The following is a 72,089-nucleotide window of genomic DNA, read 5'->3' as shown; positions in this document are numbered from 1 at the left end:
TTTCTAGGAGATGATATTAACCTCCCATACTTTCTATTTTCAAGTCTTAAGAAAATGTGTGCAATGGTCCAAAGGAACCCCAGAAATATTGAAGCACATTTATATCATCACGGTCTTGTGAAATTGCTAGTGGAGGAACAATTGAAATCAAAAAGAGACACATGGGAGAGGTTTCTCATAAGAAATCATTTTCAAGAATTAGGAGAAACTTTTGGAGGGTCCCCTCAAGTACCAAAAAGAAGTAGAATAAAAAGAGGAGAGGGGGTTAACCAAGAAACTACTGCCCAAACAGAAACTATTGTTCCTGATACCACTCTTCCTGAAACAACTGCCCAAGAGGAAACTGTTCAAGAACAGTTTGATGAGGAAACTGATATACAACATCCTGAACAGGAAATTGATCCTGGATTTACTGAAGATGATAGCCAAGCAGCCCAAGGAATTATCACTGAAACTCTTTCAGAACTTGCTCAAGAAATTGCTCAGAAAAGAAAAGAAGGGAGGAAGAAACGAAAGCAAGATAAAGGTAAATCTGTAGTCCAAGAAACTCACCTCACTCCTGAGAATACTAGTGAGGAAGACACTCAGCCCTTAGCTCAAAGAATGGCCAAACTTCATAAAACTGCCCTCTCTAAAAAGGTGGAAAAACAGAAGCAAAAAGTACCAAAAGAAAAACAGAGTACCACCTCTGTAAGAAGGAGCAGCAGATTACAAAACAGAAAAGTAGGGGCCACAAAGGGTAAACAGTCATTCTTCATTGACTTAAGCTCACCTCAAAAAGGTGCTACAAGTCCTGACTTAGAGAAAAGTCCTTCACACGCTGAGCATATTGAGACTAGTCCTCCACGTGAGGAAAGTTCGTTTGAACATGAACTTGAGCATGAACATGGATCTGAATTTGATTATGAACCAAGTCCCAAAAAGTCACCTGAGGTTGACCCGGAGCAGCAAAAAGTGTATAATTATCTGGAAACATTGGAGCAAGCAGCCGCTGGCCCAAGCAATGTTCAACCTTTAGAACAACAAATCCACTCCTTAAAACAGGAAATTTTTGAGATTGAGGTTCTAAATCGACATATCATGCAAGAAAATGAAAAGTTGAAAGAGCAAGCCAAATTGGATAAGATGATTCATGATAACACCATGTTACATTTGGGCCTGTGGCAAATAAGTAACAAAAAGTTAAGGAAGAAATGCAAAAGGCTAGACAGAGCCTTGATCAACCTAAAGTTCAGATGCTTAGTAAAGAAGCCAAGGGTCAATGTGTCTACACAGAGAAAGAAGAGGAGATTGGATGTCTTGGCAGAGGCATCACAACAGGTTGATTGATTAGTGTTTTTGCATGAGGACATGCAATGCCCTCGTAGTGGGGGTATGTAGAGTCTCTACTTTACACCTTATCATCCATCATTACCTACTGTTTTCATCACTTTCCTCTCTCTTTTGCCTCATTTTCCACCCAGATCATTACATTAGTTGTCATTAAACATGATCAAGTGAGCTTTGCTAATGGGTGATTGTTTTGTTTAGTTTTTGACATACTTACAGGCATTCCGCAGCCATCTGCTGATTCCGCAGCCATCTGATGATCCCGCAGCCATTTTGTTGATCTCAAGGTTCCACGTGCCATTTTGCAGAACGAGCCACATGGGCATGTTGGAATATATGTGCTCGAGGTTCCTGTGCCATCAGTTCAGCCAGCCACGTCACCTGTACCTCCGGTCAAAGGGGGTCAAGTTTCGGTCAAATAAAGGCAGCTTAACGTTGATGCGTAAGCTGTTAGGTTACGTCGGTGGAAAAGGTGACTTGTCCGTGTTTTGCAAGCCGTGGGGAACATGATCCAACGTTGGATTCATTGCCCATAACGACCAGGACCTCCAGCTCGACCATGAGGCATATGACATGTTGACTGCACTTAATTACGCATGAAATTCTGTTGATTTTCTGTTTTATGCTTTACGCATTAGGCTATCTTGCAGACGCCTATAAATACTTGCGTCTGCGTACGCTTATGTTAACTTTTTAGCTGTTGTAGTTTATGACTTTGTGAGAATTTTAGCACACTTTTAAAACTCTGTTTTATAGTGATGTTCCAGCCCTTTGACTATGTATTTCTGCATATAAAGTAATGGAAACAGTGCTGTTTTGAAGTTCTACATCATCTGAGTTTTCTGTGGGTTGTTTGGATGGAGGGCCCCTGTCCATGACTGCCCGTGTATAAGTATTTCATGTTCATACTTCTGCAATTTCTTTATTTTACTTACAGCATTTCCTTTTCTTGAAGTGATGTACAGCTTACTTTCTTTTCATTGCTGCAGCCTTTATTTTCACTGATCAGCTTTGTCTCTTTGCAGGTTTTGACCCGAGATTAAGTGTATTGTATTTGCTTTAATATCTAATGGTAGTTGCAGTTGTCTTATTCATAACGCTGCCCTTTTTACTCTGTTTTCTAGACTAGTTTTTAGCTTAGTTTTACAAGTTGGATGCTAACTAATTTATGTTCTCTTTATCATGAATGGTTTATCTTTCAGAGAACAGAACACTAATTAATTGCAGCTTGTTTTTAAGTAGTCTTGGCTTGTGGCACTAATACTTTTTCCACTTGTTACACATAATCACACATGTAGGAAGCAGTATGATGGAAAAGGCTTAGTAGTGCTATAATTTGTCACTTAGAGTTTTTATCAATTCTTGGATTTGTCTTCAGCTACTTCCTAATCGTGTTTTACGCAGTACTATGTGGTAGAAGCAGGGAGTTAGGAAGAGATAACCATTATCATCAATCCTTGAAGTGATTTTCTTGTTTCTTTTATTTGCAGCAATATGGATAGAGACTAATGCCATTAGAACGTGGTCATTTGCTTTCAAGTCATTTCAAGCTATTTACTTCTTTCAAGTTCTTTTCCTTTACAAATTCAGCAAGTAATTAGAAATCACCATTCACACACTTTCACTCATCTAGAACTCACTTTTCACACACTTGCACTCATCTGTCTATAATCATCACTCCATCTTAGGAAGATAAGTTAACCATAAACAACACCCCAAACGACAAAAGCTCTAAGAAAGTTGCTTAAGTACATATAGTACACCTTCACTTCATCAGCTTACGAGCCCCGGGTTGACAATTAATGACATCAATTTAGGAACACTAAATTGACTAAACACTTGGTTGATCTTTATCCTTGTTGTTCGACAGCTGCGGATTCCCATAATATTTGTTCCTTGTCGATATCAAAGCATCATTTTGCTGTTTTGAAACCGACAACATTAACACTTGAGACGGGGAAGCATTTCCACTTTCAACTAGATTTATTCCTGGATTTGGAAACAGATCAGTTAACACTGCTGAGGTTTTCGAACTCTTAAAGAATTTTTTAAGCTCAGCTATGATCCTCATCGCATATCATGCATGGATATTTTTGTTTCCTATTTCCAGGAGGGTTTGAAGAAGATTTTTCAGGTGATGATTCATCCTGTTTCTTCTTCTTCCCTTTTCCTTTCTTCTTGTTTCCTGGTTGTTTGGTTTCTTTGCCCTTATATGTCGATACGGCATTTACTTCCGAAGCAAGAAGTTCGTCTTTTGCATTTTGACCTGAAATCTTACGGGCCTTCTTGGATGTAGCCTTTTTCGATTTCGTGTCTGTTGTGCCAATCACGCCATCGCCGGCGTGAGAGTCATTGTTTGATTTAGGAGGAGGAGGAATTGAGAATTCCGGTCTAGGGGCGTCAGGTATTTTGTCGTAGAGCGTGCCGGACTGAGTATAGATCAAATCTAGATATTATGCATGAGCAATAACTTGCTCTTCTGTTACGACTCCCCCCTTTGCCACATCTTCCATGATGGAAGGTAGTAATGACTTCATAAACCATTCAGCTAATAGCTGATCGGGAACGTACGTTTTTACCATCCTACGACGACGCCGCCACTCATGTATATGATCAGATATGTGAGTGGTCGTTGTCTGTTTGAAGTTGGTAAGAAGTTTCGTTCCCATTTCATACCTTATTGGTAATTGAAAATGGGTTAAAAAGGTTGTGGCTAAGGTATTGAAGTTGTCGAACGAAGCTCTAGGAAATTCAATGTACCATTTTGCCGCTGGACCCATTAACGTCGTCTGAAAGAGGCGAAATCTTATCGAATCATCATTTAGGGTGTTTGATGAACACCATAGATGAAATGTCATCATGTGATTCGATGGATCTTCACCCGGATTTCCATTAAATTTAGGAATATCTGATGGAAGTTTATGCGGAATCGCTGGCCACCAAGAGGCGTAAGAAATTGGATCGTTTGTTAACCGGTTTAAATCAGGTAACTCTAAAGTTGCCACGAATGGTAACTGTTGATTCAGATTAGGTGAAGCATACCCAGGGTAAGATGGGATTGCCTGAGCAGTTGGTCTTTGCATGCCAGCATAATGCATTTGATGCTGGTGTGACTGATAAGGTTGGTGGACATGACCATTGTAAAATGGTTGATTTTGACCGTTTTGAATGTACGGCTGTCCACTGTTCGCAAAGATTTGCTACTCAGAACCTTGGTATACTTGTTGGAATTGTGGTTGTTGGTATTGCACCAGCCATGGTTGTGAAACCATGTGCTGTTGTGCTATACTAACCGTTGGACCAAGGTGTGGGGTAATTGTACCCGTCTGGACCTGTGTCGCCCACTAGTTGGCGATTGTGGTTGAGTCACAAGGTCAAGGGGCTGTTGCATTACAACCTAAGAAACCTGAGGTTGGCATACAACAGGCAGCATTTGAACTTGTGACACCGTCACAATAGCTGGTGTAGTCGGGATATTTGACATAGGTACACATTGTTGCATCGAATACACAACTCTTGGTTGTTGAGGTAGTATAGGTACCCAACCACTTGAGGTAATTCCAGTATAACCAGAATATTGTTGTGAACTCCCGTATGGATATCCTCCCAGAGGGGATAATGAAAGGGCATACTGCCCCCCATACGGTGGTAATCCAGAACTCAAGGGAATTGTTTGCCCTTGGGGACCGGACTACCCAAATTGACCTCCAAACAGATCAATTTGTTGAGACTCAACATAAGAGTTTCCGGATATTATTCTGGATGAACAAAGAGGAACGGACCAGACTGTCGAAATAGCCCCTAAGTGGGCTCCTTCTAGCGGTTGAGAGCTAGTCGGGACAGATGGTATGCCGACGAACATTGTCGGAGTGACAACAGGGAGTTCTGTTGTCGCTGTGTCAGATGACACAGTCCTAGATGTTGACGGTTGTTCAGACATTTGTAGTCTATCCAAAATATTACCTAGCGATTCTATAGGAGCTTCCGTTGGTGGTAGACTAACTTCTGATGAAGAAGGATATAGAGTGGTCCCGACTCCAAAGTGCATTGGAGTACTTGTTTGAGGATCTTCTACAATTTCTTTAATTGCAATCAGACCAGGTGGAAGGGGAAGACCGTCAGGTCCGTAAAATATTTTTGGTGTCGAAGAAGGTGTGGAATCGACAGCGACAGATGTTTGAAGAGCAAGACTCTCCGAACCGGTTGTATATGGAACTGGTTCGGTAACACAAGTGTTTACTCTCAGACTAGGATCAGTATCACTGTCCCTCTGTGGCTGTTGAACTCCTTCTGTAGAGGCAGGGATTCCAGAATTGTTTGGAGTAACCGGAGTCTCTGATGTCGTTGGAACACTTGTTCTAACTTTAATAGGAGATTTGGAACCGGTTAAACGAGTTTGCTTTGTCCTTACTAGTTTTGATTCCGGAGACAAAGACGGTTGACTCGTAAGCCTCCGCGAACGACGGGGTTTCAATTGACTCTCTTCCACGATTGCGGATTACTTGATCAACTAAAATAAAAAGGGGAAGTATGTTTCCGAATTAAATGAATTTTAGACGCTTTTGACACAACTTGTTTTTTTAGTTTTTAAGAGTCGCGAAAAAATAAAAGACGACTCTAGTCTCCTTCGATTTTTAATGAGCCCGAAGTGACAAGTGCTCAGATGGACCTTTTCCGTTAAGGAGTCTGAAAAGGAACGAAAGGGACTGCTCTGGAGATCTAGGTAGAGGGAGTACCAAACCAATCGCAAAACTGCAGAATACTTTTTATGGTACGGCAGTCAATCTTCCCGAATGCTGTGTTCGGTGCATTGCGATCAGTAGGGCGGCCGACACGGCTTCCTATGGATAAAAGGTTTTAAGCCTATAGGGGTCTCCCAATATATACTCGACGGTACGTGGGAGCGCAAGTCCGTACTGGTACTTATCGTCTCAAAGTGGAGGAATCACCCAACCATCAGTGAGGACAACAGTTACCAGGCTTTACGACGCCAGAATACGTCTCTAGCCTAGACGTCTAAATGTTGTGCGTTAAGTTCCAAAGCGTTGTTAGATTCATTCAATTTATTTTAAGTTGATCTTTCTTATGAAGTTTGCCTTTTGGGTTCACCACGAGATTTAGATGTAATTCCTAAAATGCAATCTAAAGATGATAAGCAAACTTTTATCTCTTTTCAGCAATGAAAATCCTAGCTACAAGGGGAAAAGAAAGACACAATCTTTTCACAAAGAGCAAAGAGCACACTGTAAATGCACTTTCCTAAATCAAGCCAAACAGACTGTCAATATGCAAATGCACATGTGCATGTATTTGTTTTTCACTTTCTTAATATTGATGCCTAAAAAGAAAGTTGATGTACAAATCTGAATTTGCTTTCAAGTGACAAACACAAACAAGCTTCTTTTCGAAATCAAAAGGTAGAGATGATTAGGACACTTTATGATTTTGAAATAAATACTCGTTTCGACACTAGAAAGTCACAAATTCAAACCAAAGGCAAAAGTAAAAGCATAATCGATTGTCAACAGCTAATAAACTTTCTCCTAAGATCAAAATCGACAGTTGTGACAGATCTAAATCAAAGGACGACAGTATGACTATTCTACTTTTGCAATGGAAAACTGTAAATGACGCCACAAACACACAAAAACATCTACAGTCTTTTTGTACAAAGGAGGCAGAATTACGGCAAAGAAAAAGGGGTTTTTAAACAGACACATACACTGATCACAGGCTGCAAAAATCAGAGACAAAACTGAAAAAATGAAGCAAAGAACCTCAGCTGCACAAGGCTAGGCTGATCAGCGCACCTGTTACATAGAGAAACTGGATTGCAGCGCAGGTAGCCCTCTCGGGAACTGTGTTGAAATGCAGAACCTCTTCACAGAGCCTGTGCTGGGGCAGAAATGAGAATTCTATCTGGGTTCTGGGTCACGGTTTGCAGTTTAATCTATGGTTTTTGGCCGAGTAAAAGCAATCAGTAACGCACAATCAGAAGGTAGATTTAAAGGAGGTGTAAGAGCTATCACAAAGGGCAATCAGATCATTTGAATCAGCTGTTCAAATCATAAGTAGATCCAGTGAATGGATTGAAGTAGCAGATGTCTACTTTGCATTTTTTAATGGCAAATGCAGTTCGATTGCTACTTCTAAGTTTATGAAACAAACAACAAAAGAAACACAAACAAACTAATTAGACACGATCCCCAGTGGAGTCGCCATTTTGTTAACGGGAAAAGTGTCTATTTAGAACGACCCTATCCCACTAAGGTGTGACAGTGACCTTAGAAACAAACAGAGAAAACTACTTTCGTATTCTTCTTTATGAACCATAAACGAAGAGGAATAGGATGAACCAACCTGTGTCTTGCGCTAGTCCTTTGATCCAATCTCTCTCCTCTTTGGAAGCTTCCAGCTACCTGCTCCCTTACTTGCCCAGCTTCACCATGTTCCTGTAAGATCACAGAAGAATAAAACTACACAAAGACATGGATTTATATTCATAAATAGCTTAGGATCATATTTAAGCTAAACATACAATTGTAACAAACATCAATGATACACAAGCATGTAGGAGAAACTCAAATAGTTTTATTGATATAACAAGAAGATCCAAGAGGAGTTACAACCGATGATTCCTGATCCAGCATCAACCTGCCAGCAAAGAAGCCCCTCTTCACCTCCAACAAAGCATAAATCACCCAATACTCTGATATCTATCTCAAAACCAACAGCAATTCTCTGCAATGTACACAATTCCAGCCTCAGGATCTCTGGGATGAGGGATCCATATATAGATGTATGCAAAGAGGATGAGTCAACTTATGATTTGACTAGTGGCTTCTCTCTGTCAGTTCTTGCTTCCACTTGGAGACTGAGAGCCTATTACTCATCCTTGGTCGAACTCAGTGAGGCAAGTGTCATTGGGGAAGATTCTGGAAGCTTCCATTGTCTTTCCACCTCATGGAATGGCACTGCCATTTGTCATTTCCCGCTCAACGTACCCTGGTAGTGCATTTAGGTGCATTGCAACGCACCTAGCTAGTGTATTTGGGTGCTATGTAACGCAGCTAGCCAGTGGAGCAGCTGAAATGATCCTGATTTGACTGATTCTGAGTAGTTTATGGTGGAGAACTTCTGGGAGAAGCTGTAATTTGTTGACCTTGTTCCTTTAGGGGTCGGAACAACACTTTTAGGGACTTAGGATCCCTTGGTTTATGGACATTTCATGCTTAGAGCTGTAAGGCACAAAAATGTCTATAGCAAAGGTTCAGCGCGATTTCTTCTCAAATGGGTTTTTTTTTCGACTTCTGAAACATCACAGAAAAAAGTTATAGCGAAAATGCCACGATGACATGTTTGGAGCAGCGAAACCCTAGAATCCAAAGCTCTGATACCAAATGTTATGAAACCAGCTCAAGAAAAGATAGATCAACGCCTTAGAATTCAGCCTCTTCGAGGGGGAAACCTCCTTTACATTACATAATGAACAATTCTTTGATGATACAAATGACAAAACCTCCTTTCTATATATAGGAGTCTAAGGAGTCACAATATAATCTAGCCGACCTAACAATAATAATATAAAGCCACAAAAATAACAATAGAGGGATTCTATGGGGCACAGAAATAACAACATGGGGGTAATAGGGGCACAACAATATAAATAAGGGGTATAACTACAATAGTAATGGGGTAATCACTAGTATTATAGGGACCCAACACTGAGAGTTTTATTATTAATCTTCAACAAATTCTGTAATTCATGAATACTACAATACTGATTTCCAAACCATGAAAAAGCTTTTCAATAAATATTTCTTCACATCCATAAGTCAATATAACCAATGGAAAGCTCACGGCTTCCCTCTACACACTAACATAGCCTTTCTTGCAATTTGCACAACTATTCCAACAATCTATTATAAATTCCTACAATCTGCCTTTTCTGCAATCACATTAATTTCCTGCAACTCACTCTGCAACTAGAAATATCGATCTTATAAAATGTCAACTTGTACAACCTCTCTTAGAAATCTCATATGACCTCTCTTAGCAAACTCAGCCTCTTTGTCTACAGAATATCGTTGGGAGAATTCCTCCTTCAGATCTTGGAAACTAGAAGAATACTCATGAAAGAAAACTTCAGAAATATTCACTGCTTCAACTACTGTTGAAACCCTCACTAGTGTCAAACCCCATGTTGCCATCGTGCCCTCTTCATTGCAATGAATGATCTCCAATATTTCCCATCAATTCCCTTTATAATCTCTCGTTGAGAAATCAATAACCAAGATCTAGATTTGAAATGATCTAATCGATGGCTAAGATCCCTTACAAACTTTACTAGAAGTTTCTAGAGGAAAATCAACCCTGACTCAATTATTACTAATTAATAAATTTTATTTTCTTAAGTTAAAACTATAATAGGAAAATAATTAAAACATGATTAATTAATTTAATTAAGACATTTACATTCAAAAGAATAACTCGGGCTTGGAGATATTTTATGCTCTTGTGTTCCTAGCCTCATTGACACCACTTGAGTCTAGAGCACATGTCTAAGCTACATCAACTAACACAAACTTATTAGTTTAGTTGTTCCACTTGATTTTATCTTTAACAAACTTTTTAGATCCTATATTACCAACCACAGAATCATTAAATTCTCTAGCATTTCTTTGCAAGTTTAGATGAAGCATGTTCTAAATTAAATATTTGAGATTAAATTTTACATTTTGAGATATGTAATTCTAACCTTCACATGTTTGCATTTCTTTCATCGTCTCGTGTAGTAGCTCTACCAAGTTCATCAACAAATGCTTTTTTCCTTCTCAAACTTTGTGTTGGGGGAGGAAACTGTGAAGAGCTAGATTATGTATATGAGTGCTTACGAGTGACCATACTCTCCAAGAAATCTCTTTCACACCCAAGTGTATGTTCAAATCCATCTTTGACTTGTTGGAAAGATGGATCTGTAGGATGTTCCAACCCTAAAGTGGTTGATGTTAATGTTCTTTTGAACTCATTTGCGATGTCTTCCATGAATTTATCTAAGAAGTGGAGATGTGACCCATCACCAGGTAGTTGTAAAAGTGACTCAAAAATACAACAAATATTTTGTGAGATTTTTTCTTATTTGTGACTTGGATTAACATCAATGGAAGAATACATTAAAGCATTAACATTATCATTTACCTACAAAGAAAAAACAAATAGTCATAACAATAGTAAAAGAGTGATAAGAAACATCAAATTCCCCAAGTTATGAAATGATTACCATGACATCAACATCCAAGTTATCCATAATTTCAAAGCCATCATTTTCATGTATTGGTTAACAAAACATTGTATCGTATTCGATCACAAGGACTACTATTTATTTTTACTGATCTACAAATTCCATAAAAAATACTCAAATCACCAGGTATCAAGTTGTTACATTTATTAATTCTTCTAGCTTTTCTTGTTCCAACCTTATTTTTCCCTCATCATGTTAACCTTAATGACATGCATGCACACATATCCATTTTTTCCCATATCACACATAGCAAAGCTTGAAATTGAATTCCATACCATATATGATTTATCGATATCATGTTGACTTTGCACCCATGCTATTGAAGGATCTAAGTTGTGTAGTGTCACGTTAAAATATGGAATATATTATTCCCCTATCCATGAATGAGCTTCGATTTTCTCCACCTTATAGTTTCTATGGAAACCATTTTCCTTTGCGCATTAATGCCACCAATAAAAAAATGTGAACCATTGAACACAATTGATGCACCAACCAATCCACTTTATGATGTGAAGTTGTTTGCATTGAATTCAAAATAACTTGTTTTATATGTGAATGGTATGACATAATACTCCATTTGTTTCTCGTCCAGGATGTTTTAAGTGATGACATCATTTTCCCCAAATTTCCAATGAACACAAAGAATGTATCTCAACAGTCAACACAATTATACCAAAAATATGAAAATTAAAGCTACATAAATTAAACCTATTATGTCCAACCATTGGTCGAAAGTACTCAAAAAAGGTGGTTTCTTCTTGGAATTCATTTAAAAATTTGTTGGCCTCCTCAAGTGCAGAATCATTTTTTTGAGTGTGCGTCATGTTATCTAGATGCTTAAATATGAGAGGCTTTGTAGTATCATCTTTCACTTTAATTACAAGATTTGTTAACCATGCCCTTCTAACATGCCAAATGCATAAGTAGACTTCACATTGAAATATCGCAATATTGCATATAGATGTTATACAAAGTTAAAAATATGTGTGTATTTGTATAATGAGTCTACAACAATGTATGTAACATTGAATTTGAGAAATGGAGAAAAAACATACTCACAACTCTCTGTACCTAATTGCACTAATCTCAATGGCTATATCATCTACCATGAATACATTCAACTTCCATTCCAACATACCCATGTGAACTTTAAGAAGTAGCATTTCCATCCATTTGGCAATATTAAAAGTCACGGATCTTGACATGAGAACCATGCCACTGGAACACCATTATGTTGGGAATCAAATGCCAATAACGTATAAACTTGGAACTACATAAAAATAAATAAGAAATTAGTTATATGCTTGGATTATATTATAAATAACAAATGATGATAAGAAAATGCATAACAATATAAATCTAACTTAAATCGGATTTATCCCAAATGTAGAATCTATTGCTAATAAACTATCATGACCATATGTTTCCATGTATTAATTATTTATATGCTTATAATATATTGTAAATAGCAAATGATAATAAGAAAATATGTAACAATATAAACCTAACTTAAATCAGATTTATAGCGAGTGTAGAATTTACCTAATATACTATCATGACCATATTTTCTCATGTATTCTAGTTACAATGATTGTTAAATGCCTAAAATGAATGGAGTGTGTCCCTCGTCATCTATATCATTGTCAAACTCTCAGTAGTAAAATACTTTATCAAGATTTGTCACTTTCCATATATGTGAGCATCATTCGTATCAACCATATATTGGGCATGTTTCAATATCGTCTCTATATTGTCAATGCCATCACAAGCAAGAAAATTATTTTGATCAAACTCAAACTCTAGATGTCGTTACTTTTCTATTCACTAATTCACTTTGTTTGTGATGTATACATTCAACTAGCATTCACAACAAAAAATATATTCCTACCCATTGAAGTAGCTCATTAATAACATGGGGTACATGGTATGCCCTTGTGCCCACAAAATCATCAACCTCTTGTCCATGGCAAGGTTTACTTGTAATATCCATATGATTCATCTCCACATAAGTGATGAGGGAACTTTCTAGTGAATTCTTGGATATGTGAACACTAAAATTACATGTGCAACTAGGTCTTAGATGCTTACTACTTGGACTACTCTATATCCCCTTTTTAGGCAATTTTGATATATCATAAGGCAATGCATCAAAATTAACTGGCCCTTATGAACACCAAAATCTGCAAGAAACAAGAAGATATTGGCATGACAACAATTCAATTTAAAACAAACTTAATATAAGAAAAAATTAGTAGCAAACTACTTATATTATATATTCCAATTGGGGTGTCAACTCTACACTTTTGATTTCCAAAATTTTCATTTTCTTCTTTTGATTTTTTCTAAAACTTTTTCAAAAGCTTGTGGATACAATGGATTTTTACTCTCCCCAATAACGAACTCATTATATCTATCTGATTTGATCCAAGCAACATTATTACCTCTAATCATAGTCCAATCCAAATCAAAAGAAGAAAGTATTTTTTTTTATGGATCTTGCACTTCAAAAGATACAAGTTGTTTCCATTTTGAACACCTCTATAAGGTATATAACTTAAGTTAGTTTCTCATAAATTTGCAAAAAAATTATATGTTCTATTAGAAAAATCAAGGACTTTTATACTTGAAAGACACTAGATGGAAAAGAAAAAAGGCTATAAATTACAAAAATTATTACCTTTTAAATTAGGAAAATAAAAGTATTATACTCTATTTGCACTATTCAACTAGATTCAAGCTAAAAGAGAAAAGATATTTCCTCTTTCAAAACATGGATATTCACCTAAATTGTGACTAAAATTCTCATATTAAATATATACAAATCACCTCATTAACTCAAAAATAATTTGTGATCCATATCATTATCAAATAAATTTCGGAAAAAACACATACAAATCACCTCATTAACTAAAAAATAATCTGTGATCCATATCGTTATCAAATAAATTTTGGAATAATCACATCATTGTTTTCGTTGTTTTGGAGTGACATTACAAACCATCTATTGTGGTTCATCCTTAGGACAAGGATGAAAAACCAGATCTGCAATTAGGTATAAATAGCAGAGATGCTCCATGTGCCAGAAGTAACCGTTAGAAATTTCGTTGAGTAAATTAAATAATTTAGTTATAAGAAGAATGTTAGAGATTAGTTAATTCAAAATAATATTAAAGAAGTAAATTAGTTGGGAAAGATACTAAATACTAATATAAAAATAATAAAATAATAATATAAATATTAATATATATATATATATATATATATATATATATATATAAAATGAAAATGAAAATAAAAACAAACACAATAAGGGGTAAAACAGATTAAAAAAACATAGAAGTCAAGAAGAAAAGGCAGGAACCCAACTCCCACTTAATTTCTTACTATCGCCCCTATTGAGATTCCTCGGATGCTTTTCAATTTCAATGACCTCACCTAACTCCCTATGATGAAAGTGATCAATCCAGCGATTTTTTTGAACGATTATCTATGTTTAATATTAATAGGATTTTTTTTTAACGATTATCTATGTTTAATATTAATAATTGTTTTATTATTTTATATTAGTATTTAACATCTTTCCCAATTTCGATTTGCAGGTGATAGGCCATCGGAATTATTATAGAAGCAAATTATTCACACTTAGTCCTTCCTCCTACCTTCTAGCATCATTGACACAATAACTTTATATCACGAGTTTTCTGGGTACTTCCTATTCCAAGTTTGTTTGGTGTAGGTTTGAATCAACTAGGGTAAAAGTTTAAAACTTAAACAATAATTGTATCAAAAATATTTTCATCTGAATTTATGAACTTAAGTTGTGGCTAGTAGTATTCCTCACAATAAATTAAGTGGATGTGAAGACCTGAGTTAGGATTTATATTATTTTAAATAAATTTTTATTTCCATTTATAAAAGAAGTTTAAAATTAAACATGTTTAATATTTCATGAACTCAAAGATTAACCCTAGTCAGATTTCATTTAATAAATTATGATATGTCTCCCTTGTACTCTCTTTCACTGATCAGTGCTCTATTTTTCTCACCATCATCGATTCATTCTTAAGTTTCAACAATACCATGGTAACTGGGTGAATGACGATCTTTCAGATATGCTAGATAGATACTAGAGGAGGACTGGTAACCCTAGGAATCAAGGCGAGCTTTATCAAAATCTTTTAGATATGCTCAGTAGCGGCAAACCTGCAAATCAAAGTGAGCTCTGTCATGGCTTTTTGGATATGCTCAGTAGAGACTGCAAGACAGGAGGAGCAGAAACCCTGCGAATTAAGGCAAGCAGTTTTTGCATTGGTTGCATGGTTGTGTTGGAAAATTTAATTCCTACTTGTCTCAGTTGTGATTCTTGCTATGTAAAGGAGTCTATTCCTATTAGTTAGGAATTGTTTCATAGATTGGTGTGTAGTTGAGATATTCTCTCAACCAAGTGATTGTGAGTCCAAGATAGTTTCCCTATATTGAGACAACACTTCATATATTTATTTGTAACATTATTTGATTAAAGATAATATATATTTCCTTATGGAAATTTAACATGGTATGAAATCCTGTTTGGGCCTCATTTGAGGGAAATAAAAGAGTGTATTTGTTTTTTTTATTATATTTTTTTTAGTATGTCCAATAACCGTCAACGCCAGGTTCCTGCCATGGTGTTGATGCCTACAGTTTGACATTCCTATAGTTTTTTTTAGGTTGGCATTTCTAGAGGTTGGATCACGTGGTTTGTACTACATTGGTGCTTTGATGATGGGGAGTTTGATGCTGGAATGGCAGGAGAGTTCGTGGATCAACTAGCTTGTTTGGAGTTCGGTGCAGTTTGTGAGCCAACTAGTTTGGAGTCACAGCGCTTGGTGAAGTGTGGATGAGAAAGAACAATGTGAGAAACCCATGTGTTCGAAAGAGTGAGCGATCTGTTGGAGTTGGCTCTGCTGGAGTGGTAAGCCTGACGAGCTGGGGAGCTAGGGAGTTGTGTTTTGTTTGCATCCTACCCTAGCTGCAAATATGTGGTGATGCCGGATGCGGTCGAAGGTCAATTGGTGGATTCTGATTCCTGAAGTCGTCGATGAAGTTCGATGCAAAGCCTGAAGTCATTAATGCAGAGCCTGAAGCCTTTGAGGCTGAGATCGCAGAAGGCTGAGTGCTCTTAATGTTGTGAATAGCTGATTGAGGAATGGAACTCATTGAAAATATCTCTGTCCTTCGGTTTTCCAATCTTGTTTTCGAGCCCTTGTGGTCAAGACAATATATAAGGAATGTGCAGCTGATTTTCTCTGAAGATTTTGGATCTGAAGGTTGAGGAGGGTACTTTGACAACTATTGTTGGTGAGGTCAGGTTTTAGGAGGAGAGAACCTACCCAGATTTTTATTTGCAGGAGGAGAGAACCCTCGACACTTTTTTGGCCAGGGATTGAGTCTCAGGAGGTTTGCAGAGATGTCGTGAGGGGCAAAATGGCCTCTCTAATGCCTGGAGTTTTGTTGAAACTCTTGTAGCACATGAACAATGACATGAAAGTTGGAGGCGATTACCAAAAAAAAAAAATGTAGGTCTTTAGCATTGTTGCTATCCTTCTTCGAAGTTTTCCTGCCGCTTTTCTTCCTCAAAATCGAGCTCATCATTGTAAATCACCTTCAAATTGAGATATGAATTGCGAAATTCCCTTCGAATTGAGGCATTTCGAGTTGGTTGTTGTGCGGCCAAGTAAATTATGTTCACTACATTATTTTACTAGTGTTGGTCATCGTTTGGAACGTCCTTGAAGATGGTCTTGAGGAGCAACTTATGAATCTATTAAGGAGTTGTTTCATTGAATAGCAGCATACGAACTTGTTAAGGAGTTGGGCTGGGGAGCAACAATGTGCCACTTTGAAGCCCATGAGACAAGCTGAAACATGAGCACTTAATGCAAGAATGTGCCACATCGAAGCTCATGAGACAAGCTGGAACATGAGTGCTCAGCGCAACAATGTGCCACATCGAAGCCCATGAGACAAGTTGAAACATGAACTACACTGAAGGAATACATAGGAAAACTCATCCTATATGGGTGAAGACGGAGAAACCAAATTTTCAACAATGCCCCCATACTAGTGTATGTGTTCTTAAATTTTGAATTTTGTAAGTGAAACATGTTCGGCCTAATCAACTCAACATGTATATGCAATTGGTTAGAATTGATCAGTCTAGCAATTGCTAATTGAAGTTAGAAAGATTCAAGATGAAAGCACTAAGTAAGATTTTAGAAGAAGTTGGTTGATGTGGTAATAGATGGACAAACAAGGTAAAGGGATTGCATGTTGAAATAAACCAGACTCAATATTATATTGTGTTATGATTCACACATCTTAAGTGTAAGAAAGTCTAGGATATTTTGTGGTGGTCTTTGGAAGTATGTACCTGGTAACTCCAACAGTTGGAGTGTGTAATGTAAACCTAAAGAGGCATGTGTACCCCTGTAAAGTTTGTGGTAATCTTAAAACCACTTTGTAATTGCAGGTTTGTGGTAAGATAGAAACCACTTTGCAGTGTTGGTTTGTGGTAAGCCAAAAACCATGTGTGAGAGTGAAGTGGATAGGGATTCTTGTAGGCATGGTTTAGGGTCAGCCAACAAAACCCTTGGCATGGTTGAGGGTGAGTCGAGAAAACCCTAGGCCTGGTTAAGTTGGGTATGTGGTGAGCCTTGGTGGCTGAATTGAGTGCCTTGGTGGCACTGTTGAGCCTTCATGGCTGAATTGAGTGCCTTGGTGGGAGAGTTTAGCCTTAGTGGCTGAATTGAGACTTGGTGGCAGAGTTGAGACTTGGTGGTTGTGTTGAGCCTTGGTGGCTGAGTTGAGCCTTGGTGGCTGAGAGCCCTTGTTGGCATGGTTGAGGGTAATTTGATAAAACCCAGAGCATGGTTATGGGTAATCTGATAAAACCCATGATGATGATGGAGGGGGATTTGCAGGTACAGGTACATGTATGCAGTTATAATGGTTGACAGAACCATGTATGTGAAGGGCATCCTAGTAGATTGGCGGTTGTAGTGGTTGGCACCCATGCATTCCGGTGGATGGTTGCTCCTTTATATGGACGTCGACATATTCTTTTGTTTTGTTTGACCACAACTAGACTTTGCAGATTGATATTGAGACAAGTAGTCATTAAGGGGGTGTGTTGGAAAATGTAATTCCTACTTGTCTTAGTTGTGATTCTTGCTATGTAAAGGAGTATGTTCCTATTAGTTAGGAGTTGTTTCCTAGATTGGTGTGTGGTTGAGATATTCTCTCAACCAAGTGATTGTGTGTCCAAGATAGTTTCCCTATCTTGAGACAACACTTCATATATTTATTTGTAACATTATTTGATTAAAGATAATATAGATTTCCTTATGGAAATTTAACAGGTTGATGACATTTTTAATAGACAACTTGCTACTCCAATGCGTTTCCACCCAACTTGAATAAGTTTTTGCTAGATAATTGTCCTTTTACACTGTGGGAAAACCTATCATAATTCAGTTGTAAATCAACAGTGAGGACAATCATCCTTGGCTATTATCCGCATTGCAAGTTGACGCATCACCATTATTCAAGGAAAACCATGCTTGAGTAACCCACAGGCTATCACTCCTGCTAGATGCCTCTAAATCTTGGGTAGTTAACTTGTTTCCTTATGTCGGAAAAATACGAGCTTTAGCAAAGCAGAAGCAGTACTAAGGCCATACTCCAAGCCCGCTATTTGCCTCTAAGTCTTAGGTCGTTAACTTGTTTCCTTAAGTTGAGCCTTAAATCATTAACATTTTCTTTACGTCGAAAAAGAACAAACTCTTAGCGAAACAAGAACAATTCTAGAGACATACTCCAAGCCTGCAATTTATTAATAATTACAAATTTAAAAAAATAATGACACGAAAATAAAGCACTTAAATAAAAAACTATCACAATGAAAGATATAATATTTCATTTTCATTGCTCACAAGGAATATTATAATGAAACTTGAAATTAAATTCAATCTTTCCAATTATATATAGATATATCCTAAAAACAGGTTACATTTGATACATCACTCATTATACAAAATTAAAATACCAAATATTTAGTTAAAAGGAAATTTTAATTATTATAATTTTCTTTTAATCGTTATAACCGATTCCAATACAAATGAGAAGTAAAAATTCATAGAATACCAACATCATAAAAATCATAGAATACTAACACCAAATTTAAGAAACTCATTGGAATCTTTCATATGATGTTAATTCACTATCTCTAACGCAGTCACGGGAAAGAGCCAAAAAGCGGGTCTCATTATTGGGTCTCCCCCTTCGATGCTATGAGATAGAATAATACAGAATCATCATCGTTTCTCTTTTGGTGATAGTTATCCGATTTAATGGAGTCATTATCGATGGAAAGGAAGACAGAGGGCTAGGTAAATAAAATGTAATAAACCAAAAGAAATATTGAATAATTAAAATAATTTAATAAGATTATTATTTAAAATAAATAAAATGTAATGATTGTATTGTTTTAATGATTATTTTTACTTAGGGTTGTTTTTAATATTTATTCAATTAAGTATACTTTTAAATTAATTTCATATTATATATAATATGAGTTTTTTTTAAATGTTTTGTAAATAATAATGATAAAAACATTTAAATGTAAAATATATAGAAATTAAAAATATTTTATTATTGTTGTATAGATATATTTGCAAAGATTTATATGAAAAAACTTATATTTTTTCCTGGTTTATATACATTTTATTTTAAAGATTTTATATAGGTATATAATCACTTATTATCATGTAGACTAAGATTTTCATTATTAGTGCTTTTAATTTTAAAGACGTTAATTATCAATCTTCAAAATTATTTGAAAACAAAATCATTATCTATATTGAGGATGTTTTTATTTTTATTTTTTATTTTGGTAATTTCTCTGATCCGCCTCTTGTTGTACTATTCTTCAGTTGTGATCTTGTTTGCATGTTCAACACATTTATGATGATTATATTGTTGTGAGTGTTTTGTTATATGATATTTGTAAGTAGTGCCCCTTCAAACTAACTTTCACGAAGTAAACTTTTTTCCATGTGCATGGAACTGAATAAATTCCTTTTTCCTCTACATGTGATTAAATGGATATTTAGTTTTATCTAACATGTTCTTTAAGGAATTTGGTGTGAAAAGATTCTTTATATTTTCTTTTCTTTATTGTGTTAATTGTGTGGAATGACTGAATAAATTCCCTTTTCCTCTACATGGGATTAAATGGATATTTAGTTTTATCTAACATGTTCTTTAAGGAATTTGGTGTGAAAAGATTCTTTATATTTTCTTATCTTTATTATGTTAATTGTGTGGAATGATTTTTCCTTGAAAGAGAAGGATAATTTTTAAATCCTAATGTGGTAGAGAGACTACTTATAAAAATAAAGAATAAAACAAACAAAGAATTAAAGAATTTAGACTATAATGTTTTTAAAGGAATTAAACAATCAAGACTATAATTCACGGGACTCCCGTTTCCTTAGAATATCCAAATAGGGGATAGTGTCAACCACTAGTTGGAAACTCTGAAGGACTTGATTGGATTGACCCCCTCTTCCTCGGAATATCCAAATGGTGAATAGTGTCAACTATTGACCAATTTGAAATGAGGGAATCCATCTTATTTGTGTGTGTGTGTGTGTGCATGCACGAACTATTGACCAATTTAAACTAAGAGAATCCATTTGATTTTTCTATGCCTCTGTGTGCACGGGCGCACATGTGTGTGAGTGCGTGAGTGTGCGCAAGTCAATTAAAATGGTGTCAAGTTAGGCCAATAAGAAGGATAATATTTGATAGCAATTAGGACACACTTACATCCACAACTTGAAGGTTAAGAAACACTAGCACTCAAGTCAATAAAGGCATTAGAGTCATACAATCATGTATTAAATTTCCTTTGACCTACTAGAATATGGTGATAGAAGAATTTGTAGTTGAAATTGATGTAGAACATTGTTTGATTTTTCAATGATCTTAGTTGATTTAGAATTGCAAAAGAACCTTTGGGGTCATTATTCAACCATCCATGACCTGGATTGAGATGGAACTTTAATCATGCCTATGATATATTAGAGTCATGTCAAATATGCCAGAAGAGAGATACTCCTCTCTCTCAAATGTTATAATTCTCCCATTGCAATCTAGGTTGCTAAAATCAAATGTGATAGAACCATAATAAGAGAAATACTTGGTCATCCACGATGTATAGAGGGCTTGAACATGTGTTATATTCATGGAAATTATTCCAAGTTAATGCTAGACCAAATCCCAACTAGAATTTAGAATCAGATTTCATTAAGAAAATGAGTAGTTGTGATAATGTCTTATGTTCAAATCCTAGCAAACATCCCACTTTTAAAAAAATGTGTCATTCTTCAATTAAATGCAAGGGGTGAAATAATTTATCTTTGGGTTTATTGTTCACCAAACATCCATTCCTCCCCCCGGACACACGTAAAATCATTATCCACCACATCTCTTAAACAGGAAAAACAATAAATATTATATAGGGAAAGTCCCTAATTTGCAAAATATTTATGCCTTATTAGTGCTAGTTATATTTCAATCCTCATAGACTTAAATTTTCGGTTCTTTAATAGGTTCCTAAATGTTTCCATCATGAACTTGTGTAGTGGAATCATGTTCTAAGTAGGATGATCTAAATTTTTTCGAGGTTTATAGTCTAAGTTCGGATGTATAAAGTCATATTTTTATATAAAAGGGAACTTAATAGATATGTAGCTGATAAAGTAAACCCTAATTAAAGTTGACTTCGTTAATGGGACACCTTATAAGAAGACAATAACAAGAGAGTGAAGGTCGAGAAGGAGAGGTCCCAAAATTGGCTTCATTGAATAATGCATGTAATAATTCTTAATGGAATTCTTCTGCAATTCTCGTGCTCTCTCCATCTCTTTATATTTTTGTAATGTATTCATTTCTTACATTTTTATCAATGTTCTTGTGATTAGTTTTATGGCAGATTGGTATGTTTTATCTCCTCCTCTCTCCATTCAAGCCTCCTAGATCTTAATCACCGAGATCTAGATCATAGGAAAATTTATAAAACTAAAATTGTTCACAAGGAATTTTAAAACAATTGAAAGAGACACCTCAAATTCCATGCATTTCATCTTGAGGCTAGGCATCGAAGCATTAGGATCCCTCTCCCTATCTTTTAAAATCTACAAACACTAGTAGTTTTAATTCTACTATAAGGAAAGCTTATCTATTATCTAGCTAGAAAAACTAGATTGTAGTTGTATCTTCCAACTTTTATAAATAAATAAAAATATCAAATTTTCAAATATAAAATATCAATATAACTTAAAAATAATCCTTATGGCTCTAAATATTAAAATATACACATTTCTCCATATATATAATTATAATTTGATTATTTTTTTACCATTTTATTAAAAAAAATTGTTTGTCAAGTTGTATGTGATTTTCCATGTCCTGTGACTTGAGGAGATGCTACCCACAGGGATCTAATCACACCAGCTCTAAACGCACTAGATTTTTTAGGATATCTCCTCCTCCCTTAGCACAAGGCACAACCACCCCTTTAAGTTTGATTTTGTGTAACCTAGAAAACTCATTTTCAACCGATTTTCAACAATTGTATTAATGGAACTTGACCACTTTATTAATATTTATATGTGATTGTGAGCCTCATGTATGAATTTGTGCGGTGCACCTCAATGTTTCCGAGCTTTAATCACTTTTTCTAATATTTTAAACCTGTATTGCACTAGACTCATATATGGACATTAACAACTCCAACAACTTGGACAACGTGAAATAGTGGAACTTGGGGGACGATAATAGCATTAAAGCAATTGCATGGGGATATCTTAGTTGTGCATTCAATCTTCTGTTGCGTCTACAGTTACAAATTTCGATTTTATGTATCTGATTCTGCGGTCCATGTTGAGAGGCAAAGTTTAAGAAACAAACGCTGGTGGGGAAGGAATTTGCATTGCTTATTGGGTGTTGATATCAGTCATGACCTGTCTTTACATCAGTTTGTAGTCGTTTTTAAAACTTTGTTGGGAAACGATTAGTCGTCCCGGGAATGAAAAACGCAGGCCTTTGGCCGTTTTAATCTAAAATAAGCGTGCAGGCAGTCTCAGCTTCACGCATTTTGGAATCCATGATCGTACGCCAGTCCTTCCTTTTGGAAATGGAAATGGAAATGGGGCACCAGCAAGTGCAGTGCAGTGTGAAGAGCATGGCGTTTTGTTTTCCATGAACGACTGACTGACTGAACGCATGCAGCCATCCCTCCACCACACCGGCAAACACTGTGACTGTCATGGTCACTCACTACTCTCCCTCTTCAACACCAAATTCATGATCCTCTCACTTTTTATGCCCAATCGAAGCGATACATTAAGCAACTCTCCCTCCCTAACACCATATTCATATTCATGGTTCTTTGAAATTTGAATGGAATCTATATATTCCTACTTCTCATACTTTCTATTATCTAAATGGAATCCTTATATTCCTACTTCTCATACTTTCTATTATCTAAATGGAATCCATATATTAAGCGTTTGATTTGGGTATTCTAAATGTTTCATTTTTCAGTGATCTCCGTTGGATTTATAATTGATTTGGCCAAACACCATTATCAAAATTCTACACGACCAAACACCATAGTGAAAGGACCTAGATTGATAAAAAATTTGACATTATTAGAAGATTTAGTATGGTTTGGTTTTTGTTTTTATTTTAAACCGAATCACACAAGTCAAAACTTTGGAGACACATTTTAGTTGGGTTAAATAGTATTGCTTGGTTTTTGTTTTTATTTTAAATCGAATCACACAAGTCAAAACTTTGGAGGCACATTTTAGTGGGGATAAAAAATATATATTTAAAGGAAAATTGAATTATGTGTATGGTTTTTATTTAGTATTATTTATTGAAATTTTTATTATTAATGTGTAATTTTGTTGATAGTTTGTATGCTTTTTATTTAGTATTATTTATTGAAATTTCTATTATTAATGTGTAATTTTGTTGATAGTTAATTATAATGGTGTTAAATCTAAGAGATGTTTATTTTGGAATAAGATTTTTAAAATTTTAATTTAATTATCAATAATTATGAACTGGATGGTAGGGATTTAACCTCCATAAAATATTCTAGAATGTTCATAATAATATACACAAATCAATGGTGCAAAATTATCTCCAAAGCAATTATCTTCTTTTTATTTTTTTAGTTAAAATGATTATTTAAAAAAAAATGTCATACTAACAAGTTTCACATGGAGTGAGTTGTGGTTTTTTTGAGTGTTTAGTGTTGATATGCTATGATATTTGCCCATGATATTGTAACAAAGCCTATTTATAGATTAAGAATATCCATGGTAAAGTGGAGGTAAATCTTCATAATTAAGAATATTGCTTCATGTTTTTTTAAATGTATATATGATTAATTTATATATTAATCAACAATAAGATGTCAAAATACTGTTATAATTTAGTTCATTTATATATATATTTTTTACTTTAGTAAAGTAAGATACATAATGAAGTGTGTGTTTTGATGTTTGTTATGGATTGATGTCTATAATGTTTATCCATCATTTTATTTATATGGTTACATTAGTTACTATTTAAAATTAGTGAAATTATGAAATATTCTATCTAAGCTAATCAAAATCAGTATTTTTTACCATTTATTTCATAAAATCATCCCTCTTAAATTTTTTTAAGAACTTAATAAAATTTAAAATTAGATATATGTGTTTAAATTTGTATAAAAAATTTTTAAATTCAAAATTATTTTTTCAAATTTTATTAATAACTTTATATATATAAAACAAATTTCAAAATATAAATATATATATATATATATATATATATTTCAAAATATAAAAATGAAAATTAATTAAAAATAATTATCCTTTTAACTGTAAAAAAAAAAAAACCGAATTAATACCAAACATTTATTTTACTTCAAAATTTTACAATTCTACCTTTTACTTATTTATATGCCCTTTATCTCAAACTCCATTAAAAATTATTTAAGTTCAAAATTATTATAACAAATTTCATGACTTTATCTATTAAATATAAAAATGAAAGTCAATTAAAAATAATTACCATCCCTTTTAACTATAAAAATAAACCAATTAATAGAGCACATTTATTTTAAATTCAAAATTTTACAATTCTACCTTTTACTTATTTATGTGCCCTTTACCTCAAACTCCATTAAAAAAGAGGGACCATTACCGGCTCAAAAACACCACAACGCTATTACAAACAGAGACCAGTTCCCACTCGAAATTATATGCCGTAATTCACCATAACCAAAATTAACAAACGAAATATACAATTTATTTCAGACTTTGGCCCCCTACTCATCATGGATGGGAGCAATTTATTCGTGACTTTCGTTAAAGTGGGTAGGTAAGAACAATTCATTTGTGACGTTAAATGTGGAAGTGGGTAGATAATGGTAGGCTTAAGAGTAGTAATATTTCCAGTGCAACATCTGCATGGTCAAATACATGGTACAGCCCCAGCCTGTTTCGTGGAGAACGTGAAAAGCTTTAGGAAACATGTATATAATGTCCAATATATATATTATATTATACTAGCACAGCTATATGATTGATATTTGTTTATACATTCTATTTGTTATGTATATTTTTTTAAAATTAATTATAATTGTTATGTATATTTTTTAAATACTAATTATTTATTATATATATATTTTTAAGGATTAACTATATAAATAATAACAACCATGTGCTTATATACTTATAATTATTATATTAATATAATAATATAATTATTATTATATTATTATAATAATAATATAAAAGTTATTATATTAATAATAATAATAATTATTATTATTATTATCTCGCTCAAAGAAGAAAATTAATTTAGCAAAGTTTAGAACGAACTCTTATGAGCTCCATAGTGAAACAGATCGTTGGACAGTTCCTAAAACACCATGGACAGAAAGAATCTGCCATCTCTGTGATAATAGGAACATTGAGGATGAAAACACTTCCTTTTAGAGTGTCTCGCATACCACCACATTAGATCTCAGTTTCATAATCTTTGTCACAATACTGACGTTCCTAGCCTTTTACGATGTCAAAATTATAGTGAGCTTGGGAGGCTTCTCTCCAAGCTTTTTAAGCATAGAAATAAAATCGTAAATCAAACTAAATAATTTGTTTTTTTAGATCTGATAGACCAAAGTTTGGTCTCACTGGAGGTTAACCATCATCATCATCATATTATATTAACTCATAATAACATTAGTAATATTAATTAATAATAATTTAGTAAATCTGGCTCATATACTTATAAGGTTTCATTTCTATCTATGACACAAATCATTGCAAATATATAATAAGAAAATAATAATAATTTTTTTTAATAAAATGTAAATAAATAATTACTTATTTTATTAAAAAACATTAAATTTTAATATTATTTTTTATTTTTAGAAAAAATATAAATATTTTTTTTATAAGTTATAATGAAATAAAAATAAAAATAATTTACTACTAAAAATAAATAAATAATAGTTAAAAGTTAATTATTGTTAAACAATAATAATAATATATTTTTAATTAAATATTATTAAATAAAAATAATATGAATATTAATTAAATAATAATAATAATAATAATAATAATTAATTCATATTTACATAATAATAATAATAAATAATGATAATAATTAATAATAATAATTAATTATTTGTCTCAATGTGACGTTGGATCATGGTTAATTGTGTTTGGCAACAATATTTGTCACAAAGTGACATTTGAGCATGGTTGACTATGATTCACTATGTTTGACCCAAAGGAATAACAAACCATTGGGATTAATACAAAAACTCAAGATTGACCATGGTTGACCATGTTTGATTCTAATGTATAAAGAATTTTTTCAGAAGAAATCACATTGAAGATTTAGGTCGACGCGTTTCGAACCAGCAAGTGTGGTTCATCTTTAGGACACGATGAAGAAGCAGGTCGGGAAGAGGGTTAAATAGGAAGATAGGTCAACCTAACAGCTAGAAGAAAATGACTATGTTTGACTATGGGAGGGAGAGGGGACAGATTTGTAATATTTAATAATAACAGTTATATCTGATATATATATATATATATATATATATATATATATATATACAAAGGATTCTTAATAAACACCTATTCATATTAATAAATAATATAAATGTTAAAATGTGAATATATATTAATAATATATAAATTGTTCACTATGAATAAAAATTAATATAAAATTGTATATTAGAATTTTATATTATTATTATTAATAATAATTAAATAATAATAGTAACAATTAAATATATAGAAAACACCTATTCATATTAATAGGTAAAAAAATGTTAAATTGTTTATAAATAATTTATATAAATCATTATTTATAAATATTAATATTATAATTATTAATATTACCATAAAATTATTCATAATGCGAGAACAAATCTAGTGGAGAGTTAACAATTATTATTTATATACCAATAATCAATTAATAAATAATAATAATAATAATAGGCAGAGAAAAATCGTTATGTTTCGGATGCCGCCGAAGATGAACCCTAACACAGTCTTTGCATCCTCGTCTTCGGTCGCCGTCAAGCCGCAGAACAGCACTGTTGATACAGGAGATGCACGCTCCATCCGCGGATCTCTGGCTAATTTCACCACTGTTACGCTTGCCTTCGGAGACGCGCCTCTCATCTATGGATTTCTGACTATTTTCACCTCTGATACGGTTGCCATCCACCATACTCTGAAGACCACGCGCCCCCTAATCTGCTCTGCCCTCGGCCTTGCAGAGGACAGATATTGGACCGGTGAGGCTGCTTCTCGTGCCAGACGACCCCAACAGAAAGCAGGAGTAGCGGCTAAGGAAGAACGAGCAGGGTATTTTTTTGTCTATGATACATCCAGATACACCCTACAGCTCTCGAAGTGGAACCCTACAGCCGACGCCGTCTCAGCGCCCTCGGCCTCCGTTTTGCATTGGCTCTCTGTCGTTGAAGGGGAAAAAACTGCACAGCTTGGACTCGAACTGGGGCTTCGATCTCCACTCGCGGCCGCGCAGGTTATTACAGCTAGCCTTCATGCCAAGCTGCCCAGCGTTCAGAACAGCCGCAGCAAGTACAGCTCGAGGCCCTCTTGCCGTCACGGAAGATCAGCACTGGCCATTAGGGTCTTGGCCGGTCAGAAATCTGTATGCTTTTACCACGAACCAGAGCAGTTGACCGCATCACTCGCATGGTCTCCATATGGATCTAGGGCGAACAACTGCTCTCCGAAAGGCATTCGAAGCCTCAGATCTGACAACGAATGGACAGATCCGGTCCTCCAGCAGGCAGAACAGGCCATGCCATGGCCAGATCCAGAGATCTGCACTCATCTTGGCATGGGATCAAGGCCTGTTTCTGACTCCTTTCAGATTCTAATTTCTCAGCCTTCAGGCAGAACTATCATGCAATGGGTTAGCCCTTCAGATCTGGTGCAGGAACTCAAACTGAAGCTAGAGTGCAGATTGGGGATTCCATCAAGCATTCTGCGACTTCTCTCTCAAGGTAAACAACTTGAAGACCCTCTTCCTCTCTCTGCTTACAGCATTTCCAGGAACAGCTTGGTGGTGGCGACGCTTCGTTTAAGAGGAGGAGCAGTGGGGCAATCTTCCTCTACCCGGCCTTTCTCATACAAAGATGCAGTCCACTATGAGAACCCCAAACCCCCGGAAGCCCCTAAATCCAAGGTCTTCTTGGTTGACAAGATCGAAGAAGTTCCCTTTGTTGAATTCATTCATGAAGATCTGGCTTCCCAGCATCAAGATTTTGCTGAAAGAGCCATCATCTGCAGATTTAATGGATTGTGGCCGCGTTCTCAGGATCTCTACGCATGGATCCATGCAAACTGGACTCATCACTGTAAGATCTTTTTCTGTTCGAAAGGCTATTTCATTGTTCTTTTTTATAACAGTAAGCACTATGAAAAGGCCTTAGAAGAGGGCCCTTGGTTCATGGGAAATGCAGGGCTATTCTTGACTCCTTGGTTCCCAGAGTTCGATCCAGCTACTGCGGTCATTACCAAGACCCCGGTATGGATTCGGCTTCCAAACTTCCCTGCCCACCTTTGGAGTACTCGTGTCTTCAGAGTTATAGGAGACACCTTGGGTCGCTTCCTCAGTGGAGATTTATGGCGGGAAGCTAAAGGTCTCTACTCATATGCAAGACTATGTGCAGAGTTAGACCTGAGCAAAGGTCTTCCAGAACAAATCAACCTTAAGATAAACGACTTTGTCTGGACCCAGACACTGGACTACGAGAATACTGCTTTTCGGTGCCGCCATTGCCACCAATCTGGGCATTTGCAGAACACATGCCCATCTCGCCCGGCAAAAAAGAACAAGGCCAATGCCTCCAAGCCCAAGTCCAAACGTTGGACTCCCTGCTCGCCACCTCCAGTGGCGGTTTCTGGTTCCTCCAGCTCTGAAGACGAAGACAGTGATGAAGAATTGGAACTGGCCCCTCATTCTGTGGCCCCCTCCACCGATGGTCTGGCGCCAACCTCTGATTCAGCCATTGCTCAGAAACGTGTCCATTTGTCCTCCTCCTCGGATTCAGAAAAGGAGGGCTTCCCCAAGGAGGGATCCCCGGTGGAGGATCCCAATCTTCAAGTTGTAATCGCTCATCCACCTCAAAATGGTTGGGTTGCAGTCAAAAAACGAAAAGGGAAAAAGCCTCGTGTTGAATCCTCTACCCTCTCAGGGTAGTTCTCTATGTCTCTTTCAGCTTCTAGTGACTTGCTTTACTCCTTCTCCGGAACCGAGGTTGATAGGTCTATCATTTCCGGCTGCCGGTTTCTTGCATCTTTGGGATGTATCCTCTCGTACAATATTTTTTACTTAATAGATTTAGTCTTAATCCAGAAAAAAAAAAAATAATAGGCAGAGAAAATTAAGAAGAGAGGGCGGGAATCCAACAGTTACTAATTTTACAGCCGTCATCCCTATTAATATTACTGGAGGACTTCTCAATCTCAATGGCTTCCCTAAACTTCCGATGATGAAAATGGGGAATCTTAGCGATACCTCTAGTCTCCTCAATGCATATATGATGCTTGGTCGTCTCTGCATGTTCGACTAAAGCTGAGGATTTTGTCCTCTCGTGTTTAATATCAGCAGCGTGTTCTTTAATCCTCTAGTTTATAGAACGACCAGTTTCACCTGTGTAAGAGATTCCACAGGAACAAGGGATGATATAAACACTTTTCATATCCATGGGGTTTACTTGGTCTTTAACAGACTTGAGGGAACTCCTAATGGTGTTGAGGGGTCTAAAGGTCGAGGAAATATTATGCTTCTTCAGGATTCTCGTGATCTTGTCAGTTGTCCCTTGGATGAAGGGGATGCGGACTCCTGAATTGCGGTCGATGGGTTCTTTCTTGATCTTGGGACCTTTTCTCGCTTTGAGGAAAGCTTTGATACCCTGCTACCTACTATAGCCATTCTGGACAAAGACATTAAAACATACCCTGCTTTGATTCTATAAAACATGCTTGACCGTGATCAACCATGGGTGATCATGGTTGACAATGATTGTCCATGATTTTTATATGGAGATAATTTTTTTCACAATGTGACATCCCACCATGGTTGACCATGATTGATATTATAAACCCAAGTTAATAATAACCCCAAGGGATTGATATTATGAACACAAGGGAAAAATAAACTCAAGGGATGAATTCTAAAATACTAAAACCCCATGATTGACCATGGTTGATAATGGTTCACTATGATTGATATTATAAACCTAAGGGAATAATAAACCCAAAGGATTGATATTATAAACCCAAAGGAATAATAAACTCAAAGGATTAATACTAAAACCCCAAGGGATTATGAACCCAAGCGAATAATATTAAACCCAAGGGACCAATATTATAAACCAAAGGTATAAAAACCCTAGGATAAATATTAAAAACACTAAAATAAACATGGTAGAGCACGATTGATTTTCATATTGAGACAATCCTTGTCACAATGCAACATTGGACGAGGGTTGACCATGGTTGATTATGGTTAACCATTGTTGAATAATATTAAACCCTAGGAATATGAACCATTAGATCAATAAACACAAGGGATTTATATTATAAACCAAGGAAATAATAAACCTAAGGGATAACAATTATAAACCCAAGGTATATAAACCCTAACATTAATATTATAAACCCCAAAATAAACATGGTTGACTATGCTTGATTTCCATATAGAGACAATCCTTGACAGAGTGCAACGTTGGACCATGGTCAACCATTGTTGACCATGATTGATTTTCATATCGAGACAATCATTGTGGGACGCAACGTTAGACCATGGTTTACCATGCTTGATTTCCATATCCAACCTTGTTTGACCATGGTTTACCATGCTTGATTTCCATATCCAACCTTGTTTGACCATGGTTGAACATGGTTGGTTATGATTGACCATGGTTGAACATATTTGGTTATGATTGACCATGGTTGACAATGATTAATATTATAAACCTAATGGATTGATATTATAAACACAAGGGATTAATACTAAAATCCCAAGGGATTATGAACCCAAGGGAATAATATTAAACCCAAGGGACTAATATTATAAACCCAATGTATATAAACCCTAAGATAAATATTATACACTAAAATAAACATGATTGAGCATCGTTGATTTTCATATTGAGACAATCCTTATCACAATTCCATGTTGGACCATGGTTGACCATGGTTGACATCATAATAAACCATGGTTGACCGGGGAATAATAAACCTAACCGATGGATATTATAAACTCAAAGGAACAATAAACCTTAGGGATTAATACTAAAACCCCAAGGGATTATGAACCTAAGGGCATAATATTAAACCAAGGGACTAATATTATAAACCCAAGGTATAAAACCCTAAGATAAATATTAAAAATACTAAAATAAACATGGTTGAACATGATTGATTTTCATATTGAGACAATCAATGTCACAGTACCATGGTTGACCATTATTAATTTCTATATAAAAACAATCGTTATCACAATACAATGGTTAACCATGATTGACCATAATTAATTCTCATATCAAAACCATCTTTTTCAAAACACAACATTAAACCATCTTTATCAAAAACACAACATTATACCATAATAATTAATCGAAACTATATGCACTAATTCACCATAACCAAAATTAACAAACGACATATACAATTTATTTCAGACATTCGCCCCTCCTCATCATGGATGGGAGCAATTTATTCGTGACTTTCGTTAAAGTGGGTAGATAAGAACAATTCATTCGTTACGTTAAATGTGGAAGTGGGTAGATAATGGTAGGCTTAAGCAGTGGGAATATTTCCAGTGTAACATCTGCATGGTCAAATACATGGTACAGCCTCAGCCTGTTTCGTGGAGAACGTGGAAAACTTGAGGAAACATGTATGTAATGTCCAACATATATGATTATTGTATGGCTAGCACAGAGTAGACTTTGTCCATCCTGGGGAACTGGCAACAATGGTATGAGGTGCCAAATATGGCATATGTGCATGGTTACTGTAAAAGACCATGAACACCATTTCCCTGTTGAGAGATAAGACAGTTGGTGTTGTACTCTGCCAACATTGTGTCGTGGCATTCTGGTGACCTTCAAGACGAATCTTCTTCTCTGATCATATGATTTGTGTTTTCGACTCCTATCTGTGCTGTGAGCTGCTCATGAAAGTTTCATGCACATTGGAAATCTCATAATTCAATCACTCTAATCATGCCCTAATTTGATTTAGGCGCAAGCTTAGTGATCATTTATGCTCTCAGTAATTAATTTTCAGTGAACCCGGCATTAATAATTAGCTTTCATTAATTTGTGTCACAAAGCTCAGAAAACATTAATTAAAGTCATCAGGTTCTTTATCATCGCCCTATAAAGATCATGGGGTTGGAGGAAAACCCAGGTATGAGACATTTCAGAGCGTTTCCAAATATTTCTTTTGTGGAATTAATGGCGCAGAATGTCTCAGATGAAGCAGGGATGGGCAGCGAAATTCAGCGACAACTCAACTTTGAGCTGGAGCAAGAATACAATACACAAATCATGGATGATGTTCTATTTCTCCGGCGACATGAAATCTCTACTTCAGCACAACAACAGCATCGCCAACAGCTACAGCAGCAGCAGCAGCAAGCGAATTGGGAGGCAAATATTCATGAAATTTACGAGATGTCACTCTTCCATAGCCAACATGGTGGGCCACAACATCCTGCAATTACATCCTTCACTTCTCCCAGCAATATTTATAATAACATTACTTCTATCGAGCACAGATCAGAACCTAATGGATATAATACGGGAATTGCTACTGCTAATTATCTTGGGCCAGAGCTCTTGAATTTGCTGCAGTTCCCTGCTGTTTGTTCTACAGAGTCTGATTCGGTATCCATTCGAAGCTCAATTTCCAAGACTCCTACCATGTTTCCAACTCCCAACAACGAAGTCAGCGATTCAATAAACTGCGCCCATCATGAGCCTGTGGGTCTCTATGATCTTCAACACCACTCTCAGCTGAAAACTCTGTTTCATATGAATGCGTTTTCCCACCCCAGCTATCAGCTCAGCTCTCCAAATCCACTCTTCTCTCGCTTTCATCTTGAGTTTGACAGCAGCGCAGAAACAGCAGCCCACATGCAGCAGGAATTGGGAGGTGAAGATCAAAGACAATTTGGTAATTCCCTCATGGATTTCAAACGTGAAGTTTCTCTGTTGAAAGCAGGAGATCATGGCAGGGGAGCCAATCATTTTGCAACGGAGAGACAAAGAAGAGAATACTTGAATGATAGGTACCAGATCCTCCGTTCTCTCATACCGAATCCCACTAAGGTAACCTGTTTTTTCACATTTCCAAAACATATTGCATCCCTCAAAATTCTGTTGCAGTGGAAAAGAGTTTTACCTTGTATTGGATTATTATTTAGTTTCTGGTTTTTTTTTAAGACGGTGGGAGTGAAGTTAATTTAGAGGATCGGCACAGGGTTCAATCAAAGGCATACATTAATTAATTTCCAGTTAAATCTACTTTAATAAGTCAAATACCTTATTTTTATACATAAAAGAGCCTTACACCAACCATGTTTGAATTTGGATAATTTTTCACTCTTTCTTTTCTGATCTCAAAGATTGCAAGATATATATTAGATATTTACTTTTGATATTTTTTCTATTATACGGCCTTTCTTCTCCTACTATTTAAAATCTATATTGGGAATATTTGAATTCTGATAATTTGTCATTCTTTCTTTTCTGGCCTTAGACTAAACCCATCTTCCACGATATATATTAAATATTTTTTCCTGATATTTTTTCTTTATATCAAGGAGTCTTTCTTCTCTTTCGGCCATTTAAAATCTATATACTAAATTTTTGAATTTGGATTATTTGTCACTCTTTCTTTTTTGGTCTTAGACACTAAGTTTATATATATATATATATATATATATTTTTTTGTCTTAAACACTAAGCTTATATTGCGATATATATATATTTTTTATATGATACAGATTTTATTCTCTTTCTCCTATTTAAAATTTATATATCGAATATTTGAATTTGGATAATTTGTCTTTTTTTTTCTCTCAAACACTAAGTCCATATTATATTTTGATATTTTTTATATCACACATGCTTGATTCTCTTTCTACCATTTAAAATCTATATATTGAATCTTTGAATTTGAATAATTTGTCACTCTTTCTTTTCTATTCTTAAACACTAAGTTTGTATTGCAATATATATTAGATATTTATTTTTGATTTTTTTATATCATAGTCTTCCTTGTCCCTCTCTGCTAAATCTATATATTGGATATTATAAATTGATTATAGATTTATAAACTAATTATAATATTTTTTGGAAATTTAAAATTAAATATGATTTTAATATTGGAAATTTTTAAGAATAAAAATTATCTTAAATTTAAACCTTGGTTAATTTTATTAGTCTTCAATATATAAATTTGACAGTGTTGGTAATATTTTGTAATATTATTCAAAATTTTAATGATTTTATACAATGTTTATAAAAATTTAGAGATTTCTATGATACAATAATTTTATACTATAAATTATGGGCCAAACATTTTTAGAAAAATGAAAATTAGCTAATATATTTTTGGGAAAAACCATAGAACATTAGCCCACTTGCTAATATTAGCCCCTAAAATTTTCCTTAATTTGAAGTAGATATGTTTGCAGGGTTCATAATAATGTTGATTAATATTTTTGAATACACAATTTACATTAACCACCAATGGCTTGAATTTTTAACTTGTTTTGAATTAATAATTTAATAATTTGACTTCACTTTTCACACTTATCTGTTATCCATATCGATATGAAAAAATATATTATTCTATTCAATTTAATCAATATATTTTTAAATTTATATCTATTTATATTTTTTTCCTGATTTTTTTTTTTTTTTTCAATTTCTATGAACTAACCCCAAAACTCTTTTTCTCTAATCCTCGAATCTCTTTTCTCTAATCCTTTTATTTTCTCTCCTCAAAATCTCTATATTCACATCCATTCTCTACCCTACATATACATCTCTAGGATATCAATATATCTGGCACTCCCTTATTGAAAAATGAATTCTTGCCCAACTAATACACCACATTCAACTTTTGGCCATTGAATCTAGGTGCGCATTGGGTTTATTGGGTCTGTGCTCATTAACATTAATCTACACTATCTTTGAAAATTTTGTGACAATATTACATCTAACAATACATTTCATACCTAACTAGATAATATTTCATCCCATATTATTTTCCCTAACTGTGTGATGATGCACTGAAGGTCGACAGGGCCTCTATTGCAGGAGATGCAATAGTTTATATAAAGGAGTTGCAGCGTACAGTAGATGAACTGAAAACATTGGTGGTGCACAAGAGATCACGCAGTGTAAGAGGAATTAGCAAAAAGCTGAGAGTCGACAACAGCGCAGCAGCAGATATGGAGAGCTCCTGCCAACAATCTTGGGTTCAAATTAAGGATATAAATAAGTTCATGACAAACGAATCTCTGCGAAGTTCATGGCTGCAGAGGACTTCACAGTGCGGAACCGAGGTGGATGTTCGCATCGTGCATGACGAAGTGACCATCAAGGTTGTTAAGAAGAAATGCCCCAACTTTATACTCTGCATGGCTACCATTCTGCAGGACCTTCACCTTCACATTCTTCATGCAAGCGGTGCTAACATTGGTGATCACCATGTCTTCCTATTCAATACAATGGTAAGAATACATTCAATTTAGTAAGAATACACTCAATTTAATTTTATAGGTTTTGTGTTTTATAGGTGGGAAAACATATTATAATTTAATTGTCAAATTTATTTTATTCAAAGAAAACTATTTTATTTGGAATAACCAGCTTGTAGTCAGTAAAGAGCAGGCTTTCACTCTTGTTAAATGCCTTTAGGTCTTGGGGATTAACCTGTTTCCTAAAGTCCAAAAACATATTGTTTTTTTATGCTTCTCAACACTTTAACCTTACAACTTTGATAATAGTTTAAAATGGTGTTTTAATTTTTTATTAAGTGGTTATGCATAGTAATTTAATTCATGTTTACATCATATTAGATATGAAAATAATAAATGAGAGATTAGATATGAAAATAATAAATGAGAGAGTATATATTTCACAGTAATTCATATTGAAATAATTTTTTGAAAAAAACCATGTGGAAAATGTTTAATCCTGTAGGCAATTTCTTCTGAACTGAAGAATGTCGAAATGGATAAAAAGTGTTTTCCTAAAAATTAAATTATTCTTGGCCAGTTCACTTACTGAATTTATATTTCGACATACTTGCAGATTTGCGAAGGTTGGAACGTATATGGAGAATCCATTGCCATGAAACTGATAGAGGCATTAGATAGAAAACCAACTTTGTAGAAAATTTAAATAGCGATGGAGATAAGTGGGTTATATATGACCACTTCAATCTTTTTGAATTTTGATGATGAACACAATCTGAGATTTGCTTTGTTACTCAATTGTTTCTTCGCCAAGTCGATTTATGTTATGTTATGTTGAAACTGTATCAAACAGCAATTCATGCACCATTTGGCTCATTGAAGCACACGCAGATCAAGATCTCTTATGAACGTTACCACAACGATTAGTATAACTTGAATTTGAAATTGAATGCGATTTTGAATATCATAAATGGAGTGATTTGAATTTGAATGCGTTGTTTAATATGGTAATTTGAATCTGAACAAGTATTTGACAGTTTTGAGAAGAGTTTATAAAGATATTCACAAAATTTGAATTAGAAAACTGATGGATTAAATTATTAATTATTATTTTAAATTTATTTTAATATTAAATTTATTAATAATAATTTTTTTAAATATTTTTATATTTAAAAATTTGTTTTCTTAATTTAAAATTAAAATAAATCTAAATTAATTATAATTATTATTATTTTAATATAATTTAATTCAATAAAAATATTTAATATATTGAACTAAAGCCTCTTAGCACAATTAAATTTAAATATTTAAGATATTAAACTAAAGCCTCTTAGTACAATTAAATTTAAATATTTAAGATATTAAACTAAGCCCTCTTAGCACAATTAAATTTAAGTGAATTGAAAAAAAATGTTAACAATTTTTTATTAAATCATATTATTTTGGTTAAAATTCATTTTTAAACGCTTATGAGGGAGCGCTAGCACTTACACTAGTCCGTGTGGCAGTATAAGGCCCGTATAAAGAAATAGATTCATTGTAATTACAAATCAAACTTTCGCAACAAATTCTTATTTTCCAAATATAAAATAATTCAATATTATTTAAAAATAATAATAAATTTAAAAATAAATTAAATAAATATTTCAATCAAAATACAGGCCGATAGTTGGGATAGGTTGGTCATAGTAATGATCAGTATTTCAGTAATTAGTACCGCCGTCCCTCACATGCTCAAGGCAATGAGTGTGGCGACTCTTGGCATGAATGCATACTGAGAAGGTGGGAAAGGTGGCGGGACAGGAGGTGAGGTGAGGAATATAGGAAGGCGAGGGAGGCAAGCGTCCATTATTGGAGTGTTTGCTTGTGGTGGAAGGTGGTGTCGTAGTGGTGCAAGAGGAAGACGAAACCAGAGATGCTAAGCTCGATGATGAATGCCATTCGAACCCGGATATGTTATTTGGCCTCACTCCTCCACTGTAATTATGTTATGGTTGGGGTTTTGCTGGGGTGAGAGGAGGGTAAATAGGAAGAAGGCTTGGGGGTAGAGAACTGCTGGTGGCAATGGGGAAGGCAATTACTGGAAATTGCCTGGTTTTGTATCCATACCCTCTGCCTAACCGGTAGTGCATATGACCGCCAAAGGGATAATTGCATGTTGTTGGGTTTCGATACACCGGGTTCCTTAAACCATGCTTGGGGCGAGGCTGACTGTGGCAAGCGAGAGAGTGAGGGGCATGAGATGGATGAAGGGGGTAGGGGGAAGCAGTTGGTAGGAGGCATGGGAAGCAACCATTATAGCTGCATGCAAAGCAAGTGTTGGGTTAACCGGAATTCCTCTTGGGCCGAAGGCAAGGCCAAAGACTCTGAGTGGAAAGCCAATTGGGTGGAACTGAGGGGCAGCGCTATTAATCCTTGGGCAGAGGGGGAAAGGGACCTGAGTTATCCCTGGCAAACTGCAAGGAGAAAGAGGGGACTGCGCAAATGGCTTAGGCAAGGGAAGGTTGACCCGCATGGGAACGAAAGTAATGGGGAGTGGAAAAGGGGAGCGACAACGGGCTTGGTCTATGGACCTCCCCATGGTCGGGCGCAGTCTAAGGACCACCTCAGCTCTGAGGTTAAGAGAGCAAGAGGAGAGGAGAAGCGAGGGGTGGAACATAGCGATGACAAAACAATTCAAAAAATAGTCCAAACTACAATGTTGTGTTTAAACTGTTGCTATCACTAGGATTCACGTAAGCTGGTCATGGATTGTGCTGTAATGGGACGTGGTTGTGGCAGGAGAGGCTCGACACCTAGGAAAGATAAGGAGCCCAACACGTCAGAGCCAGGCAGGGGCAGGAAGTTGGTAGAACACCTAATCACTAAGGCAGCGGAGGCTTATCGTGAGGGGACGAATGCAAGAATACATAAACTATTAGAAGAGTGGGAGGAGGAAATAAACAAGGCAGTGAGACAGAGGAAGAAATGGACAATTGGAGGACCTTAGTCCTGGATCTGGGCAACACCCGAGGAAGAATTACGCAGTTTAAACAAACTCTTTACCTGTATTGGTTAATGAAGAGTTTATTAGGCAAAGCAATGGAATATATTTATGTGGGAATGGCAGTGACACTCCAAGGTATGTCGAGTTACAAGAAGGATTTGCAGAAAATCCTTTTTCAGCTGCACAAACAAGAGATCAGACTGGATAGAATTGACTGCCACATCCCTTGCATACTGGAACTGAATGACATGCCTGGGGCATCTGCCAAGGATCTGGCACCTGTTGAATCTACCTTAGAGGAGCAGAAGGAATAGACCCTTACTCATGCATATTTTTGTTTTATGTAGATAGCTTTTAATTTATGTGATGCAAATATCAGTTCAGATAGTTCTGTAGTGTATGGACATGAAACAACAACATATCTACCTTGGCTAGAGAGATTAAGACTTTATTGTTTTTGGATGGTTTACAATGCTGATAGGTGGCTAACAGACTTGGTTTTCCTTCGGGGCAAGTTGAGGCCACCTGATCAATCTTTGTGGTGTAAACTTGCCTTTGTTTAATAGAAAATGGAATGGTTATGCCAAGCTTAACAAAAATAAATAAAGAAATCGTAATTATATTTCTTTAATATAAATTTTAATAATAATAAAAAAATAGACTTTTCATAAAATTGGAAAGATGCTAAGAAGATTAGCATGCTCGGTGGGTAATGATGGCACTAACAAATCTAGAAATTGTTTAAAATTTTTAATCTACATGGCGTAGAATAGAAAGTGGTGTGGTATATTGCTAAATCACTTCATGATGTGTATTGCTAAGATCATGAAAGAAAGTGGTGTGGTATATTGCTAAATCACTTCATGATGTGTATTGCTAAGTCACTTCATGATGTGAAAATCACCATAAGAAAAAAATTGACCCAAATATCATGAGTCACAATTTCTCAATCCAAAAGTTAACCTTATAACTATCATCTCAAAATAATAATAATAATAATAATAATAATAATTTGATTTATTTAAAAAACAAATAATTAGAAATTAGAAATTTTAATTTATTTAAAAAACAAATAAGTATAAATTATAAAAATAAATAAATTGAAACATATTTTTTATTTAATAAAAAATAATTTATACATTTATAATTCACTTCTATGATAAAATAACATGATTTACAAATTTAAAATTAAACATATCACAAATTTCCAAAGTTGGCCTATAGAATTCGAGGCTTTCCTCATGTGTTGAAGCACTATTTCTCACTAGACTAAACTAATCTGAATTTACTCGTTGCATATCATAAAATGGCAAATGTAGAGCAGTCTTCGAGTATAAACATATGACCGCTACACCCTCTCAACGTTGAACTGACTCTGACTTATAACTTTCGTATTACAACTGTACATTTTGATAAAATTAAACTATTTTAAAATATGATACAGCCTCCAGCACCGAGTTAGGAGACTCGATCACCAAGTTAGGAATGATAGTAGAGATTAGTTATTATGTTTAAGTTTGATATTAATGGTTTGTTTCATTATTTTAATTTGTTTATTTTTAGATGGTATTTATTATAAATTATATATATATATATATATAATTTATTTTTAAGGTCACTACTAAGCTAGACACTAAATTTGTGTATGAGACCTCCTTGTTTGTGGAACAAGGGACAGATTTGTGTATGAGACCCCCTTTGTTTGTGGAACAAGGGACAGATTTGTGTATGAGACCCCATTGTTTGTGGGACAAGGGACCCATCTCCGTGCAGCGATTACACTGTTAAATCTAACAAGGCATACATACTCTACCTCCCTCTGGTTTTGAACCTGTGACCTCTTAGAAGGAAACACATGCTCTTAACCATTAAGCCCACTCAAGCTACAAAGATTGAAATAAATTTATATTATATATTTATATTACTCTATTTTATTATTAAATACTTTTTTGAAATATAAACAGAGAAATATATCATTAAAATATATAATATATTTTTTCAATAATTTTTTTATTTGAGATTATTTTTCTATAGTTAAAATGTTGTATATAAGTTTGTTACATTATTAAAAAATAATTTTGTTTAGGATTAATTTATTTTATACAAACTAATTTATGAACCATGAGATTGATGATTTTTAATATCAAGAAGAATAAATTAATTATTTGTATTGCAGGGAAGGAATAATGAAAAGGTCAATGTGAATTAGTTTTTCCACATAAATTTGGTTATCTAATTTTTTGTGAGACGGTGATTTTTTGTTATTTAAAATATATATTTTTAATGTATAAATAGATTTAACACCATGAAAAACATTGTAAGCATTTGGATTTTGCATATTTAATAACTTGAACTTATGATTTCGACAAATCCCTACCTGGTTTTGGACAAAATTAACTAGAAAATATGGTAGAAAAAGAGCCAAAACCTAAAAGACTTAGACTATAACATAATCAAAATACATGAACTAACCAGAGAGAAAGATAGTTTTTTTCTTATCTTAAAAAACCATTTTGTGTGGTACTCAAAATCATTGGTTAACCCTTTCACTTATTTTCCCAATTTTGATAATTTTCCCTATATTATCGTTGAAAAGAATTTATGCTTTGTAACTTCTTATCATAATATAATGTTGGCAAGACAATAAAGAGTAACAACATGCTTCATAAATTATCTTTTTATATAATAAATAGCTTCCAATGCTCATCTATGAATTAACACAAGAGTTTGAAACTCTCTCTTAGATCCTTTGGCACCCTATGCCGAAGATTATTTTTGGGTTCTCATGGATGTTGAACTTATTTACATCCATCCAATTTTTTGTTACATGTTGGTCCTACATCACCCTTAGGGATATATATATATATATATATATATATATATATATATATATATATATATATATATATATAAAGACTTCAAATTTTGTAATTTTAAAAATTCATTTCCTTAATGATCTATATGTAATTTCAAGATATTAATGCATGGACCTAACACTTCTCATTGGAATAAAATGGTCTTATGGGTTACAAACCCATGATGTCTTGGCTAGGTATAAGAAGTTTATTTTTATATTTTATCTTAATGTACCAATAACAAGGTTAGCACGACCCGTTCTCTTAGTAAACTTTTTCGAAAACTTATAATTTGATTTTTTAATGTCTTATTAGGACAATGTTCATTTCAAGACATATATTTTAACACTTGAGAGGAATAATACGAAGAACCTTGAAAACTATGGAAAACTGTCATACCTATGTTTTGAAATGAAATACATGCCCAATTTTTCAAAGAATATAATGCATGTGATCATTAGAAATCTTATTGACTTTGCTATGCAATGTAACCAATGAAAACTAACTTAGGATTTCTATGATTAATTATGATAATAAAATGCATGTGAAAAACTAGCCAATACTTGTAAAAAAATTGGGATACCCTAATAAATTAGCATAAACAACTTTATATTTGGCCATTGGAACCTCCTGACTAGGAGTTAAACATCCCCTAGAAATAGGGGTGGTATCTATTTTGAATATAGAAAAAAAGATAGAAGAACATTAGGAAATTTGGATGTATATGTGTATGTGTATCTTCATTCATAGTAATATATCATATTCCCCTTTTCTCCTCACATCATGTTATTATCCATAAAGGAGATAATAATTTTGGGACTTGGGGATGAAACGACCTTAACAAGATTTCAATTAAAATTAAATAAATTGATATTATAATGCATTTGATTTATTACAAGCAGGGATTTTGCTCCTCTAGACATGGAATACCTTAAAAAGTGCTTGGAATAATACAAGGACACATATCAGTCCTAGATCCTCCTATTGCAAAGTGCACATGGAAAACCTAATGGATAGAAAGATGTAGAAGAAAATATGAAAGAGAAATTCAAGGAGACCAATTCGCAAAATTTGGAAAAGTAAAACTCGCCTTCAGCACAAATCACAGTAGAATAAAGCTTCCATTTTGAATGTGCTTCATATCTTTTTATAATATTCTTGGAATTGCTTTACAGTTATGGATTTTTTTCCCTTTTTTGATGACTAAATTAAGTCCCTTTTGTAAATATGAACTTTGATTTCATCCTCCAAAATGGTTTCCACTTTAAACAATAAAAAAATCCTTGTTTTGGGACTAGTGGAATCGACAACTAGTGCGATCTTGAACTCACATTACATGGGGTCAATTCTATTTGTTATCACTTTGAACACTAGGTTTACATGCTTGCCCATATGTAGACATACGCACGTCGAATTTTGAACCAAAGACCTCATAATATTTACATAACATGCTTTTCCAAGTGATCTACATAATGTGGGCTCATTCAAAACTTGTTTTCATAAAACATTTTTTGAAATTAATTTCTTGCCAATCGAAATAGTCATAAAAATTTATATTAATTTAAGGGAATGAAAACTATCAATCTAGTCATGAAGCCATTTCCAAGTTGTTTTTCATATCTCTAGCTTTCCAACAACTCTCATTTTCTCAATTTAGACATTGAGAACTCAAGATATGGCCTCCTAATGATCAGGACTAAAAAACCATTGATCCTTTTTCCATGTGAATCTTGATCCTTGATTTGAAATTCTACTTAAAGTAGAAAGATCCATGGAACCTAGTGTATCTTGTGCATTCTGTATAATTTGTCACCACCTCCACACCCAATCATCATGCAAAGTCGTTTCCTAATCATCCATGTATAATTCATACCTTTCAAATGTCAGTTATAGATAGGTTCACCTTGCTTCCATGTGCCATTAAGAGGTGTTCCAAAGAGAGGGAAGGAGAAAATTAGGATTAGAAATCTGGAGAAATAAGGAATATGAGAAAAAATTACTAAGTGTTAAAAGTGAAAATGAATGAGGAGAAATAGGAAAGAAGAAATGGAAATGAACTAAGTAATGTGGAGAGGTAGAAAGTTGAAAATATTCTAAGTGTTAGGGAGGATAATGCATAGGTAAATAAGTGTTGAAGAAGATAATGCAGAGGTAGAGTGATATGGAAGATTGTAATGTGAGCTCTACCTTCCTCATTCATGAAAAATTCTTAGTATAGAAATGCTTAAATGAGAGGAAGAGTGATATGGAAGATTATAATGTAGGCTCTGCATTCTGTGTTCTTGAAAATTATAAGTAGTGGAAAATGATAAAATGATAAAGACCCACATAAATGACTAATTACATGAATTTTTAGACTATAGTAGAATGAAAATCCATAAAATAACTAGGGAGGAAGGTTTTTTTTTTTTTTTTTTTTTTTTTTTTTTCTTAAAAACCTATTATTTGTGGTCCTCATAATCATTGGTTAAGCCTAATATCTCTTTTCCCCAATTTTGATGCATTTTTCCTATATTATCATTGAAGAGACTTTCTACTTTGTATTTCCTCTTCATTATTTGACACAACATAAGATATTTTGTTAACAATCCAACAAAGTGAAACAAAAGAATACCTTTACATATGATATGTACATTGATTGAATTGACACAAAAAGAATATAAATGCAAGTATTTATATACCTTAAGGGACTTTGGCTTTCTCCACCAATTTACTAGTTTTTGTTGAGAATTTTCCATGTCACGCTTTCTTGTTATTTGATGATGATGATGATGATGATGGTTAACGTCCACTGAGACCAAAATTTGGTCTATTGGACCTAAAGAAACTGATTATTTAGTTTGATTTAAGATTTTATTCCTATGCTCAAAAAGCTTGGAGAGAAGCCTCCCGAGCTCACTGGAATTTTGACAACGTAAAAGGCTAGGAAGGTCAGTATTGCAACAAAGATTTTGAAACTGAGATCTAATGTGGTTGTACGCAGGGCACTCTAAGATGAAGTGATTTTCATCCTCGATGTTTGTATTCTCACAGAGATGGCAGAACCTTTACATCCATGGTGTTTTAGGAACTGCCTAACGACTTGTTTCACTATGGAGCTCATGAGAGTTCATCTAATCTTCGCTATATTAATTTTCTTCTTTGAGCTAGTTAAAATAGAGAGATAATTTTGATCTTCTAGGGTGGGGTTGATGACCTCCTTATAATATCTTAATTTTCTTTTAGCTGCTAAATCTTTCTCACACCACATTTTTTCTTTGAACTTAGAAGTAACAATATTTTTAATGTTATTAATGTTTTGCAATGCAACATTCTCGTCGATCTCCCAATGGTTAAACCAGGCCTTGGTGTCTTTATACCAACCTCATTTGAGCCTTAGGTGGTTTTGGCTGGAATTTAAAGCTAGCTTAGGAAGTCTATGGTCTCCTATGGTATTGATTTTGTGCTTGTACAACAGAAGCCTAGTCACAGCTAGGCTCTCGATAGGGGAAAGACCCACTTCTATAAGGAGAATAGGATAGGATGTGCATGCCATATCCATTATAACTATAATGTCATATTTATGGCACAAAAATAATTCATTCCTCTCCATGGTTTTATATTATATTTTAAACCTTAGGACATGAAATCAAAATCTTGTAAAACCTAACACTTAAGACTCATCAATTTACCTAGGAATTAAACACACCTTGATCACATAACTAATTATAAAAAGGCACATTATAAGTTGCTAAATAAAAACGTTCATCATCCCCAATGCTTCTCTCCTGTAATTATAAACATTTAAAATACTCGTAGTTTGCATACTATTATGATCTAGCATTGTCTCTTACACTCCCTTCAACACATGCTTCCTAGTTTAACATCCAAACAAGTCAATTGGTGCCCCACTTATCCTGAAAAAATTATTTTCCATGTGTCAAATCATAAACTTGTCCCTTGGATTTGTTGAATTAACACAATGCATCATAAATTATCCCTTATATAACAAGCAACTTCCAATACTCATCTATGGATTAATATAAGAGTTTGAAACTATCCCTTGGATCCTTGACACTGTATGTTGAAGATCGTTTTTGGGTCCTCCAAGATGTTTATCTTATTTGCATCCTTCCAAATGTTTGTTAGATGTTAGCCTTGCATTGTTTATAGTGGGGTGTTTGTACCAACAACTAAGTTTGTATAGTTTTATACCAAATGACCCGGTCTATATTCTTCAAATACAAACCATTTTTTCTTTTATGTTCTTTCATTTTATTTTATATATTCTCCTTTGATAATCATCGACCCAATTGGAAAATCAATGCTTTCAAATTCCATTAATGAGACACTGAGAGTCTTCTTTCCCTCTACACAGCATGCCAATAATAGTTGTTGCCAGTTTATTACCTTCTATATAAACCACTCGGTATATGTGCCCTACAAAAAATGGAGTGCCAACATGTGATTCTAGTAAATAAAAAATCATACTACCATCATGATAGCTAATCAAAATTAATAAAATGTTCACCAAGCTTAGTTGTACAATATTTGGAATGAGATCATAATTTAGTAAAATACTTGATTGGTCCTCCTCTCACTATGATAATTCTATAATTATACATTGAGCAATGGAGAGTGGGTGGCAACATTCATTGTTTTGAAACATGCATTATAATAAAAGGTGAATTATTTTCAACCCAACTTTAGAGTCCAAATGTATTCTTTAATAACAAGCTTAAGTTCTCCCAAAAAAACCATTGTTGAAATCCATGTCTATGCAAATGCATGTGTATGTAGTGGTATGATGGTGCTTTGTTTACTCACTTATGAAATGAAATTTTGATAAGGCACTTACAATATCACTAAAGATTTCATAAACCTATAAATGTAGAGGAAGGTTAGGAATTCCAACCTATATTGATGTTGTGGAGAAGGAATTCGAGGTTGGGCTGAAAGTTGGAGTTTAGGGTTTCATGTGGAATTTGAATTTTCCCCAAAAACAAGGTCCAAAGTTGAAAATGTGATCTTGTTCCTCTATATATATTTCAAATTCCATGATAAATTTTTTTTTTGTAGGAGTATATATAAGCTTCATATATTTCTAATTTCACATACTAGTAATCCATTAATCAAGGTTTATAAGCTTTGGCTCGAACCCACTAAACTCTATGGATAAATCCATTGTCTCCATAAAAAATAAGTTGCATTGCTACATTTATTGCTACCATACTCGATGGAGATAGGGATTCATGTACCATGTGCACTCGAATTTCCTAAATATTATTAGCATGCCCCTTTAAAAGTACATCTTAGAAGGAAATTATAAAAGGAAATATGCAATGAAAAGAAAAGGAAATTATAAAAGGAAAATAAATCACTCATAATCCAATGAGAGATTAATTGTGTCTGAGTGATTTTGGATATTATGCTATAGATACTACTGTGATTGGGGCTATAGTTTATGCAAAGTAACCCATATGGAGGATGGAAGGAGTGGAATATCCAAGCTTCGGTAAGAAGTCAAGAGAGCCATTAAGAGCTATTATGAGCAACTAGGGCTAAACCCTAGACATCTCCTTCTAAATACTTGCAAGCACCATCCAAAGGTCAAAATTATGGTCTTAACAATAACAATTAGTGTCTACTTGTAAGGATGACAAGAGGTTGTGTTTTGATCAACTTACACTCTGCACAACGATTGCAATGCAAGCCTCACACATTTCACCACCACCTTCAAGTGCCCTCATGGAAGCCTTAAGTTTTGGGCTTGCTCACGAAAATTGATCGTTGATCCTTAGTGAAAATCTCCATATTTCTCATGAAAGGATACAACCCTTTTGGGAAAAGAGATTGAATAGATATATTATAAATATTAAATACGATTTATTTTTTAATACAAACATATATGTTTGTATTAGAAAATATCTACATTTTCACTAGTTAGCATGATAATACATATAGATGGTAATTATCTAACAAAATATTATGATAATTGTCTAAAATTTAGAAAATACTAAACATGAAGACAAAACAACCCTTCATATACGATTTATGAAAAGTACTAATAGTATAGATTATGTCAAATGTCGATAATATCAAGTAAACTTTAAAAAAAAATAATCCCTTATCACTAAATAAAATCATGATGATTGTAAGCATCCTCCTAGTTTTCTACACTGACCATGAAATTTTCATCCACATTCAACATTTCCACATCCCCCTATTATCATTTTCTTATCTTCTTGAAACTCCTTCATTGTGGACCTAATTGATAGCCCAATAGAATTAGTTAAAGTATTGTTTCTTACCAAAAAGAGAAGCACACTCAATTACAAGGTCCTCAAATTATCTCTTTTGATTGTATAGGGTTTCTAGTATGAAGGTAGATTTAGAATTTCTAACCTCTTCCTTGGAGGGAATTCTATCAGTAATTGAAAATATCGAGTTCCTATTATCACTAATATAATTCTCCTATCTCCTTGAATCTATATGGATTTCAACAATTTTACATAATTGGAATCTCCCTTTATTCTCATGATCCAATTTTATATCTTGACATAAAACATAAATGGGAACCTTATCTCTACTCATAGCACTTAATCCAACCAGCCTAACTTCAAAAACCAACACTCCCTTTGAAAAGTAGAAGAAGGACAAATGCTGACCTTTTGCAAATTTGAGATAAGAAGAGTAGGGATATCTTGGAAGAACAAATAACGTAGTCCAAAAAGACCATTTAATATAGGTTGGACCAACCAAATCAAACTAAGCCATGCAAACTAGAAATTGAAGATCTTAAGACATGTTGACTGATGTGATTCAAACCACATGGACACAAGCCATCAAACCAATAAAAGTTTGAGCCCCACAAATTAGATTTGGAGATAATGCCACCAAATATTTATGAATGAAATCCAATAGACCATGAACTTAGAAAACTACAAGGACCACATTCCTACAAAGATAATCTAGGAGAGTGAAAGTCCAATTCAAATCCATAATTCAATTTAGGTCAAGACAAAATCAAAAGCCACAAACTAAGAAAGCAGCGCAATCCTCAAACTAGAAATCTGCAGTAAGAGCCATCTTCCCACCTATAATAGAATTAAACCTCTAAAGGAATTGATGTGCCTAACCTTGCATTAACCTTGAAGTGTGCAAGTGTACTATTGGTTAAATTCTCTTTGATCACCACAAATGGTAATTAATTTTTATGTGCCTATTGATGTGTCAATTGTTTATCACTAAAGTGGTTTTATTACTATGTTTTGATAGTTAGGGGATGGGAAAAATAACCTCCCACTCTTTAATCTTAAATTTCCACAATCCAGAAGTACAATCTCTTGTTGGCCTTCTTGCCTAGATGATCTATTTGGTTGTTGAGTGACCTTAGGATGTAGAAGAACTCAACACTTTCAAAACAAACAATTCTTCTAATTCTCTTGATAAAACTTATTAAATGTTAATCAATAAGAGAGTAGGTTCTTAGCATAAACTTGATGATTATAGTGGTGTCCACTAATTATTTTTTTAAGATGTTTTGCTTCAGTAGTCCTCAATCCTTGAATAATACTAATGCCTCTTCACACTCTATAACCCAGTATAGGGGTAGATGTGTAGGCCTAAATGTGAGTATGGAGAGATGATTTTGTAGTGTCTGTAAAAGAGTCACCCTGATTGGTTTAGGGAATTGAACCTGTGAATTCACATCAAGGAGTGTCTTAACAGAGTACCTGATCATTCTCTATCGAAGACCCCATGGTTGTAAACCAGTGTAAACATTTAAATCTTATCTCAAATAATAATAAAAGGTTAAAAGTAATAAAAGTAATAAAATTCAATTTTTATATTGTCATTTTTTTTTGCACGACATATTAGCTCCTACTTAGGGTAGAAATTATGCTTTACGAAAAATTGCATAAATAATTATAAGGTATATTGTTCAATGATAAATTATAATGGTTGATATACAAATCATCCTATAGTGTGTTTTTGATAGGAACTAATAAATTAATATGTGAAGTGGATAAGAAAATTGCTTGCTCAAGCACAAGAACTTGCATAAATTTTGGTGGGTAGTAACCGCAAGTAAGTATATACATTTATAGTCTTACTTCTACACAAGTATTGAAGAAAACATAAATAACAGTGATATCTTTACATCTTATTCCTATCCATTTTTTATGCAAAGACTTGCTTAAATTATGGTGGGAAGTAGTTGATGGTAAATATTTTATTTACTTGAGTATAAGTTATTTTCAAATATTTTATTTTTGGAAGGTTGCCAAATATTTTTGGAAGGTTGTCCTGCAAAATCATGTATGAATGAATATTTCAAGCATACCTCTAAATTATGACATATGAAATGTAAGGCAGTTATCCATAAGGCATTATATTGTGTAAAGTCTGCAATAATAGCTTCAAGATATAGTCTAATCAAATGTTTGAAAATTATTTTTTTAATAATATTGAAAAATAAATATTTATTTTTCAAAATTAAGCATTATAATTTGCATTGGCCAATGCTAAACTAATAGTGAGCAATGACAAATCATTCTTAGAGTCCTCATAACCGTATTTAAATTTAACTAGCAATTGCACCACATGTTGCAAAAAAAATGCTGCGGGAGTGTAAGAAAAAGTAGCATAGAAAATAGAAGTAAATTTTTTATGCAATTCTATTTATTTAGCTGTGAGAAAAACTTTGAAATTTAAACTTTGCATAATTGAGCTATATCATGGATTATAATTGCAAGATGGATTCATTGCTAAAGTTACTCTCTAGAATTAAGAGAGTATTTTATTGAATGTTTCTATCATTTGAATATACATGATCTATTTTAAATTTGAATAGTTAATCTCATTATACATTTTGTGCACGTTCTTTTTTGTTACTTAAATGATTGAATAATGATATTGTTGTTGAGTGTAAAAGACTTCTCATCTTACCACCACGTATCACCATATATACAACTCTTTAAAGAAGCTTGCTTGTAAGAAGATATAAGAATAAAAAATTTCGTTGTTATCATTGAAAACAGAAAGCAATAGAATCCTAGTAGTCACAAGTAGTCTTAAAACCAATTGAGATCTTCGTACTTCTCAAGTTTGATTATACACATTGGTTGGAAAAAAAATTGACCCATCAATTAAGTGACAAATATGAGGGAATAGTTGTGGGAGATAACAAATAATGTGAAGATGTCAATATTGATAGTGGTTGACCTCAGAAGTTAAAAGAATCTGGTTGTGGAAACCTACACCAAACAAATATGTTTCAAAACAACAGCACAAGAGAATCTGTAGTCTTTTGGATAGCTATACAAAGACGTTGAGTTAGTTGTCACTGATGCAATTGCTTCTGAATCACACCGAAATATATTAATGGCAGTGGAAGTTTGCATGTCTATAGATGATGAATTTTATGCTTTCAAGCATTTTGTTGTTGATGTTAGTCCATTTATTAAGCATACATGCATTTTTATGTCATACAATGGTTGAACACAAAGCAATATTGCACTGCGTTTATTTTTCCTTCTTATAACATACTGTAGAAAATCTGATGTAGGTGTACCCAATAATGCAATATAAATCAAAGTAGAATACTATAACCTACTTCTACTATCAATTTGTGGAAGATTAAAGATCGAGTTGATAACCAAAAGAAGAAGAATCAATGCACAATACACATGAAAATACTTTGGGGAAAGCATCAGCTAAAAACCCCACTATCTGTATTATCATACAAGGTGGAAATACATAGGAATTATACAAAGCCTTAGCTCTCACAACTAGCCATCTCTCAGTACAATCCTCACAGATGCTCACAGGCAATCTTGGCTTCTCTCAAGCCTTCCTCTCTACCCTCCAAGCTCCTATTTCCTTGTGCTGTTCCTTGTGGATGATCTTCACCTCACCAAGTGGAAAACCTCTTCTACCTAGTGGATGAACTCCTCCAAAATTGTGCAATCTTCAAGGAATGATTCCTTGACTGCATGCATGAGTTTTCTTTATAAGAAAAGACATGCAACTGATAGTACATTGTCCTTTACTTTAATCTAAACTGTGTATTTCTCAGAATAGACATGCATGAGTTTCTGATGAGGGAATCTTCATTTAACTGGAGTAGCACTAGTTGAGTGCATGCATGCATCAACTGACTGTTAACTCTCTATTAGTTCCTCAAACAATTTGGAACTAATTTAACTGGACTTAACTTAGTAAACTAAGTTAACTAATTACAACTCAAATATAACTCAATCTTATCTCCTTAATTTAAGGGATAACTCTTGCATGACTGCAGAAAGACTTCAAACTTGAATTTCTCCAACTAATTAACTTAAAATAAATTAATTAATTATTTCCAAGCAGCTATTAAGACTAAATTCGATTTTAATTCACAATTTAATTCAAGGACAATTTATCTTGGAATATTCTTGTTTCCACATTTCAACACTCCCTCTCAACAAGAAAGGGATTATCTGCCACCCCGATCATGTCTCTATGGAACTCGAATTTACATTTTGACAATGCCTTTGTCAAAATGTCATCATCTTTCTCCTCTGTCGAAATATAATACAGCAACATGATCCTCCCATCATCAACGGCTTGCTTTGCCTTGTAAAGCCAAAGGGAACTCACAACTGACTTGTTCTCCGGTCTCAGAACCACAACCCAAACACTGTTACAAACTATGGATTCATACTCCTCCACCATAGCATCAACCCAAATCGGCTGTTGCACTACTTCCTCAGAGGAATATGGCTTGGTCTCAACACATTCCCCAGCAAGGGCGATGTATCTAGTGTACCTCTCAGGTGACCTCCTCTGTCTGCGCTGAGAAGATGGTGCTCCCACATTCTCTCTCGCATCCTTCAATAATTTGTCAGCTTCTCTTGTGCGCTTCCGTCCATCTCTGGAAGACTCTGCTTGAGTGGATGTCTCCACTCTTGGAACCTCTACATGTGGCTGCTTCGCATCAGTTTGAGGCTCCTCCTCCTTAGGAACCAATAGTTCCTCCACAGCTTGTAGTTGGAGCTCCCTCTCAAGGGAAACTCACATGGCCTTCTGCTCATCAAACTTGAGATCTCTGTGAACCACTGTCCTTTGACTGGTAGGTATGTAAACCTAATAATTGTGAGGTGTATCAGTGTACCCCACAAACATCCCCAACTCTATTGTCAGCTCAAGATTCTTGCGTGCATCCTTTGTCCCACGAAAATATATCAATGAGCCAAAGATCCTGAAGTGACCCACATCTGGTATCTTACCGGAGAAAGCTTCCTCTAGTGTCTTCATCCAAAGTATGCGATGCGAGCTTCTATTCTAGAAATAGACCACTATGTTGCATGCCTTAGCCCACAAGTGAAGTGGTAGGCCTTAGTCATGCAGAATTACCCGTGCTGCCCCTACAATAGTTATGTTCTTCCTCTAGGCCATCCCATTCTGTTGTGGGTTGTGAGGTTCCATCAAGTCTCGTTTAATTCCTTCCGCTGCACAGAAGCCATTAGACTCTTGAGAGACAAATTCTCCATCGTTGTCGCTTCTCAAGGCATTGATCTTCTTCCCTGAGTCTTTCTCGACCAAAGCTTTGAACTCACAAAACTTTGTGAATGTTTGGTCCTTCTTCTGCATGAAATAAATCCAGCATTTACAAGAATAGTCATCAATGAAAATTACAAAATACCTTTGCTTCGTTGTGGATTCCATAGAGTATGGTCCACACACATTAGTATGAACTTGCTCTAAGATAACCTCTGCTCGACTGTCTCGATCATGAAAGGAAGACTTGGTGTACTTTCCCAAGGTACAACCTTTGCATGTGTCAACTTGCTCAAGTTTACCTTTGGGAAGTCCTGTATATATCTTATGCATGATCTTCAAAGCCCCATGATGCAAATGGCCCAATCGCCTATGCCACAACTCGCCAATGTCTTGGCTTTGCACCAATTCTACTTTCGCACTCAATGCCGCACAATCATTTACCTCTAGTTTATAGAGATTCTTCACCCGAATCCCTATCCTCTTGGTCTGACCCGTGGCTATGTGTCTTAGGAACACCTTTCCTTTACTGAAGACAACATCGTAGCCTTTGTCCTCCAACATCGCGACTGATACCAAGTTCTTCTTCAGTCCAGGCACATATTTCATATCTGTCAAGGTGAGAGGAGCTCCATGCTCTCTCTGAAAAGAAACTGTGCCCATTCCTGAAACACTATACCTTCCGTCGTCACCCATCTCTATGCACATCTTGAGGTATTTCTCCTCCAAGGCATTGAATAAAATTTTATCACCGGTCATGTAAAATGAGGCTTCACTGTCAAGATACCAGACACAACCCATCTCGATGACACCATGTATGCAATGAGGGTAAAGTCCATTTCAAATTGAGAGGCTAATGCCTCACCTTCTGATCCTTCTGAGGATCCTTTCTTGAACTTCTTTGATGGGGAATTAGTCGCATAATGTTCCATATTGTGACAATTAAAGCATCTCACTTTAGACATGTCGCCCTTCTTCCCTCCATGAGAAGAATTTGGTTTGAAATGGGAAGCCTTCCCCTTCCCTTTCCTTGCCTTACTTGTTAAGGCCATATTTTCTTCATCATCATTCTTGGATGAAGAACCATCTCGTGTGCTCCTCCTGCATCAGATCCGACCATAATTGTTCCCAATCCGATAGTTTCTCCCTTCCATTCACAGAGTCCTGGTAGCAATTCCAACTCTTTGGAAGGTCAAGGAGAGCGAGGCTCACCATATCATCATCATCAATAGTTATTCCCACACTGCCAATCTCATCTCTGCAGGTGGTAAGCTTGTTCAGATATGTGGAAATAGTATTACCCTTCTCCATCTTGATTCTTCGAAGCTTATCCTTGAGCACTAATTTCCTTTGGTCGCTATTGTTCTGGTAGAGGTCTTTCAATGTCTTCCACATTGAAAATGGAGTATCCTTCCCATGGAGACTCGAGACAATATGGTCTCGAACTCCCTCAAGGATGATTCGTCTCGCCTTCACCACACACTTCTTCCACTTAGCCAACTCTTGTGCATTAGTTGAAGTTGGCTTTGGGATTTATTGATCAATGAATTCCTTCAAGCCATTGTCTTCTAATACAACCTCCATTCTATCTTTCCATGCTATGTAATTCAAGATACCTCCCAAGGCATACTCGAGTCTCAAGCCATAGAATGCCATTGGCCAACCTTGAAGTATGATATGAATTCGATTTGCACTTGCAACCTTGAACTTCAAACTTCGATTCTCTTCTCAGTATATTGTTCACAACTCTAATACCATGTAGAATATTTCTACAAATCCAGCTCTGATACCATGTAGAAAATCTGATGTAGGTGAACCCGATAATGCAATATAAATCAAAGCAGAATACTATAACCTACTTCTACTATCAGTTTGCGGAAGCTTAAATATAGGGTTGAACAATATAACCAAAAGAATAAGAATCAATGCACAATACACATGAAAATACTTTTGGGAAAGCCTCAGCTAAAAACCCCACTATCTGTATTATCATACAAGGTGGAAATACATAGGAATTATATAAATCCTTAGCTCTCACAGCTAGCCAGCTCTCAGTACAATCCTCACATATGCTCACAGGCAATCCTGGCTTCTCACAAGCCTTCCTCTCTACCCTCCAAGCTCCTATTTCCTTGCATTGTTCCTTGTGGATGATCTTCACCTCACCAAGTGGAAAACCTCTTCTACCTAGTGGATGATCTCCTCCAAAACTGCACAATCTTCAAGGAATGATTCCTTGACTACATGCATGAGTTTTATTTATAAGAAAACACATGCAACTGATAGTACACTTTCCTTGACTTTAATCTCAACTGGGTCTTTCTCAGAATAAACATGCATGAGTTTCTGATGAGGGAATATTCAATTAACTGGAGTAGCACTAGTTGAGTGCATGCATTCATCAACTGACTGTTAACTCTCTATTAGTTCCTCAAATAGTTTGGAACTAATTTAACTGGACTTAACTCAGTAAACTGAGTTAACTAATTACAACCCAAATATAACTCAATCTTATCTCCTTAATTTAAGGGATAACTCTTGCATGGCTGCAGAAAGACTTCTAACTTGAATTTCTCCAACTAATTAACTTAAAAATAAATTAATTAATTATTTCCAAGTAGTTGTTAAGACTAAATTTGATTTTAATTCACAATTTAATTCAAAGACAAATTAAATTGGAATATTCTTGTTGCCACATTTCAACACATACTTGCGAAATATTTTATGCATCGAGATCCACATCTCAAAACCTCCTAATTTCACATTTTGCCTTTGTCACATCCTCCTTTTGATAATAACCATCTTCTATAGGAAGCAGCATAACTATTGATATTGGTTAATGAATCTGTGTTTGTGAGAGGAGAGAGTGTAGTTTTGGATTTGAATTCAACTGCACTCCAACCCTTTTACAAATGTGTTAAAGAAAAAATGAGTTATTGACCCCGAATTATAAGTCCATCGTTTGACCTTGGAAAACGAAATAGGACGGATTTAATGGTAGAATTGCCCTCAGACACGTAATTTTATTAATAAGAAAAACAATTACATTTGGAATTTTACAAGAGTTTACACTCGAACAACACAACACTCTTGCAATGGGCTATTTATAAGCTCAATGTCCTAACTACCTCTAATTATGGATCACTTATAAAATAACAAGTGTCCATTTACAATAAAAGCTATTCAAACAACTTACTAACAATTCTCCTAAATTAGAGCCTAAGATACGACACATTTGTAGAGTCATATCCTTTTACAACAATATACTAATTCTAAATGTCTCCATTTAATAATGAAATATCTAGATTAATAATTATTAATTTAATATCTTCAATTAATAATTATTTTATTCTAACTTAATAACTTATGATAATATTTATTTTGGATCATCTAACATTCCCCCCTATGATCCGAAGATACAGTACAACAGATACCAAGTTCATCCTCGAACTTAGTAAATTTTGTTCTGCCAAGAGGTTTTGTGAAAATGTTGGAGATCTAATCTTCTGAAGGATAATAAATTGGCTTGAGGACATATTTGGCAATGAGAGATCTGATATGATGATACTTGGTGTCCGCATGCTTTGTCTTTGAATGAAAAACTAGGTTCTTGGCAAGCTTGATGGCTGATTGGCTGTCAATGAATAATGACGTAGCTTCTACCTAAGAAACGCCCAAGTCCTGCAAAATTTTGTGCAACCAAACAATTTCACATGCTGCTTCCCATGCTGAAATGTACTTTGCTTCTGCTGAAGAAGTGGCCAGTGTAGCTTGTTTCTTACAAGTCCAAGACACTGCTGCTGACCCCATGTTCATTAAATAACCGAGTGTTGATGATCGATCATCAATACTTCCAGGAAAGTCGGCATTTGAAAATCCACCAAGTACAAAGTTTTTAGTCTTTGTGTAAACAAGACCAAAATCTTTTGTTCCTTGGATATATCGAAGAACTCTTTTGGTGGCATTCCAGTGGCTATCTCATGGTTGCTGCATAAAATGTGAAAGAATATTGACTACATAAGACAGACCAGGGTGAGTGCTTGTCAAATAAATCAAGCTGCCAATCAACTGTGTGTAAGTACTGCTGTCCACCTCTCCCCCCCTTCAAATTTTGAAAGTTTCAAGTTTTTCTCAATGGGGGTAAGAACGAGCTTGTGATCCTACATTCCAAATCACTGAAGAACCTCTGCTGCATACTTACTCTGAGAAATGAAAATATGATGTGGACATTGGAAGACTTCAACTCCAAGATAGTAGTGAAGTAATCCCAAACCTGTCATCTTAAAACCTGCATGTAACTCCATTTTCACTTGTGCAATATGATCATCATTATTTCCAGTAATGATCAAATCATCTACATACATAACAAGAATCACCAGATATTTACCCCATTGTCGCACATACAAAGTATCATCAGATTCACTTCATTGAAAACCAACTTTCCTAAGATATTCATCCATTTTTTCATTCCAAGCTCGGGGAGCTTGTTTTAACCCATATAAAGCCTTGATCAATTTGCAGACTTTATGTTCCTACCCTTCAATTTCAAAACCTGGTGGTTGTGTCATATACACTTCTTTCTGTAAATCCCCGTTGAGAAAAGAACTTTTGACATCCATTTAATGAACTTTCCACCCTTTCTGAGCGACCAATGCAAGTGTTAATCAGATGGTGTTCCATTTAGCTGTAGGAGCAAAAGTTTCCTCATAATAATGCCTTCCTACTGCGCAAAACCTTTAGCAACAAGTATTGCTTTATACTTTTCAAGTTCTCCCTTTTGTTTAATTCTATAAATCCATTTGCATCCTATGGGTTTAACATTTTGAGGACAATCAACAAGTTTCCAAGTGTTGTTATCAATTATTGTTTGATATTATTCAACCATAGCCTATTGCAATTCTTTATGTTTTACTACTTCGTTGTATGTGGAAGGTTCCGTAAAATCATTTACTACCAAGGAAAAATTTCCTTCACTTCTGTGTGACTTCCTTGTTCCTGTTTTATTCTGCTCATCAGGCTTTACATCTTTCAAAAGTTGAACTGCTCATTTTGGTAGTTGATGCTCACTTGTTTGAGATTTTGAAAAGTCACCATCATTGTAAAGAGGATTAATGTAAATTGATGTTCATCGATCAGATGAAGATTTTGGAGAATCACTGTCAGAAGAACTACTATTGCCTGGAGATGTGGATGAACTGCTGGAAGACCCAAATGGTGTTGTTGAAGTAGATGGGCTGGATGAATCATCTTCAGATGAAGGAAAATCAAATTCATACCAATTTGGTGAATTTGGTTGACTTTGCGTATTTCCTTTTCTTTGACTGCCTTTAGTTTCTAACTTTTGAAGAAGACTTTCGATTTCTTCAGCACTCTTACTCTCTGTTTCATCAAAAATTACATCTCTACTCACAATAAATTTTCCATTGGTCAAAAGACGGTACCCTTTCTTCTCATCAGAATATCCAATCATTGTGCATTTCAAACTTCTTGAGTCAAGCTTAGTTCTTTTTTCTTTCAGAACTAAGGCATAACATATTGATCCAAAAACTCTAAGATGTTTAACTCAAGGTTTGAAACCAAGCCAAGCTTCATAAGGTGTGATTCTGTCTAAAGAAGCAGTTGGAGATCTGTTTCTTAAGTAGACAACTGTATGAATTTCTTTTGCCCAATATGTTGGACATAACCTTTTGAAAGTTAACATAGATCTCTCCATTCCTAACAAGGTGCGATTCATTCTTTCTACTACTCCATTTTGTTGTGGAGTGTAAACATTTGTAAGATGTCTTCTTATGCCATGATCGCTGCAATAAGTTTTGAATTCATTTGAAGTGAATTCTCCCCCATTATCTGTCCTGAGAGTACCTATCTTTACTTTGACTTCATTTTCAACAAGTTGGCGAAAAATTTAAACTTTTCAAATGCTTTTGACTTTTTCTTTAAGAAATAAACCCAAGTCATTCTACTAAAATCATCAATGAATAGTAAGAAATATTTGCAACCACCAAATGAAGTTTGTAGTGGTCCACAAACATCACTGTGAACTAGTTGCAGCAGCCTGTTTGCATGCCATGAACTTGTTGGAAAACTTTCTCGACTTTGTTTTCCATAAATGCAAGCTTCACATTTTTCATTTTCCTTTTTGAAAGTTGGAAGTCCCTTAACCATCCCTTGTTTTTGCAATTTAGAAAGACTATCAAAATTTAAATGTCCATATCTTACATGCCATAATCTTATAGGTGAAATTCCTGTAGTCACTGCCCCTATAAAGTCAGAATGCCTTGGAATAACTGCCCCTTTCATCCTTAACAATTTTCCATCTTCATAACCTGTCATCACAGTTTGCAAGCTTTGTTTGACTGAATTAATCTTAACTAAGCCATCTTCCATAATTACTTGATGTCTTGCTTGTTGAATCGTGACTAAAGATAACAAATTTTTCTTAAAGGTTGGTACATACCATACATTTGAAATCATTTTTTCTCCAATGCTAGGGAGAAAAACTTTAACTGCACCTTTTCCATAATGAGTATGTTTTGTATCATCTGCAAGAAAAATGGAATTAAGTTGGCAATCTTGAAAATTCCAAAAAAAGTCACGTTAACAAGTCATGTGTTGAGTTGCCCCTGAATCCAAGATCCAAGCATCTTCATAATCACTTTTAAGATGGGATGAAAGTTGTAATGCCGACAAAGAAGTAAAGACATATTCTAAACTACCATCATCTTGATCATTTGCAAATTGTGCTGAGTGCTGATGAAACTTAGGGATTTTGTCAATAGAAGTTCGACAATCTTCAACATATGTCCAACTTTGTTACACCTTCAACACACAATTTGACTTAAGTCTCTTACTCTTCCTGGAGACTGTCCTTTGCCTCTGCTTTGACTTCTATTTTGAGGTTGTCCTCTACCTTGATTATTATTTCCTCTTCCTTGAAAATAGCCTCTTCCTTGACTGTTTCCTCTGCCTTGAAAATTACTCCTGCCTAAACTGTTTCCACTATTAAAGTTGTTTCCTCTGCTTTGGCTTCGACCTCGACTTTGTACATTATGTGTTGCTTGATTCTGATTGAAATTCCCTCTGCCTCTGTTTCTAGAACTGTCAGTTGATGATTTACTTGTGCTGACCTCTGTGAAAAAGACATCTTCACCAACTTTATTTTTCTTCCCAAAGGTTTTGTTATCACAAAATCGTGTACTAAGGGCTGCTACTTAGCAAGATCTCATGCAACTACTTCAAACCAGGCTTTAGACTAAGGCTTAGCCTCCTTAGTCAGAGAGGGCTCTCTCACAGATTTTTGATAGGAATCAATAACTAGAAAAGATGGCTAACTCTTCAAACAGTACATGAAAATAAGCTGGTTGGAACAACAAAATAACACTTCTTCCATTGGGCTCATGGAGTCAAACACTTCTGCAGTAAACTAATAACTACTCAATCATGGAAGCCAAGGCATATAATGTTTAAACACTCAGAACATTTCTCAAAAAGAACCTCAACTCATAAATATACACAGGAAGTCTGAGCACTAGGTGAATTCAGAGTGATTGCATATTTAGTGAGCTGTAAAACATAAAGGATAATGACAAAATCACATATATTCTGAGCATTGAACACAAGATGAATCTTGGGAAGAAAAAGTAATCTTTCTATTACTGTCAAAAGTCTTTTACATAAGCTGATATAAGAACTCTGTTTTTTTCATAAATCTCCAACCCTACTTACATCAGAGTTTTCACTATATATAGGAAAACCAAAACTAAAACTACCTTGAGTCTCCTCCTCAAGCATGAGGGGAGAGCTCGATGGTCTATCATTAACTAACCTTATCTATTTTTAAACAAACTTATTAAATACATAAGGTATTGTGTTGTAAATGCATAGAGTCCTAATTACATTGAAAGTCCAACTCTATCTCCTCGTATGCATGATTCTTCTTGGATCCTTGACAGCTGTACATTTTCTGTTGTGGCTGAGATATGTTGGAGGAGCATTCACTGAACGAGCTGGTCTCGGGTGCTAGCTGTGCAGATGGCTCATTAATTAGTAAAGATGAGTACCCTATCTTCACGGTCCCTGTCTTCCATTCTTCTTCACTTATTTAAAGACCACGCTCCAAGCTCTTTAATCCTTCAATAACAACGCATAACACCATATGCCTCATGATCTGGATGCCTTGTGGACTGAACAGGTGTACAAACCAAAAATCCCGGTAACCCTACCAAAACCCTAGTAATTCGGTCATAAAGTGCCTTTAAGAAAACTTTAGCAAAAAGCAAAATATTTCACTTTTTCTTCAAAACTTACACCTGTCACTGTTTGAATTGCTATGATAGCCTTGTATGATCTCCCTCCTGTCCTCGAGGCATTCCTTTCAAAATTCGCTGACCTCATCATCAAATTCATTGTTTTCTTATAAAACAGCATCTACAGTAGTTTCGTAGCGCGCTACGAAACTACTGTTTTTGTCAAAACAAAACATATTTATCTTGAAGCGCTTTCTGCTTAAACTCATGATTTCTTCAGACATTTTATACAGGTGTTGGGGACCTAAATAATTTCAAAATGATGGAAGTTGAACCAAAATTTATCAAAACTTGAAAAGCACCTTTCCTCTTAAGTCAGTGAGCTAGTTTACCTAGCTTCTTCTTCAAACTGCTAACCTCTTTCTTCAAAGCCTTATTTTCTGATCTCAGGCTCATGTTCAGCTTTCTTATGAGTTTTGCTTGCTTAAGTGCTGGTACCATCCATGAAAATACATCAGACCTTGAGTCAGCTTGCCCCAGTAGACTTGTGCTGCCTTTTAATACAACCCTTCTATAACTAGCATATCTCACTGCATGTTCTCTAGAAAAACTCTTTATCTGAGCCACTTTTTCCTGGGTTGTTCCTGCCTGGTTCTTGATAGCTATGACATTTCCCCCTTGGCTAATAATAAAATTTTTACTCTTATCTTTACTCTTGGCTGCATGCACTGTTTTAGTCAAAACTTCAAGAAACTTTGTACTAGGCATTTTTACAGCTGCCTCCTCTTTATGCACTTTCTCGGCCTCTTTCATTTGTCTTCTTGTAATTGGCCTCCGTGGCTTGAACACATATTCTTCACTAGGCTCCTCAAACCGTAACCTTTTCGAAGCCTTTGATTTCTTCATGCTCTCTGGTGAGGATTGGGTTAAGTCAATGTGCATTGGTTGCACTGGCTGGTCCTGCTCAAACTCCATTGGCTCAATCTGCACTGATTGATCTTGTTCAAGTTCAATTGCTTCAAGTAAATCAGTTAAACTAGCTTTTGACATAGGACTTTCTTCAACAGCAATTGACTTACCCTTCTCCTTGCTTAACTGACCTCTGGTTTTTACTCTTGATACCTTTTCAACTTCACTTGATGCAGGTGCATCCTTCTTCTGTTTGACCTTCTCTTTTGATGATGATTGAGGTGTCTCCTTGATCACCAAAGGCTTCACTGGTTTCTTCAACTTGGTTTTGGACTTCTTCTGATCTTTCACCTCCTTTCTGAGCTCAGCAAGAGTAGGTTCTTCAATTGCTTTTTCTCTTTCCCTAACAGGCAATGGAGTAAGGCCTGTCTTGCTCTGAAAGCCAGCCATAAAAATAAAGGAGTCCCAATCTTTACCAATCTTCTGCAAACCATCTAACACTAACAACTTCACCAAACCATGATGAAACAGTGATGTTTCACAGTCATCTTTTTTCAGCTGAATTTTATCACACATTTTACTTAGGCTTCTGAACAAGTAGAAAGGGATATCTATTGATGCTTTGCCTGTGAAATGTAACAAAAGTTTAAAATGATATGAATAAACTTTGTTATACCTCCCTTCGCATGTTAAATATTTTTGGATGCATGTGAGGAGCAGGGCAAAATGTTCCTTCACGTAACTCCTTGGCACAGCTTTTGTGAGATCCTCATTTACATAAGGCTCCTTCAAAAATTCCTTACAGGGGCTCATGTCGAATTTAAAATTTTTGAACCATTCATGTCCACCTCTAGGAATCTCAGTCACATTAGAAATGGCTTCTGGGGATACAGGGAATTCTAGCATTGACACCTTAGAGTTTAAACCAGTAAAATTCAATGCAAAAGCTTTTGTTACCTCTGCGTGCCCTCCTTGCAACTTCTCACAAAACCTCCAGCAACCAGCACTTTTAAAAGCTCTTGCTACACCTTCATCCTTTAACATAATATCAAGCCCCTTCGGTTCTGTTCTTTGGCACCTACCGGATCGATGTTCCCTTTTCTCCATTTTACTTTGAAAACTTTCGGAAAGAGAACTAACAGCAGCTTCAACTCAGAATGCAACTTCAAACTTTGGAATGCAGGCTCGCTTGCAATCAGGTCCTTTTAAATGAAAACTCGGGCTCCCTTTGCGCTTCAACAGTCTTGTCATACAAGCAAGTCAGTTTACGCACTAATAACAAATATCATGACACTACCATACATCATAAAATCACTTTGAATGATGTTTATGTGCGTGGTTCTGAACCTCATGGCGGAATGATGACCCATAATGACCTGGAGAGGACATCAACTGACAATATATGGACGGACCTAATGACTCATCCCCCAGACTTGACATTTCAAGAAAACGCGCTGCAAAATCCCCGAATCCCCGATTTAGTAGCGCAGACAGTTAAAAATTAACGAAATGCACTACGAAATGGCTGATTATTGACACGCTACGAAAAGGTGGAAACATTATTGCGCTGCCAAATTGGCCAATCAGACTGCGCTGCGAAACTGCGCAAAGGACCAATGACGCAAACAAGACAAGACATGCCTTAAACAATTATGATGGAGGATGATAAACGGTTTTTGAAAATGACTCACATCAATACCTTTTTAAAACATGATCCCTAAGTAACACACATAGGAACATAACCACTAGACAACTCTTTTTTGACTATGAGATTTTTTGGACAACATTACATACATTGACTGCAATTCTAAGTGATAACAGTGGCTCCACTTGGGATAGTGTGCTCCTGTAGTGCATTAAGAACTCGCAGAACCAGTGCCTTTGTCCATTTTATTACACTCCCACACGGCTAACAAGCATTCCCTTCAAACTTTGTGGGCCTTCACCTCGGGCTAAAGTTTTCTTGTTTAGCTTGTCATTTATTTTTAACAGAAAACATTCACAAAATGGTTATATACAATGCTCATGAGATACTTGGTAGACTTTTACTGATTGTAATGCTTTAAGAACCTGCCATTAACAAGTCCTCCAGCATATGTTGATCCATCAACTTCTTGCAAAATATAGGTGTTGTTCCCATGGAAAGCAGAAATCAGATATGGTCCTTTCCATAAATTCTCAAATTTGCCATGCTTACCTTTTTCTTCAATTCTAGCTTCCCACTTCAAGACTTTGTCATTAATCTGAAATGTAACATCCTTAATCTTCTTGTCAAAAGCTCTCTTGACCCGATTCTGATTCTGTTGATGGCCTTCAAACACCTCATTCCTTTTTTCTTGCAAAGCTATCAACTGGTTTATCCTTCGTTGTATGGCATTTGGTTCCTCTTCTAGTCCCTGAATCAGCTTCATAACTGGTACCCCAAGAGATGTTGGGAAAATAGCTTCTGCTACATACACAAGCTCATAAGGTGATGTTCCAATAGATATTTTTGTGCAAATGCGATCAGCCCACAAGGCATACTTCAGCTTTAAGTGCCAAGCCTTTTTGTTTTCTTGCAGCAGTTTTTTGATAATCCTCACAAGACTTTTGTTTGAACTTTCAGCTAGACCATTACCCTGTGGATAATAAGCTGTGGAGTGACCAAGGGAAATATGGTATTGATAACAAAAATTTATCAGCCTTTTAGACTTAAAAGCCTGGGCATTATCTGTGATAATCTTGATTGGACAACCAAACCTTGATAAAATGTTATTTTCTAGAAAAGATATTATCACTGAATCATTAGCTTGCCTAGTAGGTATTGCCTCTATCCACTTTGTAAAATAATCAGTGGCTGTGAGTATCCACCGATGTTGTCCTGATGAAGGGGGATGTATCTCACCTATAAAATCTAACCCCCACTGTTGAAAGGGTGCTTCTACATAGATAGGAACCAATGGCATAGGCATAAGCTTTCTTTTGCCCTCAAACATCTGACATTCATGGCAGGCTGCTATTTTCTTGTAAATGTCCTTGAACATAGTGGGCCAAAAATATCCAGCTCTCAAAATTTTATTTGCAGTGGCCTTCCAATAATGATGGCCTCCACAATCTCCCTTATGAAATTCATCAATCACCCTATCAGCCTCTTCTTCAATCAGACAATTTAATAGAATCCCTCCAACATCCTTCCAAAATAAATTCTGCTCATACACAAAGTATCTAAGGGACTTCAGCTTGGTGAACCGAGCTTTAGACTTGGAAAGGTTATCAGGAGCTCTATTGTGCTGTAAAACAAATGCCACATCCCTATACCATTCTGATGTCAAAAATTTTTCATTGATTTGAACCAACTCTTCTTCTTCTTCAAAAATTTCTGATATTTCTGCGTTAAAATTGATATCACTGCTGTCCAGATTTGAATGAGTTAACAATTTTGCCAAACCTTGACCCTTCACCAACTTAGTGGGCCTAATTTCAATGTCATATTCTAACAATTTGGCTATCCATTTTCCTCTTTTTCCATCCGGGTCTGCTTGTGTAAGGATGTCTTTAATAACAGCACTTGGCACATATGCAACAATATGAGAATGCAATACATAAATTCTAAAATCCTTGATTGCCTTTACCAATGCATATGCCTGCTTCTCTAAAATATTGTACTTCAATTCAGCATTAGCCAATGTCTTACTAAAGAAGGAAATAGGTTGTTCAATACCTTGACTTCCTTTCTGCAATAAAACTCCAGCTATTGTATCCTCAGAAGCAAATGTGAAGATTAGAAATTCCTTGGTGAAATCAGGGCTGATGAGGACTGGTGCTTGAGTAAGTGCTTTCTTAATTTCTTCAAATGACTTCCTTGCCTCAGCTGTCCACTTAAAGTCTGCTCCTTTCTTTAGCATTTTAGTGATATGTTTAACCACCTCAGCAAAGTTAGGGATGAACCTTCTAACAAAATTAACTTTACCAAGGAAAGATTGAACCTCTTTCTTGTTCCTTGGCAAATCTAACTTTTGAATAGCACTGACTCTATTAGGATCAATCCTAATTCCTTCTTCAGAAATAATATGCCCAAGCAATTTACCAGAAGTCAAAGCAAAGATACTTTTGGTTGGGTTTAAAGAAATACCAAACCTCCTACACTTCAGTAGTATCTTTTCATGGTGCTTTAAATGATCTTCCTCCCTCTTTGAAAAGACTGTGATATCATCAAGATATACCACCACTGATTTATCTTTTTCCTCTGCAAAAGCAATGTCCATAGCCCTCTGGAAAGTCGCCCCTGCATTCATGAGGCCAAAAGGCATCTTTGCATACATAAATGTGCCCCATGGTGTAGTGAAAGCTGTCTTCTCCTGATCATCTGGATGAACAAGGATCTGATTGTACCCTGAGAAGCCATCTAACATTGACATTCTTTGAGAGCCAACAATATTCTGCAAAATAAGATCCATTTTAGGAAGAGGATAATTGTCTTTCAATGAAGCCTTGTTCAAATTCCTGAAGTCTATGCAAATCCTTATCTCTCCATTCTTTTTCCTAACTGGTACCAAGTTAGCAAGCCAATTTGAAAATCTGATTGGAACAATAATCTTTGCATCAAAAAGCTTCTTCACTTCCTTTTCAATTAATGGCATTAGGAGAGGATTAATTCTTCTTAATTTTTGCTTAAAAGGCTTCTCATTTTGCTTAATTGGGATAGTATGCTGTATGATTGAAGAATCATACTGCTTCAAATCAGCATAGCTCCATGCAAAAACATCAATAAACTTCTTCATCAGTTCAACATATTTGACTTTTATATCAGCTGATAAAAACTTTGAAAATTTGACTAATTTAGGCACCACTGAGTCACCTAAATTGCAGCTCTCTATTTCTTCTTCATTGGCTTGCAACCTTGGTGCTTTAAACACATCATTCTGATCAAATAGTTTCTCAAGTGGAATAAGACCTTTAGGAATTAGATTATTTTGCAGCTGCAATACCTCAGGCTTTTCTTTTGTCTCCACTAACATGTTCTGCTGATCAATTTGACTATGTTCAAATTCTCCTTTCAACTCCAGGAAACTTCTTACCTGCTGATCATCTTCAAAAACTTGCCAATTTAAGATATTATCTGGGATGACTGGCCTATGGCGAACCTTCACTTCATAACTATCAGAAGAATGCTTAGGGATAACAAAAAGACTAGCTGCAACAGCAAGGGAATCTGCAATTGAATTCTGATCTCTGGTTTTTATACTGAAAGTATAGGACTGAAACTTTTCCAACAATTCCAACACCAAGTTTCTATAAGCTCTGATCCTTGCATCCTTTGTTTGATAAGTACCTTGAACTTGCTTTATGACTAATTCAGAATCTCCATAAACAACAATGTTTTTTGCCTTCAATTCTATCAAGGTTTCTAAGCCTAATACCAGAGACTCATACTCCGCCATATTATTAGTACAATCAAAATTAAGTTTATATGACAGAAACTTACTTTCTTCAGTTGGACTCATGACCCAAATCCCAGCTCCTGCACCTTCTTTTCCTGCTGCTCCATCAAAGTATAAAGACCAGCAACCAGTGATGTCTTCTTCATTACTTTGCTGCACCTCCTGACACTGATTTTCTGCATGTTCTTCTTGTGGTTCCTTTCCAACTGCTTCATTGAAGAGAATGGCTGATCCAAGGCCTGTATCACAAGAATAAATAGGGAAATTCTATGGTTTGTCCTTGCTGCTCACCATATATGCCATCCTTGTCTCACGATATAACCTTCTTTGCTCACCAAACACTGGAATGGTAGCATAAGTCAGATCCATTTGCATGGTACCCTTTATTTTCGCTGCCCATGACCTTGAGAGTAACATCCCAAATTTAGGTGGAACATCTGCAACAACAATATCCATGATAGTGGTTTTGGCTGGGATTTGTGTGAGTGCCACAACCACATCCTTTATCAGCCCAATACAATGAACCCTCTTTGAATCAAAAGAAAATAAGTCCTTGTATGGTCTAGTCACTTCTAATCCTAACCTTTCCATAATAACTTTAGGCATGAGGTTATGGGATGCCCCTGAATCCAACATGGCATTATGTAGAGTCATCTCATGTATATTGATGCTTATATAGAAAGGAGGAAACTCATCATTTTGCTCATCTTCAAGTCTTGGACCTAAACAAATAATAGGATTATCCTCTTGCACATTCAAAATATCAGCCCCTCCTGGTGGAGAATTAAGCATTTCCACAATCTTACTTCTATACTTGTCTACTTTCAAGATTTCATTAAATGGGACTGATATTTTAATTTTAGCAATCTCATTTTCTATATTAAACACAGAAGTAGACCTTTCAATTTCCTTAGGAGGAGCAGGGGTTTGATTATCCTTTTTCTCAAGAGGAGAATCACTTTTTCCATCAGCTTGTTTTGGCTTTTCTTTTTTATCTTCCACTGCTTTTGAAACATTTTTCTTGGGCTGAGCCTTGTTTGCTGTAATAGGGACATCTCTGTTTCTGAGGTTGTATTGCTTTTGGATTTCAAATATGGCATGTTGATAACCCTTTAAGAAATCTGAGGGTTCCTCCTCTGCTTTTAGTTGGCTGGACTCATCATGTTCCTCCTTTGTTAGAAAGATCTCTGCATCTTCTTCACCAAGACAATGAATAGATTCCTCAGGTTCCTCAGGTTCTTCTTCCTCATCCACCATGTTTTGTTGAAAAGGAGGTCTTACAGGAGGATCAGCTTGCTGATTTCTATTTTCCCTTGGCCTTTGCTGATTTTGAGGCCTTCTAAACTGAGGATTTCTGAACCGAGGTTCTTGTTGTGCTTGGGGAACAGCAGTATTCCCAAGTGCTAATTGATCCATCAATTTCTCCATAGTCTTCATCATGGTTTCAAATTTATCTTCTTGAGCAGAGGTAGAAGGCCTCTCCTCTTCCTTTATCTTAACCTTGGCCATCTTGGACTTTTTAGCAGCAAGTATATTCACCTCTACTTTGATAGCATCATTTTGCATTTCAGCCAAATTAGCAGACTCTCTTTCTCTGAGTAGAAGAGAGAAATCTGAATCAAAAGACTCAGCATATCTTAACTGTGCCAAAGCTCCAGGAGGTTTCAAGTGTGCTGGAATGGAATTATAAATTTTATTAAACCTCTTAGAAAAGTTTTGAACAGTCTCATCTGGAGCTCTTCTTAAATTATTATATTCAGTGAGGGCCTGAACAGGATTAGTTCTATTTCCCCATTTCCTCAGAAAACTATCTTCAAACTCAGCCCAACTATGAATGCTACCAGCTCCCAAGGCTTTAAACCATTTCCTGACTTCCCCAATGAAAGACTGAGCAAACAATCTCAGTTTTACATCTTCATCATCCACTTCATACCTATCAATAAAATCATTGAATCTATCCACATGTTCTTCAGCTGTAATGTCTTCATCTCCTCCCCATGTTGGAATCCTAGCAGCATATTTATTAGGAAGATCATGTAAAACGGCAGGGAGAGCTAGGGGAGCATACCTAGCAGGTATAGCCATAATGAATGGAGGAACAGTGACAATAGGTACTGTATGACCAGAAGGACCAGAACTAGTATGAGATGTTGTCTGTGGGCTGTTTGGACTAGTAGAGGCAGAAGACAAAGTATGAGTACGGAAAGGACTATTGGGGCTTTGTAAACCACTGACAAAAGAACTCCAATTTGGGAGAGGTAAACCAGTTTTTGAGTTAAGCAAAATTTCAAAAGGGTCAAGCTCCTTGAGCTGTTTCAAGTCCTCTTCCTCTAATTACAATTCAGCAGTAACAATTTCCCAAAACTCCTCTTTATCTTTTTGTGATACTAGAGATGAAGTATCAATACCTCTCTTTTGTAGATCCAAAATGATACCAATCAATTCTTCTTCATTCTCAGACCTTAATAAAACCTCTTGAACTTTATCATCAACAAGTTTATCCTCAGGACTTCTAGAAAACTCAGGAAATAAAGATTTTGAAATGCTTGAAGTACCTGGTATATCAGAAAATCTTTGTTTACTCCTTGAGATGATATTAGGATTCTCCACAGGACTAGGTGGGTTTGGGTCAGGATTGCTCCTTGTATATCTTCCTCTCGAAGCCACCTTTAAACTTTAAGAAACAATGGAGTCACCAAGGTAGAATGCAGCCTCGAAAATCACTTTGAACTCCTGCTACCTTCAGAAATTCAATCTTCAAACTTCGGGAATGAGTAATCATCAGGCTCCCGGCAGACGCACCAAAATGTTATCACAAAATCGTGTACTAAGGGCTGCTACTTAGCAAGATCTCATGCAACTACTTCAAACCAGGCTTTAGACTAAGGCTTAGCCTCCTTAGTCAGAGAGGGCTCTCTCACAGATTTTTGATAGGAATCAATAACTAGAAAAGATGGCTAACTCTTCAAACAGTACATGAAAATAAGCTGGTTGGAACAACAAAATAACACTTCTTCCATTGGGCTCATGGAGTCAAACACTTCTGCAGTAAACTAATAACTACTCAATCATGGAAGCCAAGGCATATAATGTTTAAACACTCAGAACATTTCTCAAAAAGAACCTCAACTCATAAATATACACAGAAAGTCTGAGCACTAGGTGAATTCAGAGTGATTGCATATTTAGTGAGCTGTAAAACATAAAGGATAATGACAAAATCACATATATTCTGAGCATTGAACACAAGATGAATCTTGGGAAGAAAAAGTAATCTTTCTATTACTGTCAAAAGTCTTTTACATAAGCTGATATAAGAACTCTGTTTTTTTCATAAATCTCCAACCCTACTTACATCAGAGTTTTCACTATATATAGGAAAACCAAAACTAAAACTACCTTGAGTCTCCTCCTCAAGCATGAGGGGAGAGCTCGATGGTCTATCATTAACTAACCTTATCTATTTTTAAACAAACTTATTAAATACATAAGGTATTGTGCTGTAAATGCATAGAGTCCTAATTACATTGAAAGTCCAACTCTATCTCCTCGTATGCATGATTCTTCTTGGATCCTTGACAGCTGTACATTTTCTGTTGTGGCTGAGATATGTTGGAGGAACATTCACTGAACGAGCTGGTCTCGGGTGCTAGCTGTGCAGATGGCTCATTAATTAGTAAAGATGAGTACCCTATCTTCACGGTCCCTGTCTTCCATTCTTCTTCACTTATTTAAAGACCACGCTCCAAGCTCTTTAATCCTTCAATAACAACGCATAACACCATATGCCTCATGATCTGGATGCCTTGTGGACTGAACAGGTGTACAAACCAAAAATCCCGGTAACCCTACCAGAACCCTAGTAATTCGGTCATAAAGTGCCTTTAAGAAAACTTTAGCAAAAAGCAAAATATTTCACTTTTTCTTCAAAACTTACACCTGTCACTGTTTGAATTGCTATGATAGCCTTGTATGATCTCCCTCCTGTCCTCGAGGCATTCCTTTCAAAATTCGCTGACCTCATCATCAAATTCATTGTTTTCTTATAAAACAGCATCTACAGTAGTTTCGTAGCGCGCTACGAAACTACTGTTTTTGTCAAAACAAAACATATTTATCTTGAAGCGCTTT

General features: G+C 35.3%; 1 protein-coding gene and 1 pseudogene across 1 annotated transcript; both read left to right on the top strand.

Annotated features, from left to right (window-relative positions):
• The first annotated feature begins 32,647 nt into the window (after nucleotides 1-32,647).
• LOC149191947 (transcription factor bHLH89-like) lies at nucleotides 32,648-36,983 on the top strand. Its single transcript, XM_089406285.1, has 3 exons — nucleotides 32,648-33,638; nucleotides 35,615-36,052; nucleotides 36,636-36,983. Exons 1-3 carry the CDS (start codon nucleotides 32,694-32,696, stop codon nucleotides 36,714-36,716), a joined length of 1,464 nt encoding a protein of 487 aa, XP_089262411.1. The 5' UTR covers nucleotides 32,648-32,693; the 3' UTR covers nucleotides 36,717-36,983.
• Nucleotides 36,984-39,664: 2,681 nt separating this feature from the next.
• On the top strand, nucleotides 39,665-39,756 carry LOC149191946 (U6 spliceosomal RNA; annotated as a pseudogene).
• The last annotated feature ends 32,333 nt before the right edge of the window (nucleotides 39,757-72,089 follow it).

Source organism: Pinus tabuliformis, chromosome 2_2 (genome assembly GCF_031772625.1).
Source record: "Pinus tabuliformis cultivar Carrire ecotype Pingquan chromosome 2_2, CPIR1, whole genome shotgun sequence".
Taxonomy (NCBI): Eukaryota; Viridiplantae; Streptophyta; class Pinopsida; order Pinales; family Pinaceae; genus Pinus; species Pinus tabuliformis.
This window is presented reverse-complemented; position numbering and strand designations above follow the sequence as displayed.

Bases quoted from the DNA above. Each gene is read 5' to 3' on its own strand.
- LOC149191947 (XM_089406285.1), top strand. From the start codon at position 32,694: ATGGGGTTGGAGGAAAACCCAGGTATGAGACATTTCAGAGCGTTTCCA. The intron at 33,639-35,614 runs GTAACCTGTTTT...GATGCACTGAAG, and splicing joins TCATACCGAATCCCACTAAG to GTCGACAGGGCCTCTATTGC. The intron at 36,053-36,635 runs GTAAGAATACAT...ACATACTTGCAG, and splicing joins TCTTCCTATTCAATACAATG to ATTTGCGAAGGTTGGAACGT.